Source organism: Trichogramma pretiosum, unplaced genomic scaffold, assembly GCF_000599845.2.
Source record: "Trichogramma pretiosum strain Unisexual culture from Peru unplaced genomic scaffold, Tpre_2.0 scaffold16, whole genome shotgun sequence".
Classification (NCBI taxonomy): domain Eukaryota; kingdom Metazoa; phylum Arthropoda; class Insecta; order Hymenoptera; family Trichogrammatidae; genus Trichogramma; species Trichogramma pretiosum.
In genome coordinates this window covers 1,218,704-1,283,777 of record NW_019641647.1, presented here as the reverse complement: position 1 = coordinate 1,283,777, position 65,074 = coordinate 1,218,704, and the positions used below count along the sequence as shown (strand labels likewise).

At 32.6% G+C, this 65,074-nt stretch overlaps 7 protein-coding genes across 10 annotated transcripts; 2 read left to right on the top strand and 5 right to left on the bottom strand.

The window, feature by feature from the left end:
* Positions 1 to 13,666: 13,666 nt before the first annotated feature.
* LOC106658652 (elongation of very long chain fatty acids protein AAEL008004-like) lies at positions 13,667 to 26,077 on the top strand. 2 transcript variants are annotated; one of them, XM_023459863.1, is made up of 7 exons: positions 13,667 to 13,833; positions 14,091 to 14,399; positions 23,360 to 23,463; positions 23,545 to 23,816; positions 24,017 to 24,200; positions 24,702 to 24,817; positions 24,975 to 26,077. In XM_023459863.1, the coding sequence occupies exons 3-7, from the start codon at positions 23,373 to 23,375 to the stop codon at positions 25,281 to 25,283; spliced, it is 972 nt and encodes a 323-aa protein (XP_023315631.1). In that variant the 5' UTR covers positions 13,667 to 13,833; positions 14,091 to 14,399; positions 23,360 to 23,372; the 3' UTR covers positions 25,284 to 26,077. The 2 variants fall into 2 exon arrangements, with proteins under 2 accessions (XP_023315631.1, XP_014236181.1); XM_014380695.2 differs by having other exon boundaries at positions 14,086 to 14,399.
* Positions 26,078 to 26,876: 799 nt separating this feature from the next.
* Positions 26,877 to 32,077, bottom strand: LOC106659332 (elongation of very long chain fatty acids protein AAEL008004). The gene is made up of 7 exons (XM_014381829.1): positions 30,640 to 32,077; positions 30,182 to 30,259; positions 29,082 to 29,272; positions 28,874 to 28,960; positions 28,398 to 28,454; positions 28,083 to 28,325; positions 26,877 to 27,540 (listed from the first exon to the last, which is right to left on the bottom strand). The coding sequence occupies exons 2-7, from the start codon at positions 30,240 to 30,242 to the stop codon at positions 27,379 to 27,381; spliced, it is 801 nt and encodes a 266-aa protein (XP_014237315.1). The 5' UTR covers positions 30,243 to 30,259; positions 30,640 to 32,077; the 3' UTR covers positions 26,877 to 27,378.
* Position 32,078: 1 nt separating this feature from the next.
* LOC106659331 (elongation of very long chain fatty acids protein 7-like) lies at positions 32,079 to 35,930 on the bottom strand. Its single transcript, XM_014381828.2, has 5 exons — positions 35,477 to 35,930; positions 33,753 to 33,943; positions 33,602 to 33,682; positions 33,130 to 33,313; positions 32,079 to 33,041 (listed from the first exon to the last, which is right to left on the bottom strand). Exons 1-5 carry the CDS (start codon positions 35,535 to 35,537, stop codon positions 32,707 to 32,709), a joined length of 852 nt encoding a protein of 283 aa, XP_014237314.1. The 5' UTR covers positions 35,538 to 35,930; the 3' UTR covers positions 32,079 to 32,706.
* A 2,068-nt stretch (positions 35,931 to 37,998) lies between these two features.
* On the bottom strand, positions 37,999 to 43,685 carry LOC106659330 (elongation of very long chain fatty acids protein AAEL008004-like). Of its 3 annotated transcripts, none has more exons than XM_014381826.2 (5): positions 43,153 to 43,685; positions 40,993 to 41,064; positions 40,648 to 40,919; positions 40,242 to 40,577; positions 37,999 to 39,968 (listed from the first exon to the last, which is right to left on the bottom strand). In XM_014381826.2, the coding sequence occupies exons 2-5, from the start codon at positions 41,039 to 41,041 to the stop codon at positions 39,735 to 39,737; spliced, it is 891 nt and encodes a 296-aa protein (XP_014237312.1). In that variant the 5' UTR covers positions 41,042 to 41,064; positions 43,153 to 43,685; the 3' UTR covers positions 37,999 to 39,734. The 3 variants fall into 3 exon arrangements, with proteins under 3 accessions (XP_014237312.1, XP_023315590.1, XP_023315589.1); XM_023459822.1 differs by lacking the exon at positions 43,153 to 43,685 and adding an exon at positions 42,375 to 42,855; XM_023459821.1 differs by lacking the exon at positions 43,153 to 43,685 and having other exon boundaries at positions 40,993 to 41,191.
* Positions 43,686 to 48,998: 5,313 nt separating this feature from the next.
* LOC106659003 (DNA fragmentation factor subunit beta-like) lies at positions 48,999 to 51,952 on the top strand. Its single transcript, XM_014381266.2, has 7 exons — positions 48,999 to 49,260; positions 49,692 to 49,793; positions 50,092 to 50,221; positions 50,305 to 50,516; positions 50,610 to 50,914; positions 50,982 to 51,281; positions 51,351 to 51,952. The coding sequence occupies exons 1-7, from the start codon at positions 49,204 to 49,206 to the stop codon at positions 51,517 to 51,519; spliced, it is 1,275 nt and encodes a 424-aa protein (XP_014236752.1). The 5' UTR covers positions 48,999 to 49,203; the 3' UTR covers positions 51,520 to 51,952.
* A 2,611-nt stretch (positions 51,953 to 54,563) lies between these two features.
* On the bottom strand, positions 54,564 to 56,535 carry LOC106658235 (cytochrome P450 6j1-like). Its single transcript, XM_014380095.2, has one exon. It carries the CDS (start codon positions 56,268 to 56,270, stop codon positions 54,768 to 54,770), a length of 1,503 nt encoding a protein of 500 aa, XP_014235581.1. The 5' UTR covers positions 56,271 to 56,535; the 3' UTR covers positions 54,564 to 54,767.
* Positions 56,536 to 61,816: 5,281 nt separating this feature from the next.
* LOC111693873 (mucin-5AC-like) lies at positions 61,817 to 62,751 on the bottom strand. Its single transcript, XM_023459886.1, has 3 exons — positions 62,668 to 62,751; positions 62,121 to 62,597; positions 61,817 to 62,041 (listed from the first exon to the last, which is right to left on the bottom strand). Exons 1-3 carry the CDS (start codon positions 62,716 to 62,718, stop codon positions 61,817 to 61,819), a joined length of 753 nt encoding a protein of 250 aa, XP_023315654.1. The 5' UTR covers positions 62,719 to 62,751.
* Between the last annotated feature and the right edge of the window lie 2,323 nt (positions 62,752 to 65,074).

Below are 65,074 nucleotides of genomic sequence, written 5' to 3'. Positions count from 1 at the left end.
GTTCAGTCGCTATTAAAGGACAATGTACCTGAAGAACTAGGGCTCCCTTGGGGGTTTCAAGGTCAATAAGACAAACATAAAAAACCTTATTGGATCAGATGATACTTTTTTGAGGAAAAACTTGTAACAATTAAAATATAATTTTCATTTGTTCAAATAATGTGAACATTTTTCCGCTCAACTATTACATGAATATCTATATAGAGAGTATCAAAAGTTTTACGAATTGTCCAAACGTAACGAGTTACAAATTGACGAACATGGCTTCATTTTTCCCTATTTTGACACTCTGTTTCAAAAATGATACTTTACTTACAAAATAAGTAGGCTACAAGCTTGGATGAATTTGAATGAAATACTTTGAATTTTTAATTGACACCGAAATATTATCGATTTCTTAATTCCAATCGGTATAAAATTTCATTGCAATGCAGTACGATTAAAGCAAGAAGCATGATTTGGCACAAACAAGTGCTAAGTGTATTTCTCCAAAAAATTACATCATGAACGTCTGGTAAATTATCCTGCCACGTTGGGATAAAACGAAAGTCAAGGTCATCAAAGGATGGGTGCAAGTGAGCACTGGCATAAATCATATACACGAGCCAGGACCTTTTTGCTGCTCTCTTTGAGCTAATTGCGCAACGCGGTGATCATTTCTAGCGATTGCCTTTTGATTTCGGTGGCTCGCGTGGTAAAAACTATGCTGGCGAATAGTTGCACTTAACTTGTTGTCAATTAAGCAGAAGAAAAACATCGTTTATGTCATCGTATCGAACAATTACGTGCAGCTAATGACACCCTTGCCGAAAAAAATAACGCCTAATCTTTTCCTCTTCCGTTAAAAGTTAAAAAAACACCTTACGTTGATACAACACTACAATTTTACTGCCTTATTTTTTTTTAATTCACCACTCACAACAATTGCGCAATACGAAAACTACGTACGAAACATTGGAAGGTCATCAAAAGTTAACTTTGACAAGATGATTTCTATGCAGAGTTGTAATTCCCCGAAGTAAAGCAAACGATGAATGGAGAACGTTAGATGTACTTACGCGTACATCTAGCAACAAATTCACTCATTATGCAATGGATGAGTCGTTTGGTTAACGTCACAGTGTCGCGATGAGTCTTACGTGCAATTTCGAATGTCTTCATAACGGAAATTTGAGGAGCCAAGGCTATGTGCATCTTGTAAACTTCACCTTCGTATATAGTAGATTCGGATATTTCATTCAAATTTAATTTAACCCATTGATTGATTACTTGAATTCTCTATTGAATATTCAATGAGCTTTTTCCATTAATTTACAATTGTCTTTTTCGAAGGTTTGCTCTCCGCATTGTCATTTTTGTACATTTTAAATGTCATTCCATTGGTTTTTGCCATCTTGATTAACAGAAAAAAGTTTAAATTGTTTCCCATAACGATTTCTTTTAAATTTTAAGTTCGACGAAAGCATCGGAATAGTATTTTTTGCCAGTTAACAATACGTTAGAGCTGGTTAAAAAAAGGATCAAAACTTGGTGAACGCAAGGTTGGCCTCAGAAGGAAATATTTTTAAGAGTATTTTATTAACGTGGTTCGCCTCGTTTGTCCTTAAGATGCAAAGTGAAAGTACACTATTGTTTATTTCTCATTATAAATCGACCCTCGCAAGGGTGTTTTGTTGGTTTTCGCAAGGTCAAATTTTTCATTTTCAAGTACGTCTAATTGTAACGTAAAATGAATTTATAGTTAATAATGAGTATAAATAAAAAATTTTTCAAATGATGTTAAAGTCCGTATTTGATTCAGAAAGGGTCAATATACAGCCATTGTTCTCAAATCAAGTTTTTTATCGAAAGAAATATCAAGCTTCAAGGTTTATCATTGACCTTAAGAAACAAATGCAACGAAGAGGTAAATAATGACCCTTTGAAGTGCAATGAACCCTAAAAAAATGTTAAATTTTTTCATTTTCAAGGGAATCGCAATAATTTACCTTCAAAAGGTATCAATTGACGTTTCAAGTTTGAACTGCGTCACAAAAGAAATCGCTTATTCTCGTGAGCGTAAAAAAACATATATATTTGGCCAGAGAAACAATTTTTTCGTCATCGATTATTCATAATTTTAATCGTTTGCGGTGGACCAGCAAAAAGTCAGTCATCCAAACAATCGAGTATAACCATTTTTTTTGTGCATTAATTTCATTCAGTATCAATCAAGAAAGTTGTTAAACTGTTGCCTACGACTTTAGTTGCGTTTTATTACGTCAAGTTTTTTCACTTACTTCGTGCGAACATTCGGCGTTATTTTTTGGATGCTAACTGGTTCAATTTTTATGCAATTCACTTAAATATTGTATTACTATTTATTTTATCATTACTGCGATAAAAAAAATTCACCATCGCCATTGAGGCGTCAAATTTACAAAAATTTAAGGAAGCAGATGAACTACATGAATTTTTTTGTTAGATAGGATCTAATAATGATTGCAATCATATTCCTGAAAAGAAAAAAACAGAACAGAAAAATGTACCTTTTACAATAATGTGATGAACAAAATAAAAAAAAAGGATATTTCGACAATCGCAGGTGTTGGTATTACCAAATAGTCAATGTCGTTGATCTCAGCTGGTGTACGTGCAGTATGTGATATTCACCTACAGCTTCTCAGCCTTGAATTTTAGGTACATTGGAATTTTTATTGACCCCTTATAGCAGCAGCATAAACAGCAGCGTCAAAAATTGCGAGAAAGGAAAAGATCGCGGGACGCACGCAGGCATACACACACGCGTGGATCGAGGCAGACGCTTGCGCACAGGTAGACCCAATCAAGCGCTAATGTTACGCGTGACCTTGGTCCAACGCGTGTGATTTTCGCGGGAATCTGGCATTTTCGTCAGACCTGCACGAATTGACGTAAGTCATCCTTTAAATTATTCAATCCAATATAGAGGTACCGTAGGTAAGGATTATTCTATCTCATAATTCATAGCGTTTATTTTTGGACACGTATTGCCAACGACACAGGTACGAACGTGTTAATTATATCCTTCATTATATTCTTTTTTTCGATACCATAATAAAATATAATGGAACTTGGGACGCACGAAAATACCCTTCGTTTGCATATTTGGGTCAACAAGCTCCTGCCTTTTTTCTGCAGTGTTACCCAATAGTCGATCAGAACTAAGCAACATATATAAAATGCGAGCTTAATTGATAAAGCAATAAATATATGAGTGAATAAGTGAACATTTTTTTACCATGATACACCCATAGAATTTCACAACAAAAAGTTCCGTTATTGTTATGGTGTGTTTGTGGTGATTTGCGATTATTTAATACTAATTGACTTGGAGTTGACCTATTGAAGTTAAAAGTGCAACATGGACTCGAAAAGTCGACAGGTGCTTTCTAATAATCGCAGTGGAGCATGTATTATGGAACGCATAGGGAAGACGGAGACACATTTCATATATACTCGCTACGTTATACGTTACGGTCGTCCTTGACTCTCTAACGAAATAAACGTGGCGTATCGCGCAATTCGTATCAGCTCTCGAGGCTGCCAAACCGAACTACCACTTCTACTACAGCTCTACAACTACAACGAGTGGCGGCACGAGGAGAGCGCAAAAAATCTGGAAAGACCTCATAGAAAAAGGAGTAAGCGTAGTAAATGTTCATATGGCATGAGCGAGCGGACGGCATCTCGGTGTTTCTGGAAGATGTGCCTCCAGATCGCTTGTCCACCCGTCGATATTGTACAGTCGACTCGTGCAAGCCTTTACTCACACATCTATATTTGCGAATACGCATACAAACGCGTGGACGAGAGCAAGAATTCATGCGGAGGAATTTATTTCGCCACCTGCGTTGAGCGTATATACATGCACACATACACACATAGGATTAACAAATCTCGCGACTGCTGCTACGCGTGCAGCAGTACTTGCTCTCTTCAAGTTTTTCTCGGCTTTTTTCGCGCGCGATGTGTATCTTATATATTATTCTCTATAACTTTTCCTCTGCGCGTGTTGCTGTCTACCGAGACCTTCGTCCCGTCGTATACCAACCAGCCATAGATACACATGCATGCGTAAACGCACGGGTACATTTTTCTCTAAGCGATATAATTTTTTTCATTTTACGACGCGCTTATAACCTGCATTATAAGCATACACATTTTACGCAATTCCGACGCTCATTTGTGCGCCTCGCTCCCGCGTATATCTCACCAAGTGCTTATAAATCGCCGTGCATGAACTTCCAGAGGGTTGGATCCGAGCGCGTAATTCGATTTTGCCGCGCGTATATTTAAACACGCCGTGAGCCGCTGCTGTTTTGCTGAAGAGCGATGAAGATGCCAACAGTCACTAACGATAGAAGCTGCGTAACACTTTTTATTCACAAATTATTATACTGGAAATTAAATTATTCATTTTGAGCATTAAATTGCTCGCCGTGGTGAGTGATATATGATATACATCATCTTCATATCTTTAGAATGTCGTTTTTTTCGAGTTGTCAATAAATAACAATATAATTTATTCTAGTAAAGTATTTTTAGCACTTTCTTGTTTTTGTTAAAAGTCAAAGGGGGAAAAACGACTCACGCGTAAAATACCGTTTATGCATGCACGTAATAAAAATTTGTATCAGAATATGATAACACACATCGACTCTTTAATTTTCGTTTTTTATAATTATATTCATTACAATGAACTTGCGATAAAAATTTCAATTTATTTTAAAAGCAATTACAGGCAGTCGTCAGATATGAATTAGAATTTAAGGAAACTATACATCTCGTAAAAATTATTTTTTTTAGCACACGTGGTGGTCTTTTAATACCCATACTGTCAATTAAAACTAGTTATAAGTATCACATTTTTTGAACATTTAGTGTGGTTGAAAAAAATTTTTCAGGCCTATAAACTTTAATTCATTCATGAAATAAATAAAAGGAATGTTATAGTAAAGATATAATGGCTAAGATTCCACTAAAGCTTTCGGTATTGGCATCAGTCAATTAGTATTTCATCAAAGATTTTTTACAAGTTTATTGAAAAAAAACTCCATATCAGGTCAGGACAGGTGAAAACTTGGCCGCAAGCAAAAAAAAACTAGCACATTAGAGCATATATCGTTGACTGTACGAAAAAAAATTTAATGCTCAGTAAATAATTTTTTTTTAATGAAATTTGCGTACTTGAGTGGATTTCAATTCAAGCACAGTGGTGTGTGCGTTTCTCGTTAACAATTTTTCATGCCGAAATTCTGCCGCATAGGTTTCGCAAATTTACACACGCGAAATAAACTTTACTAATATAATAAACTCGATTATTATTTAATGGAAATGGGCAGCAAATCATTTTCATTCGCTGCCTCGAAGATCTGCAACATCAGTGGGGCTGCACTCGTCGCTCCCTGATCGACGAAACGATAAAAAAATGAGCTGCAGCAAAAGTCAGGTTACTTAGATAGATTAATTTTGAAACATTTTCGTTGAATGAATGATGGTTGAAATAGAGCACAGTAGTGCGTTTAACACACATAGCACCTATCCTCTCACGTGCCTGGTCGCCTTCCATCTAGACCATAAATGTGTGTAGTATCCATGTGTGCCTATGTAGGTATGTTTCTACGCTATCTTGCAGTTTTATGCATTGCCAAACGGCTTTCCTTGCGCTTTTCATTGCCTTCTTCGGCCTCGACTATCGTTTTTTCTTGTTATATCCCTCTCGCACATATACGTACAGACACCGGTCAGTTCTTTCTCCATCGGTATACACTCATGGCAGCTAAGCTCCTCGGGTTGTTTTGCAAGCGCACCGAGTGGTGAACAACACGCGAAGGTATATACGCGTGCGATTTATAAAAGTTGCTGCATGAGCTGTATGGCTTTGAGAATCTTCAACCTTTTATATTCATCGAGATTCTCGATAACGAAAATAATTACTCAACTTTGCGAATTTACGCAAAGAAAAAATTGCCTCTTTTACGTTGACTTGAATGAGCTTGAAATAAAGCTAGTATGCTACAATAAAGTAAAATAACAAAAATTGAATTGGGATGTTGCTGGTTTGAAGATTCAAGGTACCAACTGATGAATTCGGATAAAGGAAGGTCCAAGTAACTTATCGTGAGGATTTGGAGGGAAAATTAGTGGACAAATTCCATGATGGAAATGTAACGTCGAAATTCAGAAATCCAAGATATCGGCGAATGTTTCCACATTCCCCAGCAGGCAATAATCAATGTGTTATAGATTAATCATTGGTAATAACCAGAGCGCGCACCTTAGGAGACGGGATTTTGCACAAGAGCGTCCAGTGCGCGAGGGGGTGTCGCAAGCATGCGCGACTAGTTCGCTTTGCCTGCACCGCCGCTGCTTACAATCGTTGATATCGCGATATATATACGCATAATGATATTGCAACGATATGTACGCACACAGTCTGTGACTTGGATCTATTCAAGTGCCGAGGAAAAATAGTAGCGGAAATTCAATAAATTAGCAATAGTCTCCCGTGTCTGTATATGTGTCTGACCGTGTGAACGAAGCGTAAATTACTTATTATTCGGTTCGTCCTAGCTTGCAGTTTTTTTTTTCGTAAGTATATAGAATTTTATTAAATTGCTTCTTTTGGTGTCATTTACATATTTTGCTAATTTGCCACCATTTTTACATTATCGTTCAAGCTCAAATCGTAGGCAAAACATTTAGACATATGTATGACTTGTTTATTTGTTTGCAGAGGAAAGGTTTATCTTTTAGATTCTCTGTTATACATTTTTGAAAAATTAAAAAATAATATTTCTAGTCAAAAATTTTTCTTCATCGGGCACCTGGTGAAGACTTAAAATTTTAGCAATAAATCAATCTTCTTATAGTTGACATACGATCTTGTACGCATCATGAAATTATTCTCAAGGAGCTAATTACTTAGACCATTTTTGTTTTTTTTATTTACAAAGTACACGATAATCTTCTGTTTTTTTCCGAGAAATGTTGAAATTGTTTGATTAGATTATATTCATTTTTACATACTCAATCATTTAAAAACAATTCTAATTTGCGAACAAGTAAGGTTTTGTAGCATGCACAGGTAAAGTAGGAATGTATTTGTTGAACTTTGGCGCTCGGAATCGGTGAGCTTACCGGTCGAGATCGTGTATTTCAGATTTTCATCACTAGAGGGACGTATATTCAGCGAGTTTCGAAGTAAAAGCATCTTTCAACTTTTGTAAAAGCACATTCTTTCAAAAATGATAAATATTTTAAAAATCTATGCCAATGAATTTCCATAAATTATGTTAATACTGTACAGTTAAATAGTTCTTAAAAGAGGTGTAATTGGTATATAAATCGTAATTAAACGTTAAACAAGTCAATTTATATTGGTTACTCATGTCATTTGAACAATAATCTCACACGAGTTGGCAGATTTTTCCTCTGCGTGATTGAGAAATTGACGACTTTTTACGCACAATTTTTTTGAATTTTCAACGCGTTTGTTCTGCGAACTCGTCAGTATAGATATGTACTTACACACATCTGCACGGTGGACGACTCATATAATGTAAGTATTTGCAGCTATTGCAATTCGTGCGCTGCACTTCTCACGCTACATAATATGTCATTTCAAAGTTGACCGGTTTTTTAGCTGCATTTGCGTCAAAGACAATGAGGCGAAACGTCATCGATGGATAGCCAATTTTCAAACAATGTCTGTACAAAATGTATACCATACGGATTTTTTCCATCCCACAATTCGAGGTTTTCGCATCGACCAGCTCGTATTTCCGATCATAAGAATTTCAAATTTGCCAATCGGCAATCACGTGCACCTCGTACATTCAAGGGTAATAAAACAAACAAACGTGGAAAAAGTTGTTTTCAATGGATACGTCGTCTTCGTATCGGTCTGACCAATTTGAAAATCGCGAAATTGAACAGTTTTACATAAAAATCGGTCATTGTATCATATTGCCTTGTTGAGGCCTTTGGAAAGTTTGAGAAAGAAAAGAAGCCACGCGCATCGTTGTTTTGGTGTCGATTTATTCCGCGTGCATGTACACGCGGACGATTCCAGTGAATTCACGTTTACGCGCAAATGCATCGACAACTGAACTTGAACTTTTGTAAAATCATCGACAGAATTTGATGGACTCGAAAAGTACAGCTGCTTATAAGCTGCACAAGATCAACATTTTGTTCGCGCGCGGTGTGAGCTTGTTAAATTTTCATCACCAACGCGTCGACATGACTAATTGGCAAAAATAGTTTAAGCAGCTATGCGTTACACGTGGCAGGAGGACTTTATAATTATGGAGAATTTCTGACAAAAATACACGCGTAAATTTAGAGGAGTACCGTTTTCCGCGTTGTGCAACAGCTATATTATCGATCAACCGGGGCAGTTGATTGATCAAGGACGCAGACGCGCAGGATTCTGTGCGCGCGTGTCTCTAAACCACGATGCCTACGTTCCAAACAGACATGGAAGTAAAGTAACGTCGCTTTGTTGACTGAGGCATTTTATTCGTGTACCGTGAGACGATTTCTCCTGTTGACCTTAATGCCATCTTCGCTGGGTAGGAGGAAGCTGATTCTCTTTTCTCCTTATCAACGGATGCATTTTCAACCAATAAATATCTGTGAATGGTTAGCTGTCTCTTCATATTTAATATTATCTTGATTCGATGAATGGCAGGATTTCATTATTGAGATTTGATTTTTTTCACTTTAACCCATTAACGCGCAAAAGTGCAATTTTGTGCATGAATTTTCCGTTGTAAAAAAATTATAGATAAAGTTAAAATATTTTCTTAAAAATCCATACCCAGGGGTTTTTGGGTATGCTCTTTCAGTATCCGGTGTTATTTTTGCGATAAATAAACATTATCATCGTTTATTTTGCCATTAAAAACAAAAAACGTGATTTTTTGACTCAAAATTTTTTTTCAAAGTCGATTTTCTACCTTGCCTTGCCTTCGGAGGGTTCCCATAACACCAGAAATCGTGCACTTTTTCTCTGAACCTTCAAAAAATGCGCTGCCGCGATTTTTATCTAGCCCCGATATTTCTAAAATGGCGAATTTATACCCGCGGGCAGTGGTATAAAAATTTACTCATTTTTTACTCAGAACCTACTTTACATGCGCTAAATATGAACTCAAAAGTACAATTTGGAGTGTAAAAACTTATTTGAAATCGTTTAGAGAATACGTGTGATTTTTTTCAGAATTTTTCAAACCATTTTGGGAATTTTGCAAAATACGACCATTTCCCGGCCTGTCGAAAAAATCCAAAATGTTCCAAAAAAATCTGAAAAATTCTGAAAAAATTTATTAAAAAATTCCAAAAAAAATTCGCATGTATTCTTTGAAAAAATTTGAACACTTTTCATTGTATGACTTTCTTTTATAAAGACAATAATTTACAAATAAAAAATAAGGCAATTTTCATATCGCTGCTCGGTATAAATTAGCCATTTTAGAAATATAGGGGCTAGATAAAAATCGCGGCAGCGCATTTTTCGAAGGTTCAAAGAAAAAGTGCACGATTTCTGGTGTTATGGGAACCCTCCGAAGGCAAGGCAAGGTAGAAAATCGACTTTGAAAAAAAATTTTGAGTCAAAAAATCACGTTTTTTGTTTTTAATGGCAAAATAAACGATGATAATGTTTATTTATCGCAAAAATAACACCGGATACTGGAAGAGCATACCCAAAAACCCCTGGGTATGGATTTTCAAGAAAATATTTTAACTTTATCTATAATTTTTTTACAACGGAAAATTCATGCACAAAATTGCACTTTTGCGCATTAATGGGTTAATATTTTAAAAAATTAATAAGAGAATTGAATCAATGTGATCTATGAAGTTTCAAAATTTCATTATAGTAATTTTTGAATCGCTTAATTTCCATTAGTAAATATGCAAGAAAAAATACTCCCACGTCATTAAACTTTATCATATATTTACTCAATAGTTTTATTGCGTAGAAGTCATCATTAAATTGATCTTATTTGTTACATTCTAAAGTCAAATAACAAGCTCTTCTACGTTTAATTCTTGGTATTGAATAATTCGGTTTTCCATTTCAAAAAATTGCTGCATCTCAAAATTTTTGTACCTCACTATATGCAGCTTATAAAATTTAGAAATAGTATACTCTTACTTTTTAGAAATAACAAAAAAAATGGGTAATAATTAAAATAATTTCATAAACACAAGCTCGAGTGTTTTCTCTTTCTATCCCAAGTGATATTTTTATTTTAATTTCACCTTTTTTAAGAGACTAGAAATATAAACTACACAACATCAAAGATGAACATTCTCTCTGTATAAACGACAAAACTTACGAATCTTTGTATAAGAAGGCAGTGAGTGACCCATAGTTTGCGAGGTAAATAATGCAACGAATCCTAACCGACCCTGATATAGTTTTAATAGTTATAAGTTGGTTCATAATATTTAATGTTCATTTCCCGTGATCCTAATTGGAGAAAGTATGCACCTTTCAAAGCATTTTTTACAAACATGAATGCGCACGTATTTCCAGCCTTGTAATTATAAAACAAATAAAAATGGTTAAATTTATCAAAAAATTTCATTTTACCTCTTACATGTTTTCCGTGTTCAAATTTTCGATAATAATGGGAATAAAAAGACTAAAAAAATTACATTTCATATCAAACTCAAGTTGTATCCGAAAATAGTAAAGTCGTAGAAATGATGAAAATATTGAAAAAGATACATTAAGCTTTAAGTTTTTATAACGCTATTATTATCAACCGCGCGTTGATAAATTTAAATGTTGAAAGTCTCAACTGAAATTTTTATCATTTCGAAATTAAAAACTTAAAAAATTAAAAAATAACGAAAAACGATGTTGTATTTATAAGTAGATTATTAATGCGTAAGGTAACCGACATTTGAAGTGCATCAGATTCGCGCTGAAACCCATTACAATTCTAATAAATTGACCTATAACTCGAGGCAGCTCACAGAAAAGCACACAAAGTCAACTAACCATATCGTAACAGATTGCAACTGCAATATATGATACACAATATTGTTAAGTGCAAGGAGACACATCTCGTGAGCTCTTTTGCAGCGCGGACGAAGAATCGCGACGCATCGGGATATCTTGAATTTGCGTTTTTGACTTGTATTACTACTGACTGGAAGAATAGATCCGCGTAATTCGCGTTTGTCTACGTGCATGCCTAGATAGCAGCTGAATCAGTAGTAGGAGAAAGGTAAGTCGCTCACGCACTTGTACCGCACACACACACATACACGAGTACACTTTGCTAGTGGGGTACTCGAACGTGCAGTAGTACATAACAATGCTGAGCATTAGAGCAGCCTCAGCGCACAGTATACATCTGAGATTCGGAATAGCGAATGTACTAACAACGATTATAGGTGCGCGCGCCGCGAGAAAGGAGACACGCACCACACGTGTTCACTATACACATATATAGATATATAGATAGACGCTCGGGCCACTATATTTCTGAATATGTCATATTCGTATCCGTGCGTATAGGTTCGTGCATACCCCGAAGCAGCATTTGCATTTATAGAAAGTGAGCACGTATATACACTGCCCGTCAATTACTTTTGCCATACCTGAGCGAAAAATGAGTAAACTTCAAAGTTTCGTAGCTCAGTCAAAAAAAGTCGGATTGACATTCTGAACCCGCCATTCGAAAGGTATTCACTAGCACTTTAAGGCTATATAAATTGTTATTAGGTTATTAACATTAGCACACTCACTTATTAACACACACAATCTGGTGAGTTAACATGCATAAAAAAATCGAAAAAAAAAATTTTCTCAGAAACGGATTGTAACTATTGCTTCTTATTGTACACATAAAAACCAACCTTTTTTGTATATAAAATTTTTTTCTACGACCCCTTGAACGCGGTGTACATGCAAACGAAAAAAAGGGTCGTTTTTGCACTAAAAGGGCTGTATATTTGTGAAAAAAGCTCGTAGGAAAATTTTTAAAAAAAGGATTTAAAGGTCTCGTTAAAACCTACAAATCCATCGGTTCAAAATGTTTCTACGACCCTTCTAACTAAAATGGCAAGAGAAATAGCGGAGGCAAAAAAAAGCAATATTTCTTATTCGTTAATTGTTAATAAAAATTGATGAATAAACAAAAAAACCTAATAACAATTTATATAGCCTTAAAGTGCTAGTGAATACCTTTCGAATGGCGGGGTCAGAATGTCAATCCGACTTTTTTTGACTGAGCTACGAAACTTTGAAGTTTACTCATTTTTCGCTCAGGTATGGCAAAAGTAATTGACGGGCAGTGTATATATGCACATAGGCAAGCCATCGAGTTCTGCTGTATATATAAGTCTTTGAGCGCGATCGCGTAATCTTTTGACAAATTAATAGGCTCCGTGAAGAATCGAGCAATGAGCGAGAGTGTTTGCGGTTACATCTCAGCCAGGCGATCTAGGCAATATCGCCCTAGTCTTCGTACAGGATTGAATTTGACAATTTCAGCAAATTGCAATGTTTCGTTATTATTGATGATTGACATTTATATTGAAATGCTCTGGTGAGCTCCGCGAACATGATCGCAACCTGCGTAATCGTGTGGGTAAAAAATTGAGTTTCGCGATGAGAAACGCAAAAGACGCGCAGCGTGGAAAAACTTTTTAGCGAGTCTTAGACCGTCGTCTCACCTCACTTCGGTAACGTTTGTTTTCCATCATTTCTGTCACTAATCTACGTCACAGAATAGAGCACGTGCGCTGCAGAAATAACATTTTTTTACTAGCTCTTGTTGCAACGAGCTTGCATTCACATCGTGGCTTAAAAAATTGTTTTAGGGAAAATTTTCGAGCATCCCGTAATCTTAATTCCTATGCACTTGGCCTGAATGCACTCATCTTAACGATAATTTATGAATAATGAATGCCGTTCGTTCGCTCGACGATCGATGACAATAGCGACGCATATATATGCAAGCGTCTATACAGCCGTGACGTGCTTTACTTTTTTGGGACTATAATTTTGTTCCATTTATTGTGACTTTGGTAGACGAAGAAAATTTTTTAACTCGAGATCGGTATATCTTGTCACAACGTACCGTCAAGAATTTCGAGCTGTTTGATACGGAAACAAGATTTAAAATAGCATCGCCTTGAGACTATGCTTCAAAAAAGTAAGAAAAAAAGATTAGCAAAATTACTCAAACTGAAATTTTATTATTTAAATACATATTCATATATCACTTGGTTAGTAGATGATTTTTCAATGTATTTTTTTTTGTTTCATACTAATGTCTTGACGCAAGCTCTGGCATAAAAAAAACTCGATCGATGCTCTCAACAGCGAGAATGTTAATTCGCAAAATCTTAAAAACTCGTTTTTGTTTTGATACATCACGATGATCGTCGCAGTGCCGACCGCCAAAATCTGTTGCCACTGCCACGGTGCACCTTCCTTTCTCCGCACAACGATATTTTTATTTTGCCCCACTAGACAGACGTATGTATGTTCTACCCCGCGCTCGCGCGGAAGACAGCCGTAACGGAGCCGCTCGCGAGGGCCCCTTCTTCTTTCATTTTCGCGAAACTTGCCGGGGAAAAGGAGTACGAATCGCGACTGTCCGGTCTTATATTGCTGGGTCTCAGTTATCAAGGAGACGCGTGTCTGCCGGCACTGCACAGCAATATATCGAGCTGTGTACACCTGCTTCCCAGCCTCCTGGTTTTCCGTTTACATCCTATTTTCATCGTATATGTTGACAAAATTACTAGAATAGCTTTTTGTACTATAAGGATTCACAGGTGACTCACCATTAAAATTTCCTTTTTTTAATGCAATAAATTAAAATTTTTTTAACGAATCTATCGACAAATTTATTTTGGAAAATTGATCAAATGATATTGGTAGCAAGGTTTTTTTCCTGTGATTTCGAATTGGAATAATCAAAAGCTTGAAGCATACAAGTTAGGCCAAATTTATTCATCATTGAGCTAAAAATTTTTATTATGCATATGCTGGTGAGCTGTATGATTAATTTGTAAAATTTTCTACAGTGCAGTGCGACGTGGTGTGTGGCAAGCCATAATAAAAATATACTTCAAGAAACTACTCGCCATCGTGATATTATAAGTTAGAATTGTGCAAGGGTGGAGGCGGTGGTTGCGGTGGATGATCTCGACTACTACAGTGAGAAATACGACTTGATTTACTGTGTTCCAAAACTATAATCGGATTAAATATTGTGTTGGGCAAACACAATGAAACTGTGATAAAAAAAGAAATTACGATAATTTATTTTAGACAAGAGCTTGTGGTGCAATCTCCAATCTTGATAATTTAGATTCTTTGCATCGAGGAATATTACAATGTAAGTCGAAAAAATCTTATTCAAATAATCAGAATTTATACATTTTATTTAAAAAGTTTGAGTGGAGGACGTGATACTTATTATGTATTCAAAAAATAGATAAGGTGAAATATTTTATTTATAAGTTTCACCTTTTTTTTTTGCAAATGAAAAAAGTATCTCCTGTATACCGATATTGAAGCACCGAATAAATTGATTTTGCCGAATAGATAACGAAACACTCGCTACTTTTGACATTGAAGACTATTCGACGTTTCAACTTTTTACAAATTTAAATTTATCAAAACAAGCGCGATTATTACCGTTTGAAACATTCTTCAAATTAAAAAATATACTTTTTTTGACGGATTATCTTTACAGTTCGCGACCTTGCAATATAGTCGAAAGTAAAAAAAATGGTTATTGATAGCTTTATCGATCATTGCTACGTAAGATAATTGCATCACATCCTGTGTGCCAGTGTGCGTCAGAACAGGAAAATATTCATCCTTGCGCTTTTACGAAGCAATGGTACCTCGGACCGTTAGATAATTACCCTATACGAACGAATTGTATAAAATTATCTATGCCTGATATGGTAATCCAAAATATTTTTCATCACACTTCAGGCAGCTCGTCGCTCGGATACTCAGACATCAATGCGCTTTTAAAGAACGCAGCAAAATAATAACAAGAGCACAATATGAGCGCGAGTGCAACGCTTGATCGAATTTCGTCGCGGAACGATTTTCTAGTAAGACTCTTGCCGGTCAGCTAGGCTTTTATTACGCTCTGCAAAAATGAAAGTGCAATCTGGCGCGATCCGCTCTCGCGCTATAGTCGGAAAGGGCCCCGGCGAAAGTTGGAGCTCGAGTGTTTACGTACGTGACCGCGGCGCGATATATGAAAAGAAGGAGAAAAAAATCTGCTTTTATTTGTTGTGTGTACGACACTGCTTTACACGAACTGTCTGATGTACATCGCCACGCACGAGGCCTTATTTGACAATGTCGCGGCGTTAATTGCCTCTTTCACTCGCGTCTACATACACTAGACAAGTGATTAATGCAATTCCTATAAAAAACATTTTCTACATTACATATATCATTTGGTAAATACAATGTTTCGCTAGATTTTTTTTCTACGCTGTAAAAAGCAAAAATACATTGAAATATTTTCCGCGGTATTGCTTGAACTCGAAGGCGGCATATAGATAGCCAGAAAGACTCGTGTGTACGCGCATATATATTTTTTTATTCATCAAGGCTTTGCGATTTGTAGAGTACGAAAAAACAGCGCGCATCTTATTAATAATTGATCGTTGCACTTCTTGTCCCGCTTGCGCGTAAGAACGTAGTTTCGGTCTTTTCCCTAACGTTGATTGGATTTTACGACGTGATTGGTATAAAAGCACAAAAAGTCATCATTAAGCACTTCTTCTGCATTGAATTGAAGGCGCGTGCGTGAAAGATGGAGTTTTGACGGATGAACTTGACTTGGATTAATATACATTATAATAACTATCTGATCGCATCGACAGACATATTTCCGTGCATGGTTGCAACGCGAGAACAATCTAGAAACCCAAATGTTACGCTGCAAAGAAAGAACTGGAATGCATTAATATTATTACGCCATCGGAGAGCTCTACACACTCGGCACTGCGCCGAAAAAATCGACGGTATATTGCGCTTCGTTGAGCACACATATCGTCGTCGTACGCACATATGCGCTTTGCATCGCGTAAATGCCGCACGTGGTCATGTCGACCGAACTCATGTATACGTGGATGGTCTAGGTGTATCGCTTGTCACGATGTTCGCTACGTTTTCATGCGTCTCGTGCGTTATACGTCTGGAGAGACTTTCTTTCGCCGACTTTCCGACGTATTTATGAAATCGCGATTGATTTTGACGTTTGTAAAGGAAAATCATTCCACAGAGTGGCAGTTGCTCATTCAGGTGATACGTATATGAGCAATTCTTTAAATAAAACGCCTTTTTTGAGGTAGAATTATGGTAAATTTTTTTTTCAACCTACGTGGAAACCGATCCCCCGGAAAATGTTTTTCGGGGTCCTAGGAACATGTGACAACGTTGGAACCATTGAAATTTCAATAGTGTTTATTTTTATAGCTACTTTTGTAATTTAGAGGACAAAAAATTATGTTTTATCGTAAATATGGCTAATTACTCAATTTCTGAATCGCTAAAAAAGTATCAAAACTCATTTCAGAAAAATAACTGACTACTGTCTTCAATACGAAATTTTCTCAGCTTCCCAATGGTGGTATCAGATTTTCTGCCATGAAACACGTAGAACTAAATATCTCGAAAAACTCGGTACTGAAAAAGTGAATTTGATGATTTATTTTTGATTTTTCCTTCTGAAAATGAGAATTTTTGGAAAATCTGACTGCACCATGAGAAAGCTGAAGAAATTTCCTATCGAAGTGATATCTTTATTTCTTTTTTCAGTCGAATTAAAATGTTATACGAGTAAGTTTAGAGTCGCGTAACGCTGAGAACCCCGAGACCGCGCTAAAAACGACTCGAGATCAGAAAACAGTGAACAAATTAGCTTGAATAACATTGTAATTCGACCGAAAAAATAAATGAAGATATCCTTTCGATAGGAAATTTCTTCAGCTTTCTCATGGTGCTGTCAGATTTTCAGAAAAATCGCATTTTCAAAAAGAAAAATCAAAAATAAATCATAAAATTCACTTTTTCAGTACCGAGTTTTTCAAAATATTTAGCTTGGCATGTTTGATGGCAATAGTTATAAAAATAAACACTATTGAAATTTCAATGGTTCTATCGTTGTTACGAGTTCCTAGGACCCCTACAAACTTTTCCCGGGGGTCCGTATCCGCGTAGGTTGAAAAACAATTTGCCTCGATTCCACCTCCAAAAATGCGTTTTTTTTCAAAGAATCGCTCATATATGCACGCTCGCGCTTGGTATATTGTGCATGTATGGCAATAAGCGCAGAAGAAAGTTTTGCCTGCCGATTTAATCCTGCGTCGCTACTGTTGTTTTACGCAGGCGCGCCTTATGCAGCTAACTCTTGGCATCGGGATTGTCTTTTTTATTGTCTGGACCCAGGAGTTGCCGTTTGGAAAGAATTTTATAATTGGTTTTTTGTGTTGTAGTGGAATTTATAATTTAGAGTAGAATGTTTATAGTTAATTATGCTGAAATTGTATGCTACATACTCAGCGGTTAAATACAATTCAACTGGTAAAAGAATTGATTTTATTTTGACGCACTTGGACGAATAGCAATTACAAAGTTTAAACTTTAATTGATGATTCATAAAAATGATGTTTAATATCATTGCTTATGAGCTATAATTTTAACACGTTTTAATATAACCAAAATAATTGAATTTACGTATCGACGATTTGCAATCGTGTCCTCCAGCTAAGTGTTCAGATGTGCGTCCACGAAAATATATTCGCACAATCGTAACGACTCGCGAATGTATTGCTCATTACTCGCTGTGATTGAGACAAATGACAAGCACATACGTGGGTATAATACTTGATATGAAATATTATAAAATGCATAAAACTTTGGCACTCTCGAGTAAATTACTTTAGTGCATACGTATGTACGTACATGGATCTGCGCCGCGTTTTCTTACGTGCGCGTAACCACATGATTTTTATCACTAGTCCGAAGCTTTCCCCATGCGCGCGCGAGTCAAGGAAAACACGAAAAAGCCTAAAGATGCAATTACACACGAAGACGCACGCGCGAGCCTGCTCATATACATGTGCCTACGCCTGCTTCTACATATATCCGAAAGAGAAAGAAAAAGATGGTCTTACCTATAATCGGTGTATTTCACGCAATACATGCCATTTCAAAGACGATTATGTAAATAGTAGCAGGGCGCATACTAGGAAGTTTCTATACGTTCGACTGGCTGTTCTCATTGCTATTATCTTTCGCACTGCATTATTATATTACACTAGTAAAAATGTATTATGAGTCGAAAATGTATCGTGTGGTAATTAAAATTACTGTGATTCGAAATAATGAAGAAAGCGTAATTCGTATTGCTTCTAGAGGTTGCTCATAATTTATTTATTCAAAATTGTTTCATCAGTATTTTATGCTTGAATATGTTCAAACGATTTAGAATTTCTTTAAGTTTATTTAAGAATTCTGATTTTTTATAAAATTAGAAAAAGTTAAATACTAACGTTTTTTGAAATGCAAATATTGAAACTTAATAAAACTGTCAAATTTTGAGCAGCATTCGATTGCATTGTAAAGGCTTATCTATATAAATACTTTGATGATAATAAGAAAAAAGCACGACTGAAGAGAATGAGATACGACATATTTTAAAGATCAAGTTTTTCAAATGTCCTTAGGAAGAAAAGGAAACTTTTTGTTAAAAAGAATGCAGTCGTTAACTACTTCGTTTTAAAAAATTCGCAACCTACTCTTCTAGGAAATGACATCTTATTTTTCAAAAGCATAGAATTTTGAAAAGTAGAATTCTGTCTGCGATCCACCGGATTTTGAATAAAAAAACTCAATTTATAAACAATGAACAGTTAATCAACAAACTTTAGGCTGAGCTGTTTCTTTGATTCGACTGTTTTGAAACGAACAATTTGAATGCAAAACATAATATTAATTTTAAAAATTAATTAAACGTGACCGCTTTTTTATCATATTAATTTCCGTATACGAAAAAGTCTAAATTTTCGTAATTTTCTTAATTCGCACAAATACAAAGAAGGTTATACACGAGTGACGGGTAATAGCTATATAAATGAAATCATGAAAAAGTCTTCTAGAATTGTCCTATATATATATTTCGCAAAGCTCATATTTGTACAGTTTCACTTATGACTTGGACCACATGCGAAATTGCTTTCGATTTGGTGTAAAGGCGTATCGTATAGTTAAGTTGCAGAAATACGACCTTGCAATGTAGAATGTCAAATCACTACGGGGTAGCTCACACAGGTAGCTAAGTCGCAGGTAAAAACCAGAAATGTTGTAATAGTTGTTATTAAGTGTCAAATGGTTTTAAATTCGAAAATAAAAATTCTTTTAACCCATTAACGTCCAGAATGACGAAATTTTTGTTCTTGATCGACGCGATTTGCCCATGTTTTGGGCTTTAAAAGATTTTGGACGTACATGATTTTATGTAAAATTTAATGCCTTTTCAGAATCCAGGCTCAAATTATGTATTTTTCTTCGCTTCGTTAAAAAATTTTGGCTGTTTAATCAAAAAAAAAGAAAACGTAAAATTTTGTGACAAAAATCAACTTTGAGAATTTTTTCCGAACTCTTGCAGAGAAAGACTCGAAATATAAATATGATCAGTGGGGATCATAGGTGGAGAAGTAATTTAAGAAATTTTTACAGATTTTTTCAACCACTTTTTCTAAAAAAATGGCGACCATAGAATAAACTTTTCATATATATGATTATGCAAGAAAATACATGTACGGGTGAGAATGTATAATGTTTTACTCCAAAACAATTGAGTTTAGAGAAAAAGTTTACAGAAAAAAAGTCCTCGAATTAATCGAGGAACATTTTAAAATTTTTTTGAGATGATTTTGAAAAATTGGAGTTCACGAATTTTTCCGAAATTGGAAAACCGTTTCCGAAAATTCGCAAAAAATTTAAGGGTTTCCTTGATTAATTCTAAGCCTTTTTTATACCATAAACTTTTTTCATATACTCAATGGATTTCGAGATAAAAAATGAATTTGATGTTTTATAAACAAATTACTTCGTGGACGCCATTTTGTTGATTGGAAAAAGCTGTGAAAATTCCCTGAAAAGCCTTAAATCTTAAATTTGAGCCTGGACTCTTAAAGAGCATTAAATTTTACTTAAGTATATCAGAAGTCTTTTGAAAGCCCAAAACAGAAAAAAATCGTGCTAATCGCGAACAAAAAATTTCGTCATCCTGGACTTTAACGGGTTAAATATAATAGACTCGAAATATAGTATAATAATCCTTACAAATATTTTGTAACCGCAGCAAACGTGTCGATCTATAAAGATAAATTCTTCATGAATAAATATTTTTTGTATCAATATCAATCTTAATTAATTTGCGAAATGAAATACTTTCTAAGAAATACACAATGGCACTCAGAGCTTGACACTGACTTCATTAAAATTAAAAATAATAATAATGTTAAAAATGACAATAATAATAGTAATAATAAATATTAACCAACAATCGAACATTTTGTATGATTTTTGTATATAATTATATTTGTCGTAAAGATTCATTCATTGAGTAATAAGTGACAATTCTATAGTGAATAGGTCATTTGAGCAGTGCGCGATTAATCATCGCTGACAATTATAGGCTAGGAACAGGACAAATATGACTTATGTGAAGGTGTAATCAATTAATCCTGCAAGAAAAGTGTCGAGAAGGAATCGTGTTCTATTAATTCCGATAATGAGCGCTCAATTATTTTTTCAAGAATACTACTCAATTATTTTGAACTTTTTTTGAAAATAACATTGCCTTAACGTTTAAATTCATATATGTAACAAAATTGTGAGTTCCTTGGTGAATAAATAAAGTGCGCACGTGAGCGTATGTGTATAAGCCGTAATACTATTTAGAGAAATGATAGTGAAGAAAGCGTAGCTGGAAATTTTAGTCTTATTCTGAGTAGTAATCAGAATTGCATGTATACACACCATCATTGATGTGCAGAATTAGAGTAGACTCTTTTAGAAGGCTTTTTTTATTTTACATTTTAGAATCTTTCTAAACTCGCTTGTTTAATTATTTTCACAGACAAGGGGAGTAAAAGAATTTAAATGTTTCTCAGTAACGTACGTGCTCATAATTATAAAAACATTAAATTGTAATAGTAATTAATATCAAAATTAATATTTGAACATAAAAAATTTAAGAAATTGAAAATGTATTCTATTAAAAAAGTGTTACAATCAAAATGTCATTTTTTCATTAAAATATTAATAACTTGGCTAAACTTCATTCAAGACAGAGTAAAAAATTTCGAGATGTTTCATAAGAAAGTCATTACTTTAGTGTCACTACATTGTTTGACGTATAAAATATGCATTAGATTTAGTTTAGGTCAAAGTTCACAAATTTTTTCTTTCTATTTTATGGTCATTTTAATAAACAAGTAATTCAAACTTATTCTTATCATAAAATAGTAATTTTCGATACAAGTGCCATAAGTAACACTTTTTGGCACGGCGTAGTTTAGGGCCCGAGCGCAGCGAGGGTCCTAATAGCTGGGCCGAAAAGTGTCCCCTATGGCCCGAGTATCGAACAACGTTTTATAGTACTGTGCAAAGTTCACATTTATGCCCCCTTTTCCGAGCCATGAGTCGCACTTTCTGGTAGCGCGAAGTGAGGTTAGCGCACGAGCGTATGCGAGTGTGATGCGAACGCAGCGGTGCCAGAATGTGCGACTTATGCCACCGAAAAGCGTGCCATAGATGTGAACTTATGCCACGCAGTGCTATAAAAAAAATTACGAAATTAAGTTCGCCTCATGTTGTAGTGCCACAAGAGTCTCGAGTTGTAATTATTTCGTTTACATGCAGTGTCGAGAAACGTTGACGTACTGCTTCTTCCTATGCGAATTAGCCGCTTTTTTCAAACACCGACTGAAGCGCGCCTTTGTGCGGCTCTTATTAATGCATCATTCCTTTTGCGAGATCTCCATTGCATAATGAATTCCATTACTGTCTCGAAACATTTCTTACGTGTCTCTCGATAGAAGATCGAGCATCAATGAGGAAGTCCTTGGATCCATTTTGAAATTCAACAAAATTCCGAGGAAAGAAATACAGAGTGCGCGAGAGCCTAATTGCGCATAAAAACCCCGGATGACGAAGAGCCGCAACAGAATTGCATACTTCCGATACATTGTAAATTGTACTTTGAGCCGATTTGTAACGGTAATGTAATTGATAATTTCAACTATGTGTAGTGAGATGGCGAAAATCATACAGTCCGTTTTTCTTCGTCACTTCGTCACAAAGCGATCGGTAAACGACGAAATCATTCGTACATAATATATGAGCATGCGCGCTTGCATGCTTACGATTTTCACTTGGCAAGTGGCAAATATAAGCCATTCATAATACTCTGAAAGCTACAGAATCCAGCTGACCGCTTGCAAAGAATGTACATCACGTGATACTCTTGCTGGTTTACTTGTGAACCGGTCTTGATTCTCGCACATGCGTACTTGCCTATACCTGTACAGTATCGGACGTATAGTATATAGTAAATACACGGCTGTTCTGCCGGCTTCACTGCTACTGACACACATTTTACTCCATGTATATATGCAGCTGCAGTCAGAAAAGAGAGAGAGAAAGAGAGGAGGGGATCGTGCAGCTCGTACCGTTTTTCAAGTGCATCTTTTTCTTTTTCGTTAGTTTTTCGAGGTCACTGATGCAACTGCTTATATGAGACGAAAGGATGTTTATAACGGAATACGCATATGACTTTTGCAGTATCTAGGGTCATTTTCTTCGGATTAATTATCTATCACATCCACAGCGATTATCGTCAATTAACTAACTATATTTATTATAATAAGACATACGCATCATGACTTAATATTTGACAAATGAAGAGATCTTCAATGGCATGATCAAGTACCGAAGATGACTTATTAAAAAAATTTGGCACGCACCATTGCTTCACAGGCACTCGACGTTGAGGTCGAGGACCTCTTACTGCTTCAAGTTACATTGCATTATTATTATAATGTTGTTAGAAAGTGGAGTGAAGATTGAAGTGAATGAACTTCATATAGGCAAAATAGAGAAGTCATACAAATGTCTTCCGAGTGTTTCATGAATATTATCATAAAAATTACTCGATATTATATCAAATTTTAAATATGTCAAATATATATATATATGTACTGCTCAATGATTTATCATCTTTAAAATTTCATAATCATTATCATTTTTCAGTTAATTACTCAAAATGAACGGCAGTACGTTGCATGCCAGTGATACGTTGTATTCAAATAACACCATTCTCAAATTTTACCATCATGTATTTTGGGAACTCTCAGGTATGTGTTAAAATCTGCTTCTTTTCGCAACTCCGAGAGAAGCAAGTAAAATAATATACCAACTTTGCCTTACTTGCACAGATCCACGAACGAGAGATTGGTTCTTGCTAGCATCGCCGTTGCCGGGACTGGGCTTGATGTTCGCTTATCTCTATTTCGTGCTGTCATGGGGTCCCCGCCAAATGGAGCATCGCAAGCCGTTTGTGCTGAAAAATACTCTAGTCATTTACAATTTTTTCCAAGTTCTACTTAGTGTATGGCTCTTCTGGGAAGGTCTAACTGGTGCCTGGCTCTTCCACTACAGCTGGAAGTGCGAGCCTGTTGATTTTTCCAATTCCCCGCACGCTTTAAGGGTGAGTTTCGAAATTTATGTGTCTGAAAGATTCAAATATTGTGTTTTAAAAAATTATAAAATGTTTTATTTAAATATGTTTCCTTTAGTATGCTCTTCGAAAAGCGCTACTTGCATTTTGAACATTTCGATAAAAAAAGACATAGTAACTGTAAAAATTATTAACTCTGACAATTTTTTCATTGCTTCGACATATTTCAGGTGGCGAGAGGAGTTTATGTTTACTTTATTGCCAAACTCACTGAACTCCTCGATACAGTCTTTTTTGTCCTGCGAAAGAAAGACAAACAAATAACGTTCCTCCATATGTATCATCACACTGTCATGCCAATGATTTCCTGGGGTGCTGCTAAATATTATCCCGGAGGTCATGGAACTTTCATCGGTAAGTATTTTTCATTCAATGAAAATTGAGTGAACTGACACATTCGAAGTAACTACGAGAAGCAGGTTGTGCATTTTTAAGTATTTCGGATAAAGAAAAAAGTCAAATGAAAAATATGCATGAAAAAAAAATTAGGATAACAGAGCTCGCTCACAATTACTTGTATAAAGAACATTGAATTCAGCATAAAAAAATACAATTGACGTGAAAGGGACAAGATTCTGAGTGCAAATTATGCACACGACTGCAAACAAAATCATGATATAAGAGTTATTTCTAGGCAATCTTTTTCGTGCATATAATGACTCTGCGTAAGCCTGCGCAGCAATCGTTTATGTCATACGAAAAAACCGCGAGAGTTTGTGCTCAAACATTATTCAACCAATCGTGTAATATCATCATTTATTTAAATTTTTTAATTGATCAATTGTCAACGATACAATAAAAAAATAAAAGATAATAATTGAAAATCAGTTTCAAGACCCTATTATTTGTTCACAGGTGTCATCAACAGCTTCGTTCATATTATTATGTACACGTATTACATGCTTGCTGCTGTTGGACCTCAACTTCAGAAATATCTTTGGTGGAAGAAATATATCACTACTTTGCAGATGGTAATTATAAGATTCATGTTGCTGCTTATTAATCAGATTATTTTGAATTCATACAGTATTTCAAATCATGAAAAGTTTCCTTTAGTTTTTAAAAATCTATTTTCTGAATCTCAATAGTTTTATTTTCATATTTTTAAAATTGAAAATGATTTTTTAGGGTCAATTCTGTCTGGCTTTCTTGCACAGCTTCCAGCTTCTCATCTACGATTGTGATTATCCACGTTGGTCTCTTGTATTTATTTTACCTAATGCCATTTTCTTCTACTTCCTCTTTTCCGAGTTCTACAATCAGGCCTACACAGGAGACGGCAAGAAAAAAAAGGACGACGATCACGACGCAGTATCGATAGAAGGCAAAGTTAAAAATGTCGTTTCATCGACCGAAACAAACGGCAAGCCCACACACAAGGGAAATTCATTAACGAATGGTGCATCACACAAAAATGGTAAAACTAAATCCGCTTAAAAAAGCTTAAGCGTCATCTAAAATTGATTATCAGTGAAAGGAATGTTTTTGTAAATAGTTGTTTTATGATAACTTTTGCTGTCACTTTTTCTACAGTAGATAAGAACATTATTCTACGTGGTTTTTTCAATTACAAAATATTGTTTCTGCAATAAAAAACGTCTTAAACATCAAAAAAATATATTTCAAGCCTGTGTGATAAAATTTATGCTTTCTCATGTGATAGACATATTTTTAGTTTATTATCAGTCGAAAGACAATCGAATTAAATTGGTTTTTTAAATCTTAGAAATTAAAAGTGTTTTGAAAATTACAGTTGAGATTTTTAATGTTTTTACAAGATAGCTAAAATAATTTTTATGTAAAGTGCATCTAAATCATAGCAATTTTAGTTTTTTGTGGCCATTTTTGATGTATTCAATTTATCATATTAAGAATGAGTTTGAAAAAGCACGAGCCTATTTTCATATCTACAAAGACGGCGAAAATTGTTATACACATTTTAAAGTTGTTATATATCTTTTTCATATATTTCCAATGTCAAACTGTAGACTAATGGATGGTAAAAATTGCTGAAAATTATTTATATACATACATATAGATAGGAACATCGCTATAATAGAGTTATTAAATTTACGCATAATCTTGTAAGTGTACAATTATAATACATCGCCTATATGCTCTTCCACTTTAAAATAATAGATAGCCCGTAGTTACCGTTTCATTTGAAATAAAATTCTGTAAGTCTAATTTTGATGATAAATATCAATAAAAAATGTATCAAATGCATTGAAAAATATAGTGAGAATAAAATGAAAAGAGACGGTCGGTAAAATCGGTAAATTAAAAAAATCGATTAAAATTTTGGATTATATGAAGTCTTCTGCAATAATTTTTTTTATAATTTTGTGATTAAAATTTTTAAAGTATTAAGTTAATTTTTACAATTTCTAGCTTCTTAGATTTAACTGTTGGCATTTTGGAAAAATACTTATACGGCATCTATATAGGTGCAATTGAACTGTCGGATGAAAATGTTTTACACTTGCAGATAAGTTAACTGTGCTTTCACATCTAGAGCAGTTGTGCTACATATCCAAAAATATGAGTCAATATCTATATCATTCTAAATGCTTCCTTCAGCTGCATTCGCGATAAAATAGTAAAAGATGAATAAATGATTTACTTCATTATTTCAATGTGATGTTTTGAAAGAATCAAATAGAGCGGAAAAGTCGCACGTGATAGGTGCATAATGTTTTCACTAATTGTAAGAACAATTTTTCATAAAATATTATTATAACTAAACAAATTATATCAATATTACATTTGAGTCACAAAAATAGGCAAATTGTAAATTTGTTATAAATATACATCAATAGGTCCGTAAAAATTATTTATATTATAAATATTAAGTGTTATCACTTTTGTGTTGTAATGTAATTACAAAATAATTTACGCAGCGTAACTAATAAAAAATGAATGGACGGATAGATTGTAATTAATTTAATTAATAAAATATTTTTAGTTATATATATTTAAAACTCGGTTAACAGATGTTTACAATAAAATTTAATTATATCTATATATGAATTTATTAATTTATTTGATCAATACTTTAGATAAATCTATGAAAAAATATATAGTTCCAATTGCAATATTAAGGTTTTTCATTTGAAACTCAATAATAATCTTGTATTAAGTATAGGCCGGATTTTATTTACTCATGAGGAAGCAAAATTGTGAATGTCTAAACTTCTTTGAGTATAATCGTAATTGTAGTATTATTGTAGTTGACAATGATGATATTAATTAAAACTCAAATTCAAATCTTATTCTTTTTATTATAAAAATTATTTTTATATATCTTAATTTTTTTGATACTATAAGTAAATTTTTTGCAAAAATTATTAAAAAACTAATCGATTCGAGGATCGTAACAAAACTAATATTATATTCATATGGCAATTAACATACATCTACTTTAAAGATAAAAAAGTTTGTGAATATTTTCACTTCATGAACAATTGGACCCCAAAAAAACTATATACACAATTTAATTTATCGAAGTTTTTAAAAATGCAATAATTTTCATTCACTTCCTCTTTGGTTTGTTATACGACTTGATGTAAAAATCGCTAAACAAGTAGATGAATATTACCACGTTTGTGACAAAAAAGTAGGTGAGAGCTTTTGGCATTCTGCAGTCAAACACCAATGTGTACATAAGATAAACGAGCATCATTCCAAATTGAATCTGTAAAATTAGAAAAGTTGTTGACAAAAGTGAGCTTATAATGAAATTAATATCGGAAGAAGTAATATCAGAAAAAGAAGAAGTATCAGAAGAAGAAGTAATATCAGAAAACTATATTACTGCCCGTAACCAGGAGAAAAAGAAAAATTCCGGAGCACGTGTTATTTCTCAATTTCGCCTTATACGCTAGTTATGTGCACTGGATCTTTTTTTCCCCCAGTCTAGGTCGGTATGATAATTTTCATACTCCATGGCCCGAAAATAGCAATTTCCCGTTAAATGCAGTGGTTGAAAAATAGCTACTTTTGGGACACTGATGTAAAAACAATTTTCAATAACTTAAATGTATAAGTGGAATTCAATTATATAGACGGCAGTATGAATTCGGCAGCCATAAAGTACTCTCAAAAATGCATTGCACTGTCCGAAAAATTTATGATATTATTATCTTATAACTAAATATGCTTTTCACGAATACTACGTGCACCGAATAGACACTCACTATATAGAAAATTATTTTTATGTTTTTGTATGAGTCTTACCAATTGCAACCAGGTCATATATTTTTTCCACCACAAGTATTTTTTGTATTCGGGTCCGAGGGCGGCGATTAAATAGTAAGAATACATGACGATGTGAACGAAGGAATTCAAAAATCCGATTATGATGCCCTGTTCACCTGGCAAAAATTTCAGGTAACACCAAGAGAACAAAGCGGTGATCGTATGATGATAAACATGAAGAAAGGAAACTTGATTGTATTTTTTACGAAGTATGAAAAATACCTAAAAATATAATAATTAAAAACATGTCGTAAAAAATTAATTAAATTCAAAAAAGCATTTCAATTAACTTACAGTATCCAGCAGTTCCGTTATTTTTGAAAAAAAGTACCACCATCCACCGATTGAAAGCTGGAAAAAAAGGATAACTTTAATTGTGATCAAATAGGAAGAAATGTATATTTTCGAATAACTGAATAATATTTCATATTATCTTTGAATTTTCAATAGGATTATTTTAATATCAGTAACCATCTATGTGATCTAAAAAAAGTATCAAAATTTATTTTTTTTAAATCTTTAAGAAGTTCTAATTTGATAAATTTTTTATTAATATTTTTTCATTAGGTAGATAATATTTTTTATTATTCATAAAATTTTATGATGATTTAATTTTTGAAATTGAACTGATCATGAAGTATGAAAAATTAAAAAACTGTTTCAATGTGAAGTATTTATCAATGATTGTTTTCTCATCTAATTAACAGATTACATAATAATTCCTTTGTCGGAATCAACTAAGAAAAAATAAAGTAAAACATCACTCTAACCGTATTTTGTAAAACACCATCGGCCGGTGCGCTATCAGCTTTGCAGGTATCGGTAAAAACAAGGTCCAACAAGTTGACGTTGAGAGTCTGCATCATAATAAAGTAGAACAATAATATGAGAATATGATATACGAGTAACGTTTATGTGCGTACAGGTGTCGTAAAACCATACGAGGCTAAAAAATCAAGGGGCAAGCGGTTTTCTTACCAGAGTTACGAGCCAGATGCTAAACAGCACTTGAAAAGCGTTGTACAGTATTAAAGCAGTTTTGAGCTCAAAAGCTGGCCTCCTTTCCATAATCCATGGTCCAATTTTTAAAACAAAAGTCAAATAAGCAGCAAGTATTAGGAGAACGGGTTTTGGTGAGCTCATCAATGGCCAAGTGTCGACCATAGGATCTGTAAAGTCAAGCAATACTTAAAAACTGAATATTTTTCATGTTCATCAAGTCAGACAATCATCAGAACCTCACTATTCATTATAAATAATTATAATACAGTCGGCAAGATCAGAATCGATCCTTGATCGGATGTGTTATAGTTAAAACTGATGGCGAATGAATCATTATACTTTCTCAAATTACTTCAAGTTCAATTTGTAACCATAGGCAGGCAAAAATGTGTGTACATCGTGCAATAAAAATTTGATTTACTGAGTAAGCGAATTCCTTTTCGTTTATACAAAACAGAAACTTACGAGTGCTATGTGATCAGTGACAAAATATACATGTAAAATTAGAAGGAAACCTTAAATCATTTATTATAAAAATGAATATTGGTTTCCCAAAATTCCATCAAAAAACATTCCGAAAAACTTTCTAAATTTTGAAATATTTTTTGGTTTAGAAATTTTTTCATATCATCCAATCGAACCGACTTAAATAAGTATCTTGCAATCTTAAGCTTTTTAATAAGCTTAAATATTTTTCCATGGGAACATATATATAATAAATATATTTTTACAATAACACAACATGCAGAATCCGATTATGGTAAATCTAAATAAATCCAGACTTTCATAAGTAACTTTGTTTAAATGAAGTTTTAACAGTGTTGTTCTTTAAATTAAATTAGGGGAATAAATTAATAGTTAAAAAACTGTGTGAATTTAAATTTACATTCAAGCTTTTTAGACTGAGCTGACGATTAGATTGCATTATAGAGAAAATGTACATCAGACAATAAACTAGATTGCATTTAATTTATACCAAAAATCGTATTTGTGATGAAACTAATTAAAAAGTCACTGTTGCTCTATTTATATTTTAACATAAAAAAATCGACGTTTTCAAGTATTATTATTCTTACCTTTATTAGATTGCAATATTTCATGGTAGTTGTTGACAAAAAGTGACATCAAATAAGTCATGGTTTTAATGTAAGAATCTGAAAAAAATATTTCATAAAATTTAAAATATACCCAATGGAATTATTTTTTCATTTTTGTATTGATAAATTAAAGTACTAGAATTTTTTGGTTTGAAAAAAATATTGTTTAAACGTATTAGCCTGTGAAAGTGGTACTTCTATATGTAGTATTGATAAGAAAATAAAATGTGTATACTTTTGTTTTATCCTTGAAACGGAGTATAAAAATTATAAATTAATGAAATAATAGTCAAAATGTTAAAAATAATAAATGTGTTAAAAAATTTTTAAAAACAAATTAATTAGGTCCTATAGAATTCTAAGAATGGATTAGAGTTACTAGATAACGTTACTTCAGACAATAATAAAAAGAATTATGATTAAATAATTTGACTCACATTTTGAAAAAATTGAAATAAGCCGTACAATAGTAGGCCAAGTATAAACTTTAAGTTTATTCTTCCACTTCTCACTATGAATCAAAGAGAATCCTGGATGACTGTGACCGAGGCACTCGAAAAACTGACTGTTCCTTCAGCCAGCATCAAGTGAAAAAGCTTCACAGGTGTTTCGATAAATGCTCACCGCATCATTTTACCACCAAGCATTGCTGTTTTCCGGGGAACAAAACGATAGGAGTGGGAAGCACTCTAGTATGCCTCCACCGCTGTAATACTTCATACGCTCGCGTTACAGTTATTATACCTCAATGACCACTTAGTAATTTTTTTTTTTTTATAAAGAGTATAGTAAAGTATGTGAAAATATTTTGAAAAATTGAACAATTTAAGCTTCACAATTTATTTAGAAAATTAAGATGTGTATAAAGTATCGTTTTTCCTGATATAAATTTAATGTGCAATAATTGATCTCCTATTATTTTAGAATGTTTCCGTTTTGCAATATCAATTATTATCATTATCGCTCAAATAATGTATCAAGAAATTTACGATAAATTTTTTCTTATAAAAACTTGCTGTTTAAATTTTATTATGAGCTTCGTATATCTTCCAATTATCGATGAAATATGCAACTCTTATCCTTTTTTTCAATCAATATAATATTTTTATTTAAAAAGTTAAATAACTTTAATTTTATTTAAATAAGTTTTTTGAATAAATACTATTGAAAACATGCAATATTTATTGCATTTGGATAAATTCTTTTCTTAAAAGAGAAGCTGAAATTAGTTCATCGAAAAATTTTTATTAAAATTTAGGATATACATGCCTACATGAAGTAAAGCATAACGGGAAACGAAGAAATTGCGATAAAGGTGAATTTCAGAATTTTGGAACTTTAGATAAGCTTTAAAGAAAGTTAAATTAATTGACAAATATCATGTAATATGGTATGTTAAAAATAACTTCATTATATCACCTTTCGTATGAAACTGTATTTATAGATTCAGTTGAACCACGAAGAAAGTAGTCAGACAAAATTTTGAAATCATTAACTATATGTATTGAACTTCATTAATATACAATCTATCATTAATCGATACAAATATTTGAAAGAATTGCACTCAAAATCATGGACTTATTTAATTATATTACTATTGAACTAAATTACAGAAATCAAACATTCAACAATCAAACAATTATTTTTATACGGCATACATCTAGAAACAATTAAAAAAGAGCTATTGACGAATGATTTGCTGGTAAAACTTCGTTTAAAGCTTCACACTTTCTGCACCTTGAATATATCTTTGTTTGACTCGTTTTATACTGTTACACTCATAAATATGCTCCTCTGTTTTCAAATAATTTAGCAGTTGATTTTTTTTTGTTATAAAGTAATTCGTGTATATAAGTTTCACAAATTTTTAAAATTTATATCTTGCATAGTCAATTTAAAATTTAAGAGCATGTATTGAATGTTAATTAAAATTTAAAAAAAAAAATTACACAAGTGTGCTGAAATGCAAAATACATCTTAAACTATCATACAAATGAAGATCGCAACAATCCCGTATGATTTCGAATGTGTCGAAACCAGAATAAATATTCATCGAAAAAATGTATACGCGGTGAATGTAAATCTATGCTACTGACCTAATGCAATATAACTGTAACTGTGGATAACTTTTTGCATATTTATTTTAATTTTTGAACGTACGATTTTTGGATTCGAATAAATAAATTATTAGAATAATCTAGCAGTTTAATAATATACTAGCTTTATAAGTTGCACTTAAAAAGAAATCTTTTGAATCGATAATTTAATGAGCTATGAATTTTTAGTATATAAGCTATTAAATAAAATTAATCATAATTAATGCTTCGAAAAAATTATTTAAAATGATTCTAAATAAACTTCTGGAAAAAAATGAAATATATCTCATTTAGCAGATTCCTATGAAAATTTTAATTATTCGATTGATAACTTCAAATGAGAAAGTTTAACATGATGAATCTATACAAATTAAATTTTCGGTAAATTTGTGCATTAATTGTAGACTATTATTGAGACTTCGGTTTGCCATTAGATGCCTCGTTATTAGCTTGTCCATTTTCGTTCGCAGATTTCTTTGGCTTCTTCTTAACGTAAGTTTGATAATAAAAGTCTCCAAAGAGTACTATCATAAATAGATTCTGAGGTATGAAGACAGCTGCTGGCCAACGTGGAAAACCACAATCCTTGGTCCAAAGTAATTGTGAAAAATGAATGAGCAGCAGAATGAATTGAAACAATTGAAGCTGTGTTATATACTTTTTCCACCAAGGTTTTGCAATTTTCAATGACATTATGAGGTAATGCGTGTACATAATAATGTGAACGAATGAATTCACTAGACCTGTAAAAAAAAATAATAGTTTTTGATAGTTTTCAAACATTACATACTATCGAATAAGATCGGCAAGATTGAACGATTATATTTTTACCTAAAAATGTCGCGTGACCTCCGGCGAGGTACTTGACCCCTCCCCAACTGCCCATTACCATTCCTGCGTGATGATAAACGTGGAGGAATGATATTTGTTTATCTTTTTTCCGTAACACAAAAAAGACTGTATCAAGGAGATCGATAATCTTCACAATAAAATACAAATGGACTGTCCTTGCAATCTAAAAAATCACTCTTTGTAATATTCTTTTTGGCATAAAATATGTCAAGTACAATAAAAATTATAAGTTAAATTATTAAATAATAAATTCGAGATCGTCTATGAAAAGATGTGTTAATTGTCGACGAAAACTCAAGGGTAACATAGATTTTATAATTGGTTCACATGAGTTTTTTCAACATAAAATTGTAATTAAATAAAAAATGAATTCAATATTAGCAGAGAATGCGATGCAAAAATTAAAAAAATTTTTGGATATAATATCGTTCTGAAAAGATAGAATTAATACCTCAATAGCTTTTGGACTGAATGAGTAATCGACCGGCTCACAAGTAAAACTGTAATCATTCATCCAACCCAATACTAGTGCCTGTAGAAATATAAGGGTATTATAGTAACAATAAATTTTGTTAAAAAAGAATATCATTTACACATTTTACCTTATAGAATAGATAACTACTTAATATTATTTGTATAACGTCATACACTTGCATTATTCGATCTAGTTTCATAGGTGGCCTATTTGCCATTATGCTTGGTCCAAGTCTGTAGGTGAAATGCAAATAAAATCCTAAAAGTGCCAGGCCAGGCCATGGTGTCCCGATCAAAAACCAATCCCTTGATCTCGGATCTAAAATGAAAATATTTTCCATTGTAATTATTATTATAATCATTAATTGTTCGTTGAAATCCCATTCCATCCATTCCATTTTTTGATTTAAAAGAAACGATTTCGTAGAACATGAAATTTGTAAATGCATATCACATTACCGCTTGAGAATGCTTGTAATAAGACTTTTTTCCGTGCCACGAAAAAAATTTTGATTTTATGTGAATACAATTTTAGTCACATATATTTTCCGCTAAGTAACGTGAGATGCTATTTATTGTTTTCATTAATGGATTTCTTTTAGTCCTTACTTTTCAAAGTTCAATTCTATAAAATTACGATACCTAAATGTAAAATAGCCTCGAATTATTAATCATTTAATTGTTGATGAATCAAATTCCCCCATTAAACTTATCAAGTTTATAGACAAAATCGAACGTGTGACGAGGTAAAAAATTATTTAAAATTGATAAAACATTACGCAATTGTGAATGAACTTCAAGATAACGATAATTTATGTGCAAGCATTTAATACAGCGAGTAAGAATACGCCATGCAATTGAATTTCATTGGAAACTCCGATGATTCCAAAATTGCATAATATTTTTTCATCAAATGACGCTTGGCTACTTCCACGAATTTTTAAAAAATTTCCATTCGTTTTACTTTTTGCATGATTCAAATAATTTGGAAGGTATAATTTTCATTAATTTTCCACATTATCTTCTTTTACAGAGTAGTTGTGCGTAGATACTGGGACTTTTTTGAAATTTTCATTGGCTTTTAGCGTAAGTTTTGAAGTTAGTTGTGGAACGGGCGGAGAATTCTAAAATTGATTTTACATTTACGTTTTAAACTTAATTAAATAATCAGTGAAATCAATGATCGGGTACCAGTGAATGACCATTTTGGAAAATATGCCATGAAAAACAATTAAAAATATATTTGTATGGACGTTATTCAATTTTTTAGAGAACGGCGCATGCTGTTATCCATGTCCGATAATCATATAACGAGGAAAAAGTATAATTAATACACATCCAAAAGTGGTCATTCACTGGTTCGAGTATCCTATTTTAGTATGATTTAATTTTTTTTAAGATAAGCACAAATCAATAAACGACATCAATTAAAGATATACATATGTAAAATATTATGAGTTAGATTATGGGAATCACTATTTATACATTTGTGTCAAGTTTTAAAATAAATTATTCTTAAGTCATTCAAAGATTAAAAATCATTTTTTTAAAGCATTTCAAAAGTCACAGATTAATGGTAATTTCACACAATGTATTGTAAATCTATCATTATTAAAATTTTTTGTCTCGTGAAGTGCGCTGAATAAGGTTAGTAGAATACAATATGTATGAATTGAGTAAAAAGTTTTACAAATTTTAAAATATGAGAATAATAATATCTTTATAGTAAACTAGTTAATATAAATAGGCTAATAGTAATAGAATTAATATTCACTTTAATTATCATGTAAATTTTGGATTTGATGTTTTTAATTTACTTCAAATTATGATTGAGCTGAAAAAGTTAACTTACCAGATATTTCGTCATTTATGTATCTGTAGCCATCGATGAGGCTCCTTATTATTAATGCCATGATTTATTTTGTGGATTAAATCTCTTCACACTCACTAATTTCACATACAACGTTCAAGTCACCTGCAAATATCTCCTTTTTGATAAAAAAAAAATAAAAATAATGGAAATTAAATGAAAAGTATTAGCAGGACTACTGCTGCTAGACTATTTTTTCGTAATTATAGATCTAAATCACACTTAATGTAAACTAAATTCAAATACAAAACTAAAACTGTTCTCTGACCCTCCCAACCACCGTGGAGAACTGTTGAGAACTGATGCTATTCGTTCATTTTCCATTAGGCTAGTCTGGTCATTGTATTAAAATTCCGAAACATCACTCTTTTATACACTGAATCGGAACTTTATTGTACTGACTTAAGAATTTGCGTCTTTAACACGAAGCATTCAAACGTCGCGCGAGATCGATTATTTCTATTCGTTCAGCTTTTAAAGCTTTGGTAATGTAAGTTGTTGGGTACAATGAGAGGGGTAAAAAACCATAAGCGCGGATTGGTCGATTGTTAATGGAAAACGAAAAATCAAATCCCCCCACTTTCTTTGTATTCACCGTTCCGCATACGTGTAGCTTCGCCGTTATGTAAAACAATTGATTTTTTTCTTAACTTGATGCCAATATTTAGTTTGTTACTCGTACAATTTATGAGTTTGAAAAATTATTTTATTCGCTTATCTTCCTTCAACTTCAAACTAGTGAGAACAATATGTGAGTGATGATCGTACTCAATAAATCTTTTAATTATTAGAATATAGTTAATGAGTAACCTTCTCTGTAACATTAGCGATTTATTATTACGTGCTCTTAGTTTTAAACAGTAAAACTTTTGAAAGAACAACTATGACTTTTGAGAGTTAACAACAATATAATAACATTTTAGTCGATAAGTAAGTACTCAACACCCTGTAAAGTTTTATTTACGAAAAAGAATTAATCATACGTTTTTATTAGTTAGAACTGATCTTACGTTGAATCAAGAGTCCGTGAAAAGTATGTACAAAATCTATAAACCCATTTTGACGATATATTTTTTAATTTCTTTTTTAATAATTCCGTTTGTCAATATTAATAAAAATTGAATTTATTGGTATTTGTTATTAGACATTTTCGACCGGACAGACGGCAAAAAAATTGTATTGTCAAAATTTAACCCGGAAGGTAAAATAATGACATTAACAAGATTAAGTACATAAAAATTGAAAGTCACTTCTATATATCAATGAATTTTGTCTCATTTAATGATATGCTAATTCGATAACACAATCACAAATGGAATAGAGTTCAAGGAACTTTTGATTTTTTGATTCTGCTTTCTCAGTTAAATAAGGTGATAATACGGCCAATGACTTTTATTCCATTACGTAGTTAACATATTTTGATGTTGTTGTACGTCAATCTTTTACTTTTAAACTTTTTATTTTTTATCTACTAAATTACAAATGTGTATGTTCGCATGATTTTTGCGTGTGAAATTTAGAGAACAAAAGAATTTTAGATAATTTGACCAAAATTTCAGAAGATTTGAGAATTCATCCTATTCATATTAGCTAGCTAAAGAAAAAATAAATACATTTGCTTTTCAAATGAGCCGAGATACGGAACTGACGTTAAAATAAGGTTTATTTACATCTTGCGAACTAATTTGAGTTTAAACTCTGAAATTGACTTATCCTATCATCATGAAAACTTATTTATAAGTAATCATTCGACGTTTTTATTTATTAAAAAACATTTAATAAAAAGAAGTATTTTTCAAGTACAATTCGATTCAAATACATTTTCAATCTTCATAGATGAAATTATAATGTGTATCAAAGTTCCAATTTTATTTTGTATCAAAAAAATAAAAACTAATAGTTTATCAATGTTCAGAATTATTTTTTTTTATCAAAAGTTTGTATGGTTTTTTAATTTTTAACAGTTTTACTCAATACGAAGACATTTCAAGTCGAATATTAGTTTTTATCAGTGTACTTATACTCCTGTCACATTGTGTTGATCAATGTCAAAATATTTTTGCAGTTTTTAAAAATAGCAGAGCCACAATAGGCTTTTTAAGGGACAAAATTATGATAATTGTACTGCTAAGCTTTGGCCAGCACGTCAGCACAAGTTATATTAGTACTTGGAGCGGAAATCTGATTTGACTAAGGTCATATAATTGACCCCAAGTCATGAGCCAACATGAATGTTAGTGAATATGCGCGACGCATTAAAATAGTTTTTGTGTAAGATACGGTTAACAATATGCGCGCTACGTAATCACATTTTGAAGTAGGTAACATTTTATAACTTATTTTCTTATGAGTCTAATTCGAAAATCCATTTGATTTAATGATGACCTATTTATTGCAAACATGGATCATAAATAAGATAAATGAGGAAAATGTCAATTAATACCTTTATTTATTATTGCATAAATGAGTTAACAAAAACTTATTTATTACAGTACCATTTTATTTTAAAAAATTCCAGGCGTAATAAAACTATCAAGATATTTATGATAGATACGTACAATAATTACATAATTACATTTAAAGACATTAAAATATACATCAAAAGTCAAAGTGAAACTTCTAAAATATGTTTATTTATTTGTGTTTAATGATCGAAAGATGAACATAAATATAGACAGTTGGGAATCATGAACGATAAAGTTGATCATTTTCATCCAACATTAAGTTTCCGTTTTTAATTTAAAATAGAAAATCAAGGTGCACAGCACCCAAGAGAAATAAGTATATAAGATTTTAAATATACTTGAAGATTAATCAAAAACGATCAACTAGATCATTTAGCAAACGTTTAATTTTTAGTTGGTATTCATCATAAGTTTTCAGCTATTTTATTTATTTTTTTTAAATTAGTTTTTGCTTTTTCTAGTTAATTCATAATTAAGTTAATTCATAATTAATATAAATATATTAATGAAAATATTTTTCGGCAAAAATTTGAATTTACATCTCACTTTTGTTTAATTACTATAGTTATTTTGCCATTTTCTTTGTACTTCAAATACTTATGCTCGCTTAATAATGTATAAGTATTGTTTAATATCTATGATGCGACTCATCTCTGTTACTGTATTACATTCTTAAACGAAGAAACAGTTAACCATTGGAAAGTAATGTGAGCGCCACGGGTTGGAGCAGTGCCATCTTACGCGACCTGTTATATCCTAACAGATTTACATTGTTGTTTATGGGAAAATTTTGGAACTTGTTAACTACTTACACCAACTTTTTTTTAAGTAAATTATTGTATGATATAGTTTGTTGACTTTCATTTCTACCCTCATACTAGTAAGTATTATCTATAGTCAATATTTTTCAAACCAATTAAGTTTTCTATAAGCGACAGTGTAAATCTGTTACGATAAGCAAACCATACATAAAGGCCGCGTGAGATGGCGCTGCTCTTCACTAACCACTCGCATTACTACTGTACGGTAATGCAAAGTTCGTATGAACTGATATTTTTTGTAAGCTTTAGATAGAAAAGTTATATTACAAACTATTACCAATATATCTACCGGTAGGGTTGAAGGCTTGTAGGAGGTTTGAAATCGAAAACATTTTTATTCAAATTGTCGATAGGATGTTTCTTCTCTTTTCCGTTAAATTTTTAAAAATTCCAAGATTTTGATTTATATTCAAAGTGAACTCATTGAGCTACAGCGCCGGGTAATATACACTTCTTTAGGTCACCTTCGATGAATACGTTCACGTCATAAAAAACATACTTGAGGTTGTGAGCGTAACCATTAATGTTTTGAAGAGATGTACACCACCAAGCTAAGGTAACTCAATTGGTTTGCTCTGAATATTAAGACAGGTGAATGCAATTTTCAAAAATGTCAAAATATCAAAAAACGCACAAAATAAAAAAATTTAATAATCAAAGCTTTGTAATTTTAAAAAATGCAATGGAATGATTTTTTGAGCCGCCTATAAGCCTTTAACCATATTTTAATTCAATTGAAACTATACCGGTAATATAAACAGTTTCTTCTACTCCATATTTTTGTACTTGAAGAGAATCATGTCATTTCAATCTTTTTGTAATTTCATAAAATAGTTCATTTTGAACAATAAATTGGATGGTCTTCATTAAAATTCATACGATGCTAATAATCTTAAACAAATAGTTGGAAGATCGACGAATACTACTGAAATGGTGTGATGATCTATCTATTTTTTAATCCATTTTCGTCCTACTTTTGTCATATCCATTGGAATGTCCATTAGATTTAGAACTGCTATTTGATGTTCCACAGTTTAATTTTTCATCATCTTTTTTCATCTTATCTTGGTTTTTATCTTTAATGTAGTTTTTAACATAAAATGATCCAAAAAGATAAATGAATAAGCCTGCATTTATACAGAGTAAAAAGGCTAAAAATTTCGGGAAATTACAGTCCGTGAATAGTATCTGAAATGAATTGTTTTCATAATAGCAGCTAATTTTTTAATGAAAATAAAATAGAATTAAAAAGTTGAGTAAAAATCCAAATTTTTAAAAACATTTTCTGAAATTTCTTTTGAATATTTTTCTTAAAAGTTATGTAAATGCCTTTATTTTATTCATACTTGAGTATTTACATACCAATTAAGAAAAATATTTAGTAGAAATCTCATAAAATATTTTTAAATTGTTTATTTTTAATCTATCTTCGATATTTCCTTGGAAACTGATGATATTTACCTGTAAATTGTGTACCAAAATGATGCTAAACTGGACCAATTGAAGAGACGTTAAGTGTCTTTTCCACCACAAATACTTTTGCATTTCAGGTCCAAAAGCTGATAACATGTAATATGCATACATGAGGACATGGATGAATGAATTAATGACACCTAAGAGAGTGGGGTGACCACCAGGAACATAGCGAACTCCTATCCATGCACAAACGGGCATCATAGCATGGTGATACACGTGAAGGAACGAAATTTGACGCTGCTTTTTACGCAGCACAAAGAATACCGTGTCTAAAAGTTCAATTAGCTTACAAGCAAAATATAAATATACACCTTTGGCCATCTAAAAATTAAAAAATATTTTTGAAATCTATTTTTGTACAAAGAAAAATGGGTTGTAATAAAAATCTCACTCTCATAGCTTTCGGATTATCAGAATAATCAACAGGTTGGCACTTAAAACTGTAATCATTCAGCCATCCTGCCATCAGTCCCTCGTAAACGAGATATATACTAAGAATGACTTGAATAAAATTGTAAACAATAAGTGTTTTCCGAAGCGTAAAAGGTTGCCTATCCTTCATCAACCTTGGCCCTAAAGAAGTACTGAAGTAAACATAAAATGCGACGATTGCTAGCAATGGACCAGGAGCTGATACCAGAAACCAGTCACTTGTGCGTGGATCTGAAACGGACAATAATAATTTATATGATGAAGAGGTACCAATAATAGATTTTTTAACGATAAAAATATTTACCATATCGTTTCCAGATTATATCGTTGTATTTATCCAAGATGAAAGACATTTTGAAAATTTAATATAGACAACCTGAAATCAATACAGTCTTTAAACTATTTTACATAAAATTTGTAATTGACATTCTACTAATTAAATTAAGGTTATTTTTCAAGCATTATTCGTTTTTAATTTTCGATTGAAATAGAAAAACTAAAATTATGTTTCATTGTATTGCAGTAATTATTGTCATTTTATTATTTTATTATTTAATATATATAAATAATGTAACGCTATCAGGTTTTTATTAAATGAAATATTTGTTGAACTTTCGGTTGATTGTACACAAACATCAACATGTTCGTCGTATTTACGTAGCAGTTCAAGAGCGCCTCAAGGTGAACGAGTTTGTAATGCAAGAGTATTATCCAAGATTGCAACCACTGGCTCGACTACTCTTACTCTAACACTCGGAGTGTGGGATACATTTTTTTTACGAAAAATTGTTCAGTTTTAATTCTATTTAATAATTTCATTTCTCACACTTTTCTCTGAGAAATATCTTAAATTTATTTTTGTTTGCTAAGACGCATCGATTTCTTTATAAAATTGTTACTACTATTCGGCAGCAATTATAAATTACACTACATTATAATTATCGGCATTTATTGAATTTAGTGAACTATTAAAAATAAAATAATTTTTTTCTGCTTAAATATTATTTATTTTATAGTTTTTGAAAATTCGCAGAATATCAATCACTGCATTAATAAATTGACACTTAAAAATTTAGTTTATAATAAATTTCTTATATTACAAAAGAACGCAATTCAATACATCGTTCAAAGTAGCGTTCTTTTGTTCAAAAGACTCTTAATGTTAGGCTATCATTTAATACATCCTTTGCAAATTAATGCCTTTAACATATAGCGCATTATTACTTATTTGACATCGACCGTATTACTTTTCTCGTACTCGTCATTCAAATGTTATAAGCTGTTTTGAAAACAGTGAAAACATCAGTATTGTTAAAATCTTCTGGAAAGTGATTATTGCAGTAAGTTAAATAAAATGTAGTAGTAAATGTAGATGATAAATGACCATTTAAAGAGTTTAATAATCGAATTTTAAATTGTTTAATAATCGAATTTAACAAGTTTAATGTTAGAATTAATATTTTAATATTTTTTAAATGTATCGTATTGAAACTCGATTTATCGAATAATTCAATTGAAAAATGCATTTTAACAATTTTTTAAGCAAAAACCATCTGCGTTTCAGCAGTGTTGGAGTTGTGCACGCAAACGTATTCAATGATTACAATAGCTTAGATGCAGAATATTCCCACGTATTCCTTGAGTAATTGAACATTTCTAGACAAGTGTTCCCTTTTATATTCTGACCTTATGCAATGTGTGGAGTATCATTCAATAAACAATTCATGTCCTTAGATGTCCGTGAAAAGAAGCTCCAAGGTTTTATTCTTCGCAAAAATAAATGATTAAAAAAAGCTTTTTTCCTCCCATTGATAGATGAAGTATTTAAGTCTATTATAACTAAACAGTTGGATTTGATCAAAGGGTGAATAAAAAAAGTACTAAAAATCAAAAAAATTAAACCCTTGGAAACTTTTGGATCAGATGTGAAGTAATCAGATTGCAATTTAATTGTTTTTTGTAGCAAACAATTAAACCGGTCTTTCGCGATCATTATTCTTTCGATTATTTTAGTTTCATGGTTATCATAGTAATCTGCAGCTGCACATGAGTTCATAATTTTTTCATTGTGATTACGGCATTTATTACAAATCCCTTTGTATTATAATTAGTAATAAAAAAAAATTTGCATTTAAAGATAAAAGTTTTCCAAAATATTCTTCCGTCTTTTTTAAAGTTTACTCTAATTACTCTAATTGTAAAAGGTATAAAAATAATTTTAGTAGAATTGAGTTACAGAAAAAAATATATTCACCGGATGCATTGCAATGAACTTTGAAGTGGAAAATCGCGAAAAATTCAACGCTTGAATACGCAGTAGTTTAAAATTTCCTGTTACAATTGTATTTTCATTGTCATACGATAAAAATCAACAAGTTTAATCAGGTTGTTAACCCTCGATAAAATAATTATCTGTATAATTCTAAGAGTAATACAAATTAAAAGCGAGACGCACACTACTGACCTGAGAGTTTGTCAATTTTCACTGTCAACCCTCCCACCTCCCAAGGGTTTGCAAAGAAGCGTTCGATGCAGCAAAAGTATGACTTTTTCTTTTTACCGATCACCTTCTTCTTCGAGGCACACTTCTTCGAGGCGTCCAACCACTTGAACACTGGACCACTGACTGGCGGTGGCAGGTTGTAGAAAGAAAACTAACGACTTGCAGCAGGAATTGCTGCAGGCGCATACGTTTTGCCCCACCAGCCTTGAGTTGTACGGAATCTTATTATATTTATTATAATACTTCAGGTATGTTGTTGTATGCACTGATTCAAAAATATATAAATCACACAATTGTTTTCTTTTCTCGATCGAGTAAGAGCGAATCGTGTGTGCCTGCATATAACCGACTGTTCGTGGCACTGGTTTTCATGCCGATTTTAACGAATTCGAAGGTGATAAGCCCCAGCGCGCGAAAAATGAGAGGGGGTTGTAATTGCTATACGCTAAGCATGAGATTTTACTATAAGACTTTCATTCTTGTGTCTTTCTTTGTTTGCAAAGGTCGAATGAAGGATCCTATTTTTTATAATCCTTTTACACGAATACTTTCGCATATCCTGTCATCTTTCAAGTGCGCGAGGAGCGTGTCTTCTGCTAACAACCACTGTATAGTATACATTTCAGAAATTAAAATTATTCAAGAGTCATGCCTACGTTCGAATCTTTTTCATGACGCTTTCGAAGATTTTTTTACCTACCTGTTTAGAACCACATGGTTATTTTGTACCCATATAAATTATAATAATTTCTTCAAAATTTGTGGTTCTTTCCATTAGTAGTTTAAAATTGAGTACCTTGCATTTAGAACCGGTTTAGCAGAGGAAAGTTTTAGATTTTTTCATCTTTCATTTTTGTCTGTGAGCCCTCCTTCTCTTTTCTCTGTATGATTATTCTTTCTTAATTTTTTCCATTGCACGCAAATGCAAGATCATTTTTAATCACGGCTAATGTCCTTGCTTTTCATGAATTTTAAGCCAGTAAACCATTCATTTTTCGCATCTTTCTAGTCGTAATTTAAATTGTTTTTGACACTCATTTGAGTCTTGACATTAACTCCCAACTGAATTAGAGTGTTGATCATTTTTTTCATGGCCTTCTGAATTTTCAATTTTTACAATTAGTGCTAAAATTATAATTAATTATTAAAAATTACATTTTTTTTCAAAAGTTTGAAGAGCCCATGGAAATTATTTATTTTACGATCAGGAAAGTTATTAGAATGAATCTCATTTAATAGATTTACAGAACAAAGAAAAATTTTACATATCGGAAAATCGAGTCACAGCTCAAGTGAAAAACAGATTTGCATAGAATAGTAAATTGTAACCTTAGAGCTCCATATCAATTTTTTTAAGAAATTTCCTCGTACGTTTTGAAGCTTTCGGTGCCTATAATGATTATGCCGAAGCATCTTAGTCTACGCACTCTCGGGAATAATCGGAAAGATAAATCCGAACGAATAAAGAAAAAGAAAAAAGTAAAGAAAATAAACAACAAGTTTACAGTGCGTCGAAAAAGAAAAAAGATTGAAGGTAACTGCAATGAAATGTAAGACCTTGAACCGGAATTTCGTTGCTGGATACAAGAGACGACGACTGCAGGTTGCAGCGCAGGCTGTGCGCAGTGCGTCCGCGTTCCGCAAAAAAGGAAAAGTTCAAGATTGCTCTGCGATACTCTCGATCGAACTAAATAGCCGATGAGCTCGCAACGCCAAGATAGATCGGTATATAGCAGCAAGTGCTACAATATAAATGCTTACACGAGTATATGGGAGCACAGATTTATTCTAGAACTTCAATTGTTTTTTGCACTCAATGTTTATACATTACGTATCCGTCGCGATCTGTTCAGACATAGATTCATGAATAATTTCTAGCGGCAAGTGTAATCACGCAAGGATTGCACTCACTTTACCATTGCAAGTCACGAATTGTTGATTTTGGAAAAAACAGCTCCAATGCAGCGCAATGCGATTCCTTGAGTTATGTGATAATCTTCGCGTTTCAAAGTTGAAATTATTATCTATACCAAAGTAAATGAGTATAAGCTAAGGCATGCTATATTCCAGCATTTTATTTAATAGCAAAACAAGTTAATGATTCATCACTATTTTAGAAGTTCACCAGAGATCGTTGATCTGCTCAGATAGACGAATGTCTTATGCATTGTTAAACTTCTTTTCGTCTTTCCTATGAATGATATCGAAAAAGAATGAAAATATCCCAAAGAAACATTTCGTAAATTGTACGGTACTTAGATAGATCCTTTGATTATATAATTCAAGAAACAATATACTTTTTAATATTTTTGATCTTTTGAAGTTTCAAAAAAAGTTGAAAAAAATGCTGATAAAATTCGATTTAGTTTAATAATATGTAAGATTCGCAAACTAGAGGCACATTCAATACTAATGATCGTTTTAATTATTATTTTGCTAGCTCTGCTCTAGTATGATAATAAATGGACCTTGTCATACTCTGAAACTTATTTTGTATACACGTTGATCCAGACACTTCCATGTATGTATATAGACAACGCCGTATCCGAGAGTAATTATCAAATAAACTCGAGAGTATTTGTGTGTGAGAGAGAGAGACACATATAAAAGCCTTGGCATTTGTGATTAATAAAATCATAACGATGGCGCAAAAACGCGCAGGATATTTCACGCTAGCGATGTGAGAAACGCACTATATGTGCTCGGTTCACTGAAACCTGTTCTCCAATCGACAAATCTATATTTCATTTCGAGTAACATTGCTGCTCGATTGATTTTTTTTAGTCAACATAGCCATATACGTTCGCAAAATCGTATACAATATTCATTAATGCGTTTCTAGGTTTTCCTAATCACTAATAAATCGTACAGAATTCACCCATCTCATGAATAGATCACAAAAATATCAACAACTTATCCTGCACACGCGCACATGGGTGAGACTTTCATTCAAGAACATTCGTTAAATCAGATGAAATAAATTTTGAAGTATTCGAAAGTGACTCAAATGTTTGAGAAAGGTAGCAATCACAAATGTAAATACAATATAATAATAATGGACTATTTCTCAAGCAAACTGTGAAACTGTGCTACTCAGCTGTGATATATTCTCACGATGTTATTATTCAGTATGTAATTGCATTTCCATCTCTTTGTGCTTTCGAGAAATATAATAGTGCATAAATGCCAGTGAGCGTTTTTGTGATTTGTTTTTTCATCATTTTTTCACTAAGGTATAATGAAGTTTTCAATAAAATTACGTTCGTTTATTTTATATATTATATTAATTTCGTGACTCATTACTGCGGTACACTCCACGCACATAAGTATTTAATGCGAATACTCTTACTTGTAAACATAACATTTTGTTGAACAATTTAAGCGAATTTACGCATTTGTTGTCGATGCAACGAAAGCCTCAACAAAAAAAATGTATACGTTCTTTACCGTTTGTTAACCGCTTTGCGTCACTGAAATAAAAACTACCCTGCTCAATTTAAAAATCTGACGCAAATAGATGTGCATGCGAACGTTCGTCTGCTCACGAATACAAAATGCAAAAAAAATCACAGACATTTATTCATCACCGTCAAGAAATAATTTAAGTAATATCCTAAGCGAATTCAACAAAGTAGATTTCAACATTTTATAACTCTCGCGCTTATCTTTTTTCTTTTTTTTTTTTTTTTTTAATAATCATCATAATGCCATAAAAATTGATTAGAAAAACAGTGTTACGAGCTCGCACCTAAGTATGTAGTAGCAGATAATGAACAGTTACTAAGTAAATTAGTGTGGAACTGATTTCTTATGATCATTAGGAAGTTTGCGAGATTAGCAACACCCAATACCAGCTAACATATATTACGATAATTCAAATAATTTAAAATTATTGAGTATTGAGGAAACTGAATACGAGTATATGGGCTATATCGCGTCATTTGTCCTCTCTTGAAAAAAGGAGTGAAAAATAAGTACGTACTTTTGAAGGGTTCATTAAAAAATGAAAATCCTGAAAATGTCAGCCCTTTAGGTCCTTCCTTTATGATGAGGAGTTCAGATTTGTTGTCAAAAATCACATTCACAACCTAAAAACCGACTAAAAATAAAAAATAGCAAACATGTTCGTATCCATTGATTAGGCCAGAATTGAAATATATTTATTGACAGAACAAAGTACAACTTCCTCTAAATATTGGTCATCGGCAGACTGAAAAACAAAATTTGAGAGCATATTAAGAGTCAAAAAGCATGGAAAATGAGAAAAAAAACAATGTTTTTAAGGGAAACGATTGACGCGATATACCCCATATACAATCATATTCTTGGTTCATTTTCATTGTTTTATTTTATGAAAAAGCTATTTTGAATGATGACCAAGACAAGCATAATTTTTAAGAGTACGGGAAACTGTCCATTCGTTAAATAAAGAAAAATGTACATTTTCAGATGTATCTAGGAAGCCTTGATTACCGATGCTCATTAAAAAATTGCATGTCCAATGATGCAGATAGCATCGAGAGATCAAGCTATGCGATTTTTCTGCGTTGTATATTTCTACTACGCTTTTAAAAACAATAAAAAATGCAAATGAATTTCATCTAGTAACCACTGATTTCAACTTGAAAGTAAAATACTTTGTTTAATTTTAAACAAATTTCATAATACCTCTAAAACGGCTCAATGAATTGTAAGAAAATGTTTCCAAAACATTGAATGTTTCACTGTTTACTCGTATTAAGAACTTTATAACTAGAATAAGGAAATAATAACAAATTATAGCGTTTTATAATACTTGTGTAATTATAATAAATAATGTATTGCAATTGAAAGTAGGCAATTCTCCATTGCTCAAGTATAATATTACATGTCGTAAAATAATTACATTAAAACAAATCATGCTACCTTCTTTGACCTCTAACTCAGCTTATTTTTTAACTTGTCAACGACTTTTGACATAGAATGACAATTTTTATTATTTTTTAATCTGATATTTGTGCTAAATATTGAATTAATGTGCATATTAAAAGTTGTGCAAAGTTAAATTTTAATGTTAAATTCCGAGGGATACGTTTTAAAGAGGAATGATATTCTTCGATTTATCATTTCTTATTTCTTTTTATGAAATGTATCTTTAAAAAAAGACAATAATTTCGTTGTGTTTAATAATATTATCGAACTAAATTATTCTTAAATTTAATATTTTCTACTATTCATTTTTACTTCTTTTGGTAGTAAAAAATTATATTTCAAGCCTTCCTATTTAATTGAATAACGAATTTTTCAGTGCTTATTACTATTTTGAGTTGTTGGAAATATAAATTTGTGTAACCAAAACTTCATTGTATGACAAAGAATATTATAGTTCTATAATTCTGTAATCGAATATTTATTATAGCTGGAAGTTTCAAATATAATATTATTTGGATTTATGTAAACGACATATAAAGCAATCGATATTATCACCATCTACAGAAAAATGATAAAAATTTTTGCCGCTAAATTTCAATAGTTGGACAGGTAGAAACTCGACTATTTCATTGAAAGAGAGAATGGCATTCGTAAAGTACGTATGATAGAAGGGAGATGTTAAAAAAGTACTCTGTCATAATGGAAGTCGATCAAATTTTTGTTCATTTAATAATTTATCTTGAAAACAGCAAAGCACACAAGAACAAAGAGATACAAACTCTAAAGAGTCAAGCGGATTGCAATGTAATATATGGAATTGGAGGGAGAGAAAGTAGTAAGTGAGTGGTGGGGTTATGTGTACACACAGACTTCCATTTCATCGTCGACGTCTAAAACTTACACATATGGCTGTTCAATACAGTTTTACCTAGCTTCATGGCAGACGACGCTACTGCTCCATTACTTCTTTGTTTAATAAAACAGTCGACATTGTAAACTAAGTGCTCAAGTGTGATTTTTGTAAATCTCGGTAGAATTGATTTGTTTCGATTGTAGGACGTATTTCCCATGGTTTTGTAGCATCACAAATTATAAAAAATCATGTCGAAACTGATTGCTGAGTACTATCGCCGATTAATGGAACCAAAACAAACACAGGTTGATTTATGACGTTACATTTTTACCGATCATAATATGAAAGCTCATGTTTTTAAGTAACTACTATACTAATGAGGCTTATAATTAAATTAGAAATTAGTCAGATTTACACATTAAATAAATTATTTTTTTGAAAAGTTTAAAAAAAATTTCATATTTAACAAAAATTTAATAAAAAACGCTTGATTTCATAATGAATATTTACTATCATTATTCAAATTATTTACTCTGAAATCCAATAATTTAATAAAATTAATGACCATTTGTTATACGACAGAACATTTTTAATATAATAAATACAACAGAAATAATATTAAAAATTGAAATGTTTTTTCGTCATATGTTTATTAAATTTTTTATTTATGAATTTTAATGTAAGACATAATTTTTTATAACAAACGAAATTATTTAAAAAATTTTAAATATTCTAGTTGAAAGGATTCAAAGTGACGGATGTGCGTCGAACACGAAAAGTAGGAGTAACTGCTCGAAATCTACAAGAATTAAAAAAAAAAACTTGTTTAAAGCTAGATGTAAGTATTTTCTATTTTAATATGAGAAGGAAGGTACGCGTCAATATCGAAGGTGACGTACTATTGATAATAATGAGCTATAAGTAAAAAGATTCTTTTACTGTCAAGTCTTGAATGTGAATCGGAACCTTTTGTTTGAAAAAATATTATATTTTACAACAATTATGTGTGAGCATAACAGAATATTTTTATTAGAAGCCCATTATCATTAATAGTAAATAGACTTCCTACAATAATTTCTATTTTTTCATAGAAACATATATTTTTGTATGATTATCTAATCAAACTTTTTATGCAGATTACTGAAGACTTGTCCAGGATAAATATATGTTTAACGGATGGTTTCGAAATTGACGAAGAATATTTTTCAACTCTTGAACCTCAAACTACTTTGATTATTTGTAAACCTGGGGAAAATGTGATTAACGGTAAAGAACTATTAGATCAAAAATTTTTTTTGGTTGTAATATATTTTTTATTATTTCCTTAATTTCTATGTTTCATTTTTTAGAAGCTGATCATCTTATTGAAATGGTAAAAAAAGCGACTGATAAAATAAAAGAAAACACAGAAATATATGCAGCTTCAATGACAGATGAATTTAGAACCAATATTGCTGCACTGAATAAGATATTGGGTTCTCACGACACAAAAACTCTTTTAAGTAGGCGTGATGAACACCCAGAGTGGTTTGAGGGTCTAGGAACAACTTTTCAAACTAAGGTAATGTACCAATTAGATTAATTTTTAAAATTCATTATAAAATTTTAGATTTACTTCAAATGTAATAAATACACTTATACTAACAATTTTCAGGAAGCATATTTGCATCGTCGTTGTCAAGATAGAATCAGAGGCTATCTTTATAAAACGATCGAACAAATTAGATTTTCAAAAACTTACAATGAAAATTTAGTTGCAAGGAAACAGCTTCAATTGGTCATTGTATTTTTTAAATTGCAACTGAAAAAAGACCATTATTTTGGATACTACTTTGATCGCAGTCGAGCTGTAAATCGAGTAGATGACTCATTAATCTCTTCGGACGATGAAATAGACACTGCTGAAAATTGCTGTTATGAGCACTGTCCTTGTAAAATGGATTTGGACGACTATGAAAGGTTTTGTAAAAATCAATTGTAATAGTTCAATTAATTAAGACATTTGAACGTTGAAATACTTTTTCAGATTTTTAACCGGAGACGGTGACGATACAGTTGATGCAAAAAAAGTCAAAGTTTCAGAAGAATTTTCTGTTTTTCAAGAACAAGAAAAAAGAGATTTTCAAATAGCCTTAAAAGAGTGTCCTTATAAACCATTTGAAAGAAAAAAATCAGAAATTATGGCTTTTTGCGATAAGAGAGGGGAATTTAAATGCAGTGGCGTTTGGAATCGCGAAGATTGTTTTTATTCGGATCTTCATATAATAAATCCTTATACATCTAAAGAAAAACTCGTATCATTTTCTACTTGGAATCTGGATCACAAGTAATTTTACATTTTTATTTAAACATATTTATATACTAGTTATCGAAAATATAAACAATTTAATTACAGGATTGAAAGATCAAGAACTTTAGTGCCCCAGATACTGCAAACAGCTGAACGCGGAGAAATTAAAAAAGAAGATATTGTTAAATTTTATGAAAACTTATTTACTGCCAAAAATTTGAGGCTTGTTCACATTATGTGTCATGATAAGGGATCACATAAAGTATTAGTTTAATTTTTTATGGAAAAAAAGTAATTTCTAGAACAACGGGTGATATTTTATATAAAATATTTATAAAATAGATAAATATTTTTTAAGAGTACTCAGGTAGAAATTTAACTACTCTTTAACTAGTTTACAATTAAGCTGAATAGTATTAATCGTGAAAAACGTATCCTAATATTCTATACTTTGAGATAAATCATGAGGTAGTTAAAAGTTGCTTGGATTTATTCTAAGGTATAAGAAACTGCAATATGAAATAATATTAGCAACTGAGAAAAATTAGTATCTAAAATTTTTTGAAGATAATATGTTATATGTTATTATATAAGTAACAAAAATTAGGTAGGTAAAAGTGTACTTTATGATTATGGCGATTGAATTTTAATGACTGTTAAAATAATTTTAGTATTAAAATTAAATATTAGAGTGATTTGAAAAATTATTCAAAAGAAACTAATAAATAATCGTGTTATAAAAATGAATTAAAATAATTAAAGGTAGAAGTTATTATTTTTAACTTTTTGATAGCAAATGAACAGTGGTATAAAAACTAAGGCTTATTGTATTAAAATTTATGATTAAGGGGAGTCATACACCAATTCACTCCTCTTTGTCATTTTTGTGATGTAAACCACAGTTTAATGTCAATCTACATTTTCAACATAAAATTGACATTTTTGAGCCCTGAAAAATGTGAAAAAAGTTGCAGAATAGTCCTTTGCATTTTAAATAGCTTATTTTTGCTATTTTAGCATTTCGGCACTGTGTGCGAGGTTCAGATCAGAGATATTTAGGTGGCAATGCCTAATAGGAATCAAAATCTTCAGAAAAGTACCCTCTATGGGCTGAGTTTTTTAAAATTTTGATTAGAGTTATAAAAAAGTTTGTATGCCAACAGATGTAAAAAAATCAAGAAATAAAAAAAATTTATTAATGTTTTTGGGCACACATTGAATAATAGAACTGATATGAAGGTCTAAATCAAAATTCCACAAGACTCAGCCGATAAAGGATACTTTTCTGAAGATTTTGATTCCTATTAGTCATTGCCACCTACATAACTCTGATCTGAACCTTGCGCACATGGCCGAAAGTTTAAAATAGAAAAAATAAGCTATTTCAAGATGCAAAGAACTATTGGGCAACTTTTTTCACATTTTTTAGGGGTCAAGATTTCAATTTTATGTTGAAAATGTAGATTGAATTCAACTGTGGTTTATATATTACAAAAAAGATAAGGAGGAGTGAATTGGTGTAAGGCTCCCCTTAAATTAATAGCACTTTATGTGCTAAGCCTGATGAAAGATATTATTATGGTATGGAAAAAATTAAATGTTATATTAATCATTTGTCCATTGTACTTATTACATGAATAAGTCCTAATCTGTACTTTCAAAATTCGGAAAAGTGAAATCCAAAAAATTTAAAGTGAAAAAATAAGATACATGCATTTTTTCCACGCATGTTGAGATGCAATATATAAAAATATATTTCGATTGTATATAGAACATGTTGGTTTAATTATTTCATTTCAGCGAGAGATTATTTTTCTTGGTCTAATTATAATTAAAATTCAAGGCAAAGCCACACCTTTGTTAACCCACTAATTTATAGAAATAATCGGAGAATGAGAAACGAATACTGAGTTTTACTCAATCCCTATTTAAGTACTACAATAGTTTTGGATTTTTCATTGAATTACGTCGATCTATAAATGGTGGATTATTAATATATAACAAATTTTAACTATGTTATAATATTTTGACTATATTAAACATGCATCGAGCGGTTATCATTCATTGTATGCTAACATAATATAACATGATAAAAATTTCAACTTCCCTTAAGAAGACACACACTCATAAACACGTATACATACATGCATTAATCAATATCAGATTTGAAAACATGCATGATAGTGCGTAGAGTCTCGCGACGTGTAAGCAAGAGAGAGAAAGATATCTCAACGCAGTCAATCCCGTGAGCTAAGTTGAATGCTGTTGCTTATGTTGTTACGTTGGCTCGTCGTGTGTATACGTAAACACAGTCATACGCGCGTGCGAGAGTAAGAGCGAGAGAGTAAGAAATACGCGCAGCAAGTCTCGACAGCAGCAGAAACCAGTCATTGAGTTCGATGTAGGCGCGGCAGCCAATGACATCGCGCAGCGCAAACCGACGCTGTATAGGCACTTATAACACCAAAGTTGCGCTCGCTCGGACGGACGGACGGACGGACGCTCGTTTTTCACGGGTTTACCCCTCATACCAAACTCCTATATAAATGTTTTACATCAAAATAAACTAAACAAGATCATCTGTAAGTTATTAATAAATAATAGCCAAGAATCGTGGTTGAATGGCCATACGTGGCTACTTTTAACAGCTTCTACTACCCCCGATTCTCCTGACTGGGCAGAAAGAAGCCACATTTGGTCTTCAAACCTATAAATAATAGTATATATTTCATATCAGCGGCCCAAAAGTGACTACTTCCCTGCCACTGCGCAAAGCGGGAAGAGCAATTTTTGGGCTACTGGGTATGGCAAATAGTATGATGGTACTTAACATTATAAACATTTTAGTCTATATTTTGATATTTCTTTCGGATAATTTTTCAAGTTCGTCCCCAAATTGGTAAAGAAATAAAAGAGATTTCAAGGGGTATGCTTGGGGAAAAGTGATGAATATAACTTAAAAAGCGATTTCCATTTACAAAAAGGACAATTTTTAGAAAATTAACAATGCCATCGTAAAAAAGATGTGAACGTCTATAGAATTGAATTTGTCAAATATTGTTTTACACATCTATCACAGCGGATTATAAGTGCTAAATTGAAAAAGTGCCCTTAACAAGCTCTGTGTGTGAAAATACTGAACGCCGTCATATGCATAATACGTTTTTTATTTCTTATTGTTAGATTAGTCATATAAAAGTGATAAATACTCGGAGGTTGAATGATGCAACTTTTACTTTTATGATTTTTGAGTTATTTAATGTAAAATATCAAAACAAATAATTTGTTTTTTATAATCATGTTTAATGTTATTCTGCAGAGCCTTGGTTAAAAAAATTTTGTACGTCATAAGTTTGTGTGTCAAAAAAAAAAGGTTACACTATTTTTCTGGACTGGCACAAATTAATACACTTTTATTTATTATTACTTTTTATATCTAACCAGATTAATACACTTTTCATTTTTATAATAACAATAATAAATGGTCAACGAATAAGTTTTTATAAATTATATATTCCTAAATTATCTTTTTATTAAATGTACTTGCAGACCATCTTTAGAGGCTGTCAAGAAGCTACGATGATCGTAAGTCATTGCTGGCATTTTTTCTTGCAATCCTTTTATTATAAAATCTCTTAAAATTATTATCAAAGCTACCTTGACGATCATAATGCCATAATTTTTACCAGCACATATACGTGGGCCTTCACCAAACGGTAAAAAAGTAAACTTGACGATTTCTTTTTTCCTATCTTCACTAAATCTATCAGGATCAAAAACAAATGGATTTTTCCAGTATTTTTCATCAGTATGTATACTTTGTACTGGAATACACAGCAAATTTCCTGATTTGATGTGGACGTTTTGACCATCTGATGACTGAAGAGAAATATCTTGATTGCAGGATCTGATATTGATTCCTAAGATTGGGTGCAATCTTATTGTTTCGTTAATTACTTGATCTAAATAAAACATATCTCTAAGGGCTTCAATGCTCAATCTGAAATCATGGTCGTTTAAGACCTTTTCAATGTGTTTGCGAGTTTTTTCTTGAATATCTGGATAATACGCTAAATTATAACAAGCGAACGAAGCAATTGTCGCAGAAGTTTCATAAGCATCGAAAAAATAAGCGCTTACATGTGCTGAGACTACTTCTAAATTTGGATTATCTGTTGACTCGATTGCCATTTGTAATAAGTCATTAATTACAATATGCTTCTTTACTCTATAATTGAAAACGTCTTCGATAGTTTTCAAAAGAAAAATAGATAATTTCATTGGTAAAAAACCTATCCTCAAAAAACTTGCTAGATTGGGAAAGTAAAATCGAATGGTTTCTTTGACACCACTTAAATAAGTTGGTTGTAAAAAATGTTCAAGTTTTACTGTAAAACAATCTGGATCTCTATCTTTATTGAAACCTTGACCTTCAATACCGAAAGCTGTATTAGCTACGATTTCACCAGTGAATTTCATAATAATTGTTTTTAGCTCTACAATATTGCTTCCTTCATTTTTAAGTAGTTCTTTTAGATAATTTTTGAATTTTATTGATATGTCACTGATAATCAGAAAAAGTGTTTTGAGTTTTTTTGGTGACATTTTGCTCACTAAATAAGCTCGATTTTGTTTCCAAGACTCGTCGACTGCAAAAAATGGATTTTTAACCATAAACGGGTCATCTCTGTCGTTCACATATAAGGCATTATTCCGAAAATAATTGAAGTGTTTAATCAAAACATTTTTAATCAATTCTGGATCGCGTATGACTAGTAATGGTGTCTGCATAAAAAACATACCAATTAAACTGTAATTTGAGGACAAGTTCTTGCAGGCCTCATTGCAAAGCATTGAAAGATTTTTGCGCATTAACAATACAGGTAATGCATTTCCAAAAATTGGAATTAAATTCCTATCAGTATAAATGCCTTGTCTGGTCCAAAAATCAAAAGTAGTCGCAGAATAATATAAAATACCGATAAAAATAATCACGAAAAGTCCAATTGAGTAAAAAAGATCCATTTTAGTGTAACAATTTTGAAAGACTGTCTGTAAGGTTATGTGTAACAGTAGCACTGGAATAAATCTGTTAGATAATAGCACAAAAGGCTTGAGTATAAACGATAAGATAAATATGCCGATCAGTTACACATCCAGCAATTTGTATCTTCTATATATGATGGATTCCACGTTCGATTAGGCAGTGCACTTGCGTGGGTCATTTTTTAATGTATCACAACTCATGTTCCAACTTGCTGTGTACGGAACACATGGGTCTAGAGAAATATTCTGCAAATGGATTTCGATAGATTTTTGTCTGCTCTTTCCAATGGAGATATTAATTTTCTCGGAGAAAATTGATTTTGAACTCAACTCAATTTTTCGGCGAGTACACCCGTTTCCATTTTGTTCGTAGTTACCTCAATCGAAAGGCAATCTAATAACGAAGATCTATATAAAATTCCATGCTGGAGACTCAAATGGTTCAAAACTTATGAACAATTAAGTATCCAAAACGTGGCTTTGCGGACGAATTCTGGCCGCGCGCGGCCGCTCTCCGCTCAGCCAGTAGGAGAGGGGGTAAAAGGAAACGATCAGAAGAGCCGCGCGCGGTCGAAAAATTACGTTTTTCGGTATTTAATTGTTTATAAGTTTTGAAGCGTTTGAGTCTCCAACATGATATTTTATACAGGCCTTCGTTACTAGATTAGCTTTCGTTCGAGGTAACTACGAACACAATCGAAACAGGTATACTTGCCGAAAAATTAAGTTAACTTCAAAGTCAATTTTCTCCGAGAAAATTAATACCCCGATTGGAAAAAGCAGACAAAACTCGATCGAAATGCATATGCAGAATATTTCTCTAGACCAATATGTGCCGCACACGGCGAATTAGAAAATTTGCGATACATTAAAAAATGCCCCGCGCGAGAGCACTGTCTGATCGAGTGTGGAATCCGTCATATATAAAGCGAAATTGGTGTCAATTTTTCCTTTATAATCTCAAAAACTATACAACCGATCGCTTTGAAAATACCATGCATTTATTATATGTATTATTGGACAGGTTTTTATCATATTAAAACATTTATTAACTTCATTATTTTTGAGTTTAGAATTATTTTCGTTTTTTACTAGAACGACAGTGCCAAGATTAGTGCAATATCTTCGTAGTAGCATTTCGAGACAACTCAGCCTAATTCATGAACTGTAACATTTAAACTATCCCGTGTCGAAATGATAGTTTTTTATTTGATATTAAGATTGTTGAATAGTGCCACGTGCAGCAGTTTCGTTTGAAATCTGATTGAAAGGCAATACTGGGGTTTGTCAAATAAAATAAAGTACTTTATGGGACTATTCAATGTGTATTCAAAGAAAGTTTGCTCCAACGTCACAGTCTATTAATCCTTGTCATTCTCCACAGGGGATGTCTCTACTCATGTTTAGCACTGAATTTCATTTCAGCTATCCAGTAGTGTATTTATCACTCAAGCTTAAACAATAAAAGAAACTTAACATATCGATTCCGAAAACTTTCAAAACTCGGTTAAGTGTATTTAAAATTTTTTTTGCGTTGAAGACGTCACAAAACTTTGAATTGAAAATTTGATTTGTTGGCCCCATTGATCAACGCAATTCACAAACATCGAGTTGGATTGTGATCTGTTTTTTCTTTTTTTTCTCCTCTCTGTTCAGAAACTGAAACGAACAATAGGAACGATGGTAACGAGAGCGAAGCGAACAAAAGTACAGATAACTGCTGCTTTCACGTGTTTTATCGAAAGGGATTAGTCGACATGAATTTTAATCTCCAGATTACTCGGAAGCGAGGCGAGAAAGAGGGCTTCGATCGAAAAGAGGCAATTAGCAAAGGTTGCCAGACTTTTATCAAATTTTTTTTTCATTCTACAACGAACATTACGTTTAAATGCTTAATTAGATCCTCATTAATGATCTCTTAAAACAAAACCTTATCCTGTTGCAAATATAATTCGCCCCTAAGATTATTTTTGAAGAATAAAATGTTCTTTGAATTTCAAGAACTGTAAACTGAAATGGTACGAGAAACGCATTAAACCCTTTTTTGCATCTAGTGGATGATAATCTCACACCCCAGGAGCGAATTATAGTTGTAACAAGTGATACATATGCCTCTCCCTCGACACTCGGGCTGGCAGGCGAGCTTAGCATTTGAAATACTAATGTCACGTGTGTGTCTGCGGTCACACCCTCCATTTCCAAACTCATAAAATATAATAAAGCCCCTTGGGTGATCCTCAGGATCTGCCTCTGTCTCTCGAGCAACCGTTGAAAGGGGTCATCGTTGTAAGGCGCGTGTGTTTACCCGTCTCTGCTTCTCCATGTGCGTATTGCACGCATGTAAGTAAGAATACCATTACCATATAGGAAAGAGAGATAGATAGAGCATCAAGGCCTTATCTTCTGTAAAATTTATGCGTCACCAAGAGACATATTTTTCCCGGCATTTCCGAACTTTTGGACCCTCTATGCATGCGTTCGTACCAGTTTGACTGTCAGTATTTCTTTTCTTTTTTTCTTTTTCTTCTACCTCAAGCGCTTTCGAATCTGCTTAGTATTTGAATGTACTTCAAGTCAAACGGTTGAATTACGTTTTCGTCGAAAGCTCAGCCGCATTATACAGTAAATAAACGAATTATATTTTCTCCACAGGTAACGAAGTTTCACGTAAGAGCAAACTGAAAGTCACGACAGAGAAAAAAAGCGTGGCACACTCGAGTAAAGCTCGGTAGAAGCGCGATGTCTCATGCAAATAGCTACTGAATTATTTGGCGGCTTTATAGAGTGTATACAGAGAGCGAGAGAGAGGGTAAAAGCGCGCGAAACTAATGCCAAGTAATGTGGCATGTTTAAAATGTAATCGCACGCTCTTCCTCTAATCAGTAATTTACCTGCCACTGACGATCGCACACGCTCAACATGTGTATATGAGGAAGAATTTGAACTGCAGTGGCACGAGTATATAGCTCGAGAAAGTGAGATAGAGAGAGGCTGGAATACCTAATGATCTTTGCATGGCTGATACTAGAGAAAACGATAAGGAGAGGTGATGGGAATAGGAATGGAAGTAATATCAACGCTTTGCTGCTCGCCACAACGGGAATTCCACCCACAATTCAAATTGAAAGTAAGATGAGGACGTGCCGAAAAAAAGAAGAGGGAGGCGAATGTAGATCAGGTTGGTCATTCAAGCTTGTCCCGGAAAATTTTCAACTTGGGAGCTTTATTTATTTTGAGAGATTTTCCTCAAAAATAAACAGGTGATAAGAGTATGAAGTAAACTGTAAAATGATAAAAAATGAAAGATTAATTTTATTTTTTGGAAAATAATAAGATTTAAATGGCTACGAAATAAAATAAATATATTAAATTGTATTTATAATAATTTTAATTTAACCTTATACACATAAAGTACTTTCAAATCGTTGCCTCAGCGCTGGAAGGTATCTTAATATATTCGGAGGCAAGAAAGTGCCTTAACCCTATGTTAAAAGGGTAGAACTTAGGTACCTTTTTGCCGCTCGAGTTTAGAGATACCTTCCAGCGCTGGGGTGACGAAATGATCAATGCCATTTCAAGTTGTAATAATTGTGTAAATGAATTATTTAAATCAATGCCTTTGACTCTCAACAAAAGTTAAAGTGTGCTTTCATACTTTTCATTATTTTAAAGACGCTTACCTCTTTTCTTATACATTCGGTCCAATCTCTTACTTGATACAGTCTCTCTCTCTCTCTCTCTCTCTCTCTCTCTCTCTCTCTCTCTCTCTCTCTCTCGTTCTCATTCTTTCTTTATTTTTTTCGTTTCTATTCATTTTTCTCATTTCGCATTGCGTTTGTCGCATTTATTTCTTCCTTTTTTACTTGCAGTTCTTATTGGTTTCCATGCTCTCTCGCGATTCGGACGGTCCGCTGGGCATAGATCAACACGCTCCACGTGTGTCCAATCCGTAAATCATAGCAGCTCGCACACCCGAGTGAAAGAGAAAGAGGGTTTGCTAGAAAATTTTACAAGTGCGAAAACGATGCGCTCGCGCTCACTGTATGCGGGGTAGAAGCACGTGGAGGGAGAAGGGGACTTGGGTGAAAAAAAAACTCCGGACGAACGAGTGCAAAGTTTTCAAACGGAAGTTGAGCGAGAGAGTGGCGCAAGCTTCGATATATAGACATACTTGGCGCAAGAAAGCCTAGAGTAAATAGAAAAGTCGCGCGAGAGGGAGAGACAGACCGAGAGGTCGTAAATGAAATACAGCGTGTGTGCGTGCGTGTGCCACTCGAGAGAAAAAATATCGATAAAAATATATATAAAGCGTTGATAGAGAAAGATTTCTCTCGTTGTCTCTCTCTTTCTTTCTTTTTGTCTCGTCTACCTGTTTCATTTTTCCCCTCGTCACTGTGCTTGTACACTCGTTTGTCGCATATAGGAATGAAGAAATGAGAAAAATATGTAACGAGCTGAAGTAAAAAGAAGCAATGTTAAGTTTTAGATTCTGGACAGAAAAAATGTGAAATAAAACTACTACAATGGACTCTGGCATCACTATTTTAAATTGCACAAGCGCACTCACGTGTGCCTCCGAACTTATACATCAAAGAACATCTTTGAATTGCTCCAGGGACTAAATTTTTCGCCGAGGCAGACGCGTACCATCCCTGCGTATGCACGAACATTCTGCTGCTTTTTCGTAAATACGATAAGCTGAGAATTTCTCAAATTCAAAATATTTACGGTCCAGACGGCGCGCGTAATATTGCCAGGCGTTACTATTCACATACTCTTCCACAGGCGAATGTTGAATTAACGTCGCCTTGATAAACTCCAGACGCTTATATAAGCCCGTCGAGTTTCCCTCTGCCACCTTCGTGAGCCGGGGCTGCTGCTGCTGCTACGTTGCATAATACTCGCGCTCAGGCCGCGCTTTGCGTACTTTATACATACAACACAGTTGGCGCGCGAAAAACTGCGACTCGGGAAATTAAATGTACGAAGATTATAGGACAGCTTTGGGGAGAGGTGAAAAAGGGACGCGAAGCGCTGCGCCGCTACCGCGGCAAGGCGCTACGTGGGCTCGGTGAATTATTGGGGGTAGCTTAGCCTGCCTCTGTGTATGAGTGTGTGTGAGTCTCGCCCCTTAATGGAAACCTATAGATTTTCGCAAGATTCAAGTGTATACGAGATTTATGAAGCTTATAATTGCGTTATATTCAATTCAGCATCGCGTCGTTTGGTTCACGCTTTTTTTTGTGTGACTATGGCACTGCAAACCGGAATATTATAACTCGCCTTCGGTATTTGTTAGATTGAATTTTCTGTGGACGATTTTTGATTATATATTTTCAGAGATTTATTCTGCATGAAATTGAATCGATTAAAATTTACTAATGAACACGTTTTTTTTATTCAAATAAAATGTTAATACAATAATTATTAAAGGTACTCTACAATGATCTTACATGACTAGTTCCAAAATATTCTTAAAAATGTAACACTGTAAATTATGTTATTTGCATTCATACATCCTATGACTATCCTTCATTGACGAGATGTTTGCCAAAAGTTGGTGCAATGAAGAAAAATTCGAGTCCATTTTTCAGTAAATTCATGCCTGACTCAACGCCCATTTTACCAGTCTGCTTGATACTGCCAATAGTTTCCCGAATAGAATCTTTCTGTTCATCATATGTTTTGACGTATGCTTTGCCGAGACGAGTTTTAATTCCTTTTAATAGACTATGAATCAAATCGATAGACTAAAAAAATCATCAAAATAAGTACAGTTGTTTAAAAATGATTCAGAGAAAAGATTGATAAAGTTCGTTAAAATCTTACTTCAATGGGCAGCGTTATAACAGGTTTTTTGGTGGTTGTAACTTGAGGTACCACAGTTGTAGGCTCGTTGGTGCTTTTTGGAGCTGTAGTGGTTGATGGTACTGCAATTGTAGTCGCTTGAGTAGTTGTAGGTGCAGCCGTCGTTTTCGGTTTCTCGGTTGTAGGAGCTTGGGTAGTCGTGGATGCTTCAGTCACTTTTGAGACCTCAGTAGTCGTTGTTGACGTCTCAGTCGTAGGGGCTTGCGAAGTTGTCACGGCATCGCTTACTTTTGATGCTTCGGTCGTTGGAGTTTTGACTTCTTCGGCTTCAGTGACAACATTAGCCTCTGCTTCAGGATTAGATGCAGAATATGCGGCACTTTGAATTGTTTGTTCACTTGGTTGATTCATGGTTATCGGCGAACCTTTTACCTTTCCGATATTTTGCACTTGTGTTTGCATAGAAAGCAAGAAATTTCCAAAATTAATTGGTGACGCCTAAAATGAACCATTTTTAAAATTAATACTTTTGAAAAATGTTATCGATGAAGAAGAAAAAATTTTTTACTGTTGTTAGTGCGATGCCAACTAAAAGAAACGTGGTACTTTTGAGCAACATGGTAGAAATGTAGAATTTTTAGACGAAAATCTGTGTACAAGGCTAGTTCTGGGTGAGCTTGACACTGATTGATAAACTGTTTTGTTATACGTTTATATATGAATTTTAATCTCAAGGCATTGACACTTTTTTATGGTGTCAATTTCATCAAATTTTTATGATTTGTTTACACACACAATATCTTTTGCCTTGAATTAACAACTTTCTCTATCTATATTCCATACAAAAGTTATCTATATTCACTAATTTTACTCACTTAGATATTTTTAGCATTATAATATTGAGAGGTTTATTAAAAAACACCACAACATCCGTATTTAAAAATAATTTTGTTTTGATTGTGATTAAATGATGACTACGCACTATATTTTTTAACACACTTTTAACGTGACACAATTTTTATTGCAGTTATAAAATGTATAACAGTTTTTTCTATTTTTGTTGCAGAACAATCAGTTAAATCAGTTAAAAATGATAAAAACATTATTTATTGGCTGCAGCTTTTACACCATGCTCTTATCTTACTTTTGGCTTTTTTTTTGAAACTGACTAAGATAAGCTGAAAATAGAAAGTACACGAGATTCACCACGACTATATTTTAGTATTTACTTATTTCAAATGAAGAAACGATAATGGAAATAATTTTACATTTGTTTCAAAAAATTCATCTAGTAAATCATTTTTGACGTGTTTATTATACTTTGATCAATATTCCAAGAATTACTGTGATTTTGAATAAATTTTATTCACGTTTTTCTGATAATTTTACGGTTCATGTACGGTCATTGACCTTCATAAAATGATTATTCAAGTTTAAAGTTCATTGCCTGAGTTTATAAATACAATAATTCAAAACATCCGTACTCCTTTTAAAGTTATTAAGAACTTATTGAAAAATTGTTCTTCAATTTAATAGTATACATCATGCAATTCAGATAATTTATGATGGTAGTATTAAATAATTTAGACGAGTTTTTTGATTTTTATGGATGATTTTACATCAATTTCATAATTTAATAATTATTAAATTAAGTATATGCGATCGTATTTTACACTTTAGAATATTTTTTTAAATTATTTTGTGAATGATTAAAGCTAAGCCTTTGCCTGAATGATAATTTTTTTATTTTTACTGTATCACTAAGATGTCCACTTATTACATGTGTACATGCATTCCCCTCAATGGTCCAGGTCTCTCACTCTCATCGCTTGGCAGTTCTTTGCTCTTTACGTCGAAACCCATTTATATATACAACGTATACTTCGTCTCAGCCGATCGGACATTGGCGTTTATTCCATCGCAAGAGAGGGAGAGAATCAATTGGCAAAGTAGCCCTTTATACATTACCGACCCTTCGCATCGTGGATATATATACACAGATATATATGAACGAATGCCGAACATTTATTCGAGGGTGTCTGTCGAATCGAGGGATTCGTTTTTTCGATCGTTCTCGATCACTAACTCCAGAAGTGTACGCTGCGCTTCTGCTATTTTTGTAATAATAGTAGGAGGGTGTATAGGTAAAAATAGTGGAAGTAGATGCTGTATACTTTACGTATGTTTGGATGCTGATTAGAAGTTACAATGACTTTATGGATAGTCGAATGACGACCTTAAACCGATTAAATTATATATTTTTCCTCTTTCAAATGATTAGGAATGGTTTTTGATTGAATATTATACGTACAAATAATTTTGAAACACCTTTGCTTTCATACACTTAAGGCGTTTAATTTAACAGCTCATAATGTAAACACTCATAATGTATTTACGTTTTAAGCTTTTGCAGAATTCAATGCCTTATAGTGTACACTTATTTTTTTTATTTTCAGTAGAAAAATCTTCAATTTCGCTTGTTGAACGCAAAAAAAATTTTTTATTTTGAATTTATTGCACAATGCTATTCATTTTCACGTACTCTTGCGCGCTGGTCGTTTTGATAAAACTGTCAAATTATTTCGACTTCTTGGAAAACTAAAAATATAACTCACATAGAGCACATGGAAGTTGCTCATGCACAAAGAAAAAAAAATTTTTCAATTAATTGACGTGCATGCGCATGTATACTTGTGCTTTTACTCTCGTCGTGTATGAGCGAGAGGCATGAAAATAAATGTATACATTGTTTCACTCATCAAAATTCAAAGCAATGTTATACAATTACTCGGTAATTTTCGCCAACAATGAACTCAACGCAAAACAACTTTACCATAGACTCGGGAGTTCTTCGAAGCTTGACTCGCCTCTCTCTCTCTCTCTCTCGCTGGCTCTCTTTCTCTGAAATTCTGGAGAAATTCCATTTATTATTTTGGTTTTCCATTTAGTATGACGTAACAGCAACAGTAGGGCCA

What these genes read in the sequence shown, in the direction of transcription:
- LOC106658652 (XM_023459863.1), top strand. Translation starts at nt 23,373, where the DNA reads ATGAACGGCAGTACGTTGCATGCCAGTGATACGTTGTATTCAAATAAC. An exon ending in ATTCCCCGCACGCTTTAAGG is followed by an intron (nt 23,817 to 24,016) that starts GTGAGTTTCGAA and finishes GACATATTTCAG; the next exon opens with GTGGCGAGAGGAGTTTATGT. An exon ending in ATATCACTACTTTGCAGATG is followed by an intron (nt 24,818 to 24,974) that starts GTAATTATAAGA and finishes ATGATTTTTTAG; the next exon opens with GGTCAATTCTGTCTGGCTTT.
- LOC106659332 (XM_014381829.1), bottom strand. Translation starts at nt 30,242, where the DNA reads ATGACTTATTTGATGTCACTTTTTGTCAACAACTACCATGAAATATTG. An exon ending in GCATCTGGCTCGTAACTCTG is followed by an intron (nt 28,961 to 29,081) that starts GTAAGAAAACCG and finishes ATTATGATGCAG; the next exon opens with ACTCTCAACGTCAACTTGTT. An exon ending in ATGGTGTTTTACAAAATACG is followed by an intron (nt 28,455 to 28,873) that starts GTTAGAGTGATG and finishes CTTTTTTTCCAG; the next exon opens with CTTTCAATCGGTGGATGGTG.
- LOC106659331 (XM_014381828.2), bottom strand. Translation starts at nt 35,537, where the DNA reads ATGGCATTAATAATAAGGAGCCTCATCGATGGCTACAGATACATAAAT. An exon ending in CATAAATGACGAAATATCTG is followed by an intron (nt 33,944 to 35,476) that starts GTAAGTTAACTT and finishes TTTTCATTTTAG; the next exon opens with ATCCGAGATCAAGGGATTGG. An exon ending in TCAGTCCAAAAGCTATTGAG is followed by an intron (nt 33,314 to 33,601) that starts GTATTAATTCTA and finishes GTGATTTTTTAG; the next exon opens with ATTGCAAGGACAGTCCATTT.
- LOC106659330 (XM_014381826.2), bottom strand. Translation starts at nt 41,041, where the DNA reads ATGTCTTTCATCTTGGATAAATACAACGATATAATCTGGAAACGATAT. An exon ending in ATAATCCGAAAGCTATGAGA is followed by an intron (nt 40,578 to 40,647) that starts GTGAGATTTTTA and finishes TTTAATTTTTAG; the next exon opens with ATGGCCAAAGGTGTATATTT. An exon ending in TTTTGGTACACAATTTACAG is followed by an intron (nt 39,969 to 40,241) that starts GTAAATATCATC and finishes AATTCATTTCAG; the next exon opens with ATACTATTCACGGACTGTAA.
- LOC106659003 (XM_014381266.2), top strand. Translation starts at nt 49,204, where the DNA reads ATGTCGAAACTGATTGCTGAGTACTATCGCCGATTAATGGAACCAAAA. An exon ending in TGGAACCAAAACAAACACAG is followed by an intron (nt 49,261 to 49,691) that starts GTTGATTTATGA and finishes TAAATATTCTAG; the next exon opens with TTGAAAGGATTCAAAGTGAC. An exon ending in GATTTGGACGACTATGAAAG is followed by an intron (nt 50,915 to 50,981) that starts GTTTTGTAAAAA and finishes ATACTTTTTCAG; the next exon opens with ATTTTTAACCGGAGACGGTG.
- LOC106658235 (XM_014380095.2), bottom strand. Translation starts at nt 56,270, where the DNA reads ATGGATCTTTTTTACTCAATTGGACTTTTCGTGATTATTTTTATCGGT.
- LOC111693873 (XM_023459886.1), bottom strand. Translation starts at nt 62,718, where the DNA reads ATGTTGCTCAAAAGTACCACGTTTCTTTTAGTTGGCATCGCACTAACA. An exon ending in TTGGCATCGCACTAACAACA is followed by an intron (nt 62,598 to 62,667) that starts GTAAAAAATTTT and finishes GGTTCATTTTAG; the next exon opens with GCGTCACCAATTAATTTTGG. An exon ending in TTATAACGCTGCCCATTGAA is followed by an intron (nt 62,042 to 62,120) that starts GTAAGATTTTAA and finishes TGATTTTTTTAG; the next exon opens with TCTATCGATTTGATTCATAG.